The following is a 72,089-nucleotide window of genomic DNA, read 5'->3' as shown; positions in this document are numbered from 1 at the left end:
CTGGACCCTCTTCCACTCTGGAGTTGCCCACGGTGAGAGACGCAGAGCAGGTGTGGGCATACTCATTGCCCCCCGGCTGGGCGCCTGTGCGTTGGGGTTTACCCCGGTGAACGAGAGGGTAGCCTCCCTCCGCCTACGGGTGGGGGGACTGGTCATGACTGTTGTTTGTGCTTATGCACCGAACAACAGCTCAGAGTACCCACCCTTTCTGGAGTCCTTGGAGGGTGTGCTGGAGAGCGCTCCCCCCGGGGACTCCTTCGTTCTGCTGGGGGACTTCAACGCTCACGTGGTTAATGACAGTGAGACCTGGAGGGGCGTGATTGGGAGGAACGGCCCCCCCAATCGAAACCCGAGCGGTGTTTTGTTGTTGGACTTCTGTGCTCGTCACGGACTGACCATAACGAACACCATGTTCAAGCACAAGGGTGTCCATATGTGCACATGGCACCAGGACACCCTAGACCGCAGTTCGATGATCGACTTTGTAGTCGTGTCATCGGATTTGCGGCCGTATGTGTTGGACACTCGGGTTAAGAGAGGGGCGGAGCTGTCAACTGATCACCACCTGGTGGTGTGTTGGCTCCGATGGCGGGGTAAGATGCTGGTCCGACCAGGCAGGCCCAAACGTATTGTGAGGGTCTGCTGGGAACGTCTGGCAGAATCCCCTGTCAGAAAGAGTTTCAACGTCCACCTCTGGCAGATTTTCTCCGTTGTCCCGGGGGAGGCGGGGGATGTTGAGTCCGAATGGACCATGTTCCGTGCTTCCATTGTTGAAGCGGCCGATCGGAGCTGTGGCCGTAAGGTGGTTGGTGCCTGTCGGGGCGGCAATCCTCGAACCCGCTGGTGGACACCAGCGGTAAGGGATGCCGTCAAGCTGAAGAAGGAGTCCTATTGGGCCTTTTTGGCCTGTGGGACTCCGGAGGCTGCTGACAGGTACCGGCTGGCCAAGCGGAATGCGGCTTCGGTGGTCGCTGAGGCAAAAACTCGGACATGGGAGGAGTTCGGTGAGGCCATGGAGAACGACTTCCGGACGGCTTCGAGGAAATTCTGGTCCACCATCCGGCGTCTCAGGAGAGGAAAACAGTGCGCCATTAACACTGTGTATAGGGGAGATGGGGTGCTGTTGACCTCGACTTGGGACGTCGTGAATCGGTGGGGAGAATACTTCGAAGACATCCTCAATTCCACCAACACGCCTTCCTTTGAGGAAGCAGGGTCTGGGGACTCTGAAGTGGGCTCCCCTATCTCTGGTTGGAAAAGCTTCTCGGTGGCAGGGCCTCGGGGGTGGATGAGGTTCGCCCGGAGTTCCTATAGGCTCTGGATGTAGTGGGGCTGTCGTGGTTGACACGTCTCTACAACATCGCGTGGACATCAGGGACAGTGCCTCTGGATTGGTAGACCGGGGTGGTGGTTCCTCTTTTTAAGAAGGGGGACCGGAGGGTGTGTTCCAACTTTAGAGGGATCACACTCCTCAGCCTCCCAGGTAAGGTCTATTCGGGGGTGCTGCAGAGGAGGATCCGTCGGGAAGTTGAATCTCGGATTCAGGAGGAGCAGTGTGGTTTTCGTCCCGGCCGTGGAACAGTGGACCAGCTCTACACCCTCAGCAGGATCCTTGAGGGTGCGTGGGAGTTCGCCCAACCAGTCCACATGTGCTTTGTGGACTTGGAGAAGGCATTTGACCGTGTCCCTCGGGGAGTCCTGTGGGGGGTGCTTCGGGAGTATGGGGTACCGGCCCCCCTGATACGGGCTATTCGGTCCCTGTACGACCGATGTCAGAGTTTGGTCCGCATTGCCGGCAGTAAGTCGAATTCGTTTCCTGTGAGGGTCGGACTCCGCCAAGGTTGCCCTTTGTCACCGATTCTGTTCGTAATTTTTATGGACAGAATTTCTAGGCGCAGCCAGAGTGTCGAGGGGGTCCGGTTTGGTGGCCTCAACATTGCATCTCTGCTTTTTGCAGATGATGTGGTGCTGTTGGCTTCTTCAAGCCGTGATCTCCAGCTCTCGCTGGAGCGGTTTGCAGCCGAGTGTGAAGCGGTTGGGATGAGGATCAGCACCTCCAAATCCGAGACCATGGTCCTCAGTCAGAAAAGGGTGGAGTGCCCTCTGCGGGTCGGGGATAAGGTCCTGCCCCAAGTGGAGGAGTTCAAGTATCTAGGGGTCTTGTTCACGAGTGAGGGTAGGTTAGAGCGGGAGATCGACAGACGGATCGGTGCAGCGTCTGCAGTGATGCGGACGCTGTATGGTCCGTTGTGGTGAAGAAGGAGCTGAGCCGAAAGGCAAAGCTCTCGATTTACCGGTCGATCTACGTTCCTGTCCTCACCTATGGTCACGAGCTGTGGGTCGTGACCGAAAGAACAAGATCCCGGATACAAGCGGCCGAAATGAGTTTCCTCCGCAGGGTAGTCGGGCTCTCCCTTAGAGATAGGGTGAGAAGCTCGGTCATTCGGGAGGGACTCAGCGTCGAGCCGCTACTCCTCCACGTTGAGAGGAACCAGTTGAGGTGGCTGGGGCATCTGGTTCGGATGCCTCCTGGGCGCCTCCCTGGGGAGGTGTTCCGGGCATGTCCTACCGGCAGGAGGCCCCGGGGACGACCCAGGACACGCTGGAGAGACTACGTCTCACGGCTGGCTTGGGAACGCCTTGGGATCCCATCGGAGGAGCTGGCTGAAGTGGCTATGGAGAGGGAAGTCTGGGCTTCCCTGCTAAAGCTGCTGCCCCCACGACCCGACCCCGGATAAGCGGAATTGAAGACGGAACGGTAATGCAAAGGAAATTGATTACATTTCCACTGCATCTTTCAACCAAGAGTGGCATCTCGAGGAGTCAAAAAATATTACAAGTGCTTCATGAAGCTTCATTTCCCCATCACTAATATATATATATATATATATATATATATATATATATATATATATATATATATATATAGACCTTCATTACAGTTGCATTTTCTGGAGTTTAATTTGTGCAACCACAACATATTTTCCTCTGTGGTCAACGCCAACTTTGTCATTCCAAGCCTAACCTGTGATACATAATGGAAAGGGGAGTTCAGGGTCAGACACTCGAGATTTTTTTCTGCAAACTTTGTATTTGTTTGTGTTTTGGGGGTGGCTGCTTTGTCTATATAACAAAAAAAATTAGGAAAAGGGATTTACCTTTCTGCCGCTATATCAGAGTTCAACACGTTGACATTTACATCCCCAAACTGCAGCCTTTGTGATTTGAAAATTGCATTGCACTACACTGCGATGTCAATTTGAATTTGATTTATTGTTCAGCCCTAATTTGAAGTAAAAACTATAAAAGTTTTTTCTATATTTTGGCTTTTCACCTATTGGAGGTGGGTCGGGAACGTTAATTAAGAATTTAATGTTCTTAAAATAAGCCTCTCATACAAAACAGTGAGCCACCCTCGTCGTCGTCACACAATGTTCATTTCTTGACGGCGGAGTTTAAATTCATTTGTCTTGCACCGAGCACCTCCTTGACCTCGTGGATGGAGATTAATGAAGAGCTTTAGCGGTGACGAAGGCTATCAGGCTCCAAGCTCCCCTTCAGCTAATAGAGCGAGAGTTTCACATAGCCAATTATGTCATTTGTGTTTCACTTCTTTTTTTTTTTTTAAGCATGCTTGTGTCGGGGTGAGTAAAAAATATCAGAGCCTTTGAGACACAGCACAGGCAAGATCTCAACCATATAGCTATATATCAGCTATATAGTGAAAATTTGCCATTTGTATTCAAACTCCAACTAGAAAAAAAAAGACCAGATTAAAGAGCCTCATGCGGTTCTCCGTCAAACTCTGCTGCTAAACACACACGTCCATACCCTGACGTCGACTTGATCACAGGGTACAGCATGTACACTGGCACTTGTGACCCATTAACACTCTCTGCTGCAATTACTGTCAGACGGAATCCATCTTTCTTTTTTCCCAAACACTTTGCCCACATGAAATGCTCAATTCATTCCACAAACAAAGCTAATCACATGCCTTTAAGATGTGTGAACAAAATACAAAAGGAAAGTTTTTCTGCCAGACATTTAAAAATGTCTATTTGGTGCAAAATATTCAAAACATCAGTCTGTAATAGTGACGTGGACCTCACCTCAAGGGTCTCATAGCTGGCTACTGCCATCATAATGTTACATTTGTGGCTACTCAGCACTCAAGCAAAGTCGAGTCGGGCTGAGCTGTGCAGCTAATAAATAATAGAGAAGGAACAGAGTCAGTCGGGATTACTAATTCTGCCAAACTGCGAATAATCCCGTCAGTAAACAAAGCACAGGGCACTGTGTTTTGGGCGAACTCTGACTGGAGAGCTATAAATGATCATCCTCGGTGAACGCGAGGATTGTCTGACCTCGGCACGGTGAACGTGCGACCCCACACTTTGTGATCCGGCGTGAAGGGAGTGGGAGGCAGAAGAGAGAGAGAGACAGGGGGCTAATTAGCCGTGCTCTTCATCTCTGTGTGCTTGGGTGGGTTGGATGCTGTGAAGATGCTCAGTGCACTTTGAAGTCATGTTTTCGAGTGGAGGACTCGTGCTTCTGTGCACTGTCCAACTGTTGACGGCCAATGACTGTCATTTACTGATCTTTAGATGTGATAACACTGCTGGTAAACCACATCAAAACATAACTCTTCCAAGGCCCCCCCCCCAAAAAAAATCATACCTCATACATTTGAAAGTTTATTTCAATGCTTCTTAAATTCAACATAATCATACAGTATGTCACCACATATTTACAGTATTAATACAGTAAGGTCTCCAATGAACCTTTGTATAGCTGCCCATATCGGGTAGCATGTTCGTCTGCGCATCTCCTCTTCGCTTGTGTTGCTGTATGGACACTTGAGGGAAAGTCAATTAAAGTCGTTTATTAAACACGGTGGCACACGTTTTTTACCCTGTGGCTCACACTACATGACTTCCTGCTAGTTATAGCCACACAACGCGTATGCTTGTGTTCCAACATATCACGGTAGCCTGGTTAACAATTCAGAACACTAAGTTGGGAATTGAAATCACAGCAGAGAGGTGCTGTGTAAATTGTGGCATCCAGGGAAGATTTTTCGGGGATGTACAGTAAACTTATGGCTACAGCCACATATATATATATATATATATATATATATATATATATATACACATTTGTGGTGACAGCCCAGCAACCAGCGAGAGATGATTTACAAATGTAACAGAAATAATTAATTCATTTTATATAGCTAAAAATATGTACAATATATATATATATATATATATATATATATATATATATATATTATATATTTATTTTATTTTGTGTAATAAAATAATAATTTTATATAATATTTTATATTACATAATGAAAAACAGTTTAATATTAATATTTTTTAGCCACAATAAATATTCAGAGATCTTTCATCATGACAGGCCCGGTGGTCACGTGTTATGCGATGAGGAGCAACAGGCTTTCCGATTCACCAAACATAATGAGAGATTATATCATGAGTGAGAGCTTAGGTGATAAGGATGGACATTCAAACACAGCCTTTTTTAGAGTCCATTCTGTTACACTCCAGCCCTGTTGGTGGCAGCAATTACAAACTGGTTGCCAACAACTAAACAAGCAAGTTGGGTCTGCATCAATACAAATGCGCTAAAATCAATCCAAACAAATGAAATACAAATGCAAACAGCTAAGAAACAAATCTCCTTGGCAAAGATAATTGATAGTGACTCACTGTTTGCTTCCAGTGTCATGTCTTGAATCACAAAACCCGCCGTTGCTTTTGTTGCCAACTTTCAAGGTTAGAGGCTCAGCGAGATGAGTTTTTGCAAACGGACGCGGCACTTTGCATTTACAGCTGCATAGAATGCCATCTGTCTATTTATCTTGTTGCCCCGAATTAAGGATGTCACTTTTCTCTCGGTCGGTCCTACTTCTTCTCGTCTTTTTTTTTTTGCTGGCGGCGTCGCCGCGCCGTTGCTCCTCGGGGGGCTCTAATCAAATCACTTGCAGGCCATTGCAGCTGCCATTTCGACGGAATGCGTGCACAGATGCCGTGCAGGTCCCCTTCTGGCCTATCAGACCAAACAGTGATGTAAGACTCATCACTATTACTGTCTCAGCAGACATTTATAAGCCAAGGAGTGCAACTGCAATAATGAGTTTGTGTTTATTGCTAACCTGTTGTCAGAATAAATGACAGATCCAGTGTGATTTGCGAGTTTAATTCCTCTACCTGCCTCTTTGATGGTCCATTATTCTCCACACATGCCCCACTATACATACAGTAGATGACATGTTAACAACTCAATAAACGATGAAAGACGGCCTGTGCTTGTCTGGGAATCCCGGCTTTTGCTTCTCCCTTACAAAAAAGAATAGCAGCATTTATTTTTGTTTGGTTGTTTGTCTCTGCAAAAAGCCCGGATGCCAAACTGCAACAAATAGGCTTTCATGGCTCTTCATTCTCATGTGGCCCTCATTTTTCATGGTTAAGCAAATGGAGGTAATTTTCCTCATTGTCATTGCGTACCTTATCTTTGTTTTGTCATGTTTGCAGAATCCATTGTCTGAGGATAAAAAGCTTTCAATTTGCCTTTTCTTCCATCCTGAAAATAAGTGTAATTTTTGTATGACTTACTTTTGGGCAGCGCTGTCTTGTGGAATAACCTTAGAGTGAAATCTGAAGGCGGTCCACTGGGAAGAACTTCCTCGCCAAGGGAAGCAAGGAATCCTTACATCCCTCTTAATTAAAATATAATTTAGGCTTAGTCCCATCTGTGAAGTTGCCTTTGATGGTTCTTTTGTCAATTAAAAGTAGCTCCTCCGGAAGATTACCGCACACTCATTACAAGCAGGTTATTCTCAAGGACACGGCGGTCCTGCCTTTCAAGAAATAGAGCCGTCGCTTGGATTTGGAGATGAACTTGTAAAAGCAATATTATTTCACACTTGGCTGTTGTAGAAGTCTTCTGGCAAGTCTCTAAAAACACTCTGGCACCTGATGCAAGCAAACGGCGATCTCTTAAAATGCCTCGACTTCTGCATGTAATGGATGCACATCTGCAACACTTTAACTTCCTGCGCTTACGTAATTCTGCCCTGCCTGGAAGAGAAGGCCGGCATGAATATTTAACAATAACGCAGCTTTTAGACTTAGTATAAAAAGAAAAAATGGCGGCCCGTTCCTGGTGGGATTGAAAGACAGTGCCTTCTAGTCATTCCTTTGCATCCTTCGGGACATTTGGCTTGGAAGATTACGCAGCGTGTCAGGACATGGAGCTGCAGACTGGAGGAATTCAACGACAAAGCTCAGCAAAGTCGCCTCCAATGTATTCGAGGAGTTAATCTTCCGTATCCTCATGGATATCCCTTCTGTTATTAACCACTCTTTACTGATTTTTTCTGTCTGGCTTTAATTGCGCTCCCAGAGTTTCTGGTGAAAAGCTGTTCAATGTTAAACTGCAGATGCAATATAGCTAATTCCCCTTTTGGCCCAAAGTAAACGGCATACAATGATTTAAGTTGACAGCACAACGACAGAGTGCATACTTGTGGGAAGACGATAAAATATAAGGCCCGGCCTCTCGACATTAGTCACCTTGCATCGCCGCCGTCCAATCGCGGTGCCGTCTTCTCGAGTTTGACCGACTTGAAAGTACAGATTGAAATGGAAATTGACAGGCTCAAATGGGATCAATTATAAATCCACTGTTTGAGATTTGTGATGTGTGGCCTCCTGAAAAGAGAGAAGGCTTTCCTGTATGCCCGCATGACACGGGGAACAGACTTTACGGCCTGAGAAAAAAGATTTGTGCACTTGGGTGGGTAACAAAACAAGCTTGGCGCAGCTGCGATTGACAGTTTCTTTAAGAGGCCATTAACTTTACATACGCTGCTTTGAAAAAGACATAAGCGTGGAACAGTTAAAAGCCCCGCGGCGCTGTTGCCTCGCATCCACTATGCTGACAACATATCAGATTAAGGCAAACACTCCTCTAATGAAAACATCGAATATTTATTGGCAGATCATTTTGAGAATGAAAGGTTGGCCAGGATATTTATGCCTCAACTTGCTCTGTTAATAGAGCCTGCAAAAACTCTGAGAACTTGACTGATTGACCTTTTTAATATAGTGCTCGTCTTGTGGAAGGAGGGCATATTAAATCACCAAGCGGTCGAGCATTAATCATATACAGCATACAGTGGTAGGCCCATTGATGGGGGGAGTAGTATTTTATCCAGGAACTTTAAAGTATTGGACGAAAAACTTATATGGGGCCACTATGTGGATTATTGATGTGGTTTGGAGGCGGAAAGAAATGAGCTACAAGCTAGCTTCGACTACTCCATCAGGAGAATAAAAATATATGAAACAACACCTACTATTGGTCAAAGTTAGCAAAACCAATCGCAGGTACCAATATACCCTGATGGAGTCCTGACATTGGCCATCAGCGGAATGGCATAAAGTGAAACCTCCATGACAGGAAGTCACTGCACCCTGAGGGATCTTTCGAGTCGATTAGCTCTGATGCTGCCACGTGACTCTCCAGTACATCAAACCGCAGAGGGGGCGGGCTACTGCGGGGACTGAGTTATAACACAAACTACCTGCTTGCTCATTTATTGCTCATTTATTCTCCTTTGAATCGGTCTGGAAGGGTCGCTGCTAGTTTTTCCTTTTGACACCCCTCTGGGTTATTACATGAAGGAAGGCCTGCTGAGTCAGCAAGAATCTGATTTAAACCAGCAGCACCAGCGCCGCCAAACTGGGGCTCAACTTTCATTAGCCGCTGTCATTATTTCCTGACCGCTCTCTTGACAGATGGCATTGTGGGATATCGGATTTTATGGCAGGTCATCTCTCATATCCAATTTATTTTCCCTTTCGATGAGAAGTTCTCGCTGCCGTCAAATTCATTTTGCAGTTTGATTATTGATTGCACTTTGCAGCCTCTCTCTAATCTTGGCAGCCCACCCCCTCATTTATTTGCTGAGATCATCCGCAAGTCTCTTAAGACTTTGTTCTCTCCCTTATAGATTGCTATTGCTTGTCTTCGTCATTCACATCCACTTACGTGAATTTGATAGTCAATTAATAAACCGGCACCAATTCAAGTTTCGTTTGCATAATACAATCATTGTCTGCTAGTACTGCGGGACTTAATTACCCAAGTACATTTAAATAACATTGAATCAGCAATGCAATACAAACAAGTCTAATGGCATGTAGGAAAATTGTGAAGCAGCACTGTCACATAATCAGTTGCATCTGCGGATCCTTCGAGGGCTGTTGAAATGAGTTTTAGTTTCAGCCTGAGCAAAAATGATGGTTTTTGAGAGCTAGCGTATGTCCGCAAGCCAATCCACAAGGACGTTAGGGGTCAAGATCCGGCTCTGATTACAGCTGCATTCAGCTTTTATTCCCTGTCATTTTTTTTCATTTGGCAGACAGGATAGAGATAAGGCAATCTGCGGTGACCTGACTGTTCCACCTGTTTGCGCTGACAGGACCAATGCCAGAAAATGGCCGACTGTAATGAGCCATTAATCATTCAAAACCTGGCATAATGAGATGATCGTGCTCGAACGGTAGTGGCTTGGATCCGTGCGACACTGCAGAGGGTGGGGTGCTAAGTAGCTCAATGCTCATTTTGATCGGAATTAAAAGAAGAAAGTAAAACCTTCAAGGAGACTGCAGATTGAAGAATAGATAATAGATGAATGACTCTTTTGGCCCTATTTTATTTCCTAGTGCATGACTAGCGCAATGCGCAGTTAAGTGTGCATGGGTGGAGTTTGCGTTCTTTTGGTATTTTCGTAGACTTGGCGCCGGTAGAATTAGGTGTAATGGGGCGTTTGCACTGTTGTGCACCTTTGTAGGATGAAACACAGTATTTTCCTGGCTAATCGTAGCGGCGTCCCTCATTTGCATTAAAATCAGGGCGGTCGGAGGCTCACTGAAATACACCGGGCTTGACATTGCAGAAACAGAAATAGAATCGCTGGGGGTCTGTGCATCACATTGATAGGTAAACTGCAAAATATTCTCTTGCGGATGACGTAGTCAGCTGCGCATGTGATGTGGGCAATTGGAGACGAACACTCCACTGCATGTTCTGACCCACACCACTCATAATTGTGCTGCGTGGTCAGGAGGATGGTATTAAAGATATATTTAGGATGCTAATTATAATAATCCGTTCAATAAATTGACAGAATTTAATTAATCTTTGCTGAAGATTTGGGGACCTTTACCAACTAGTGCCTACCTCTGCTAATATGTACCCATTCAATGAATTGATTTCCACAATGATTCGGAGGGATTGTCCCACGGTGTTGTCATATTTCTGAATCAAATCCAACAAAATCGTGTTACACCACCTGCGGTAGTAGTTAGACATGGTTTTACCAAGTCTCAAACCTAGTCTACTTTTTGTGACCAAATTGGCATGGGAACGCCAAGGTAGCAAGTCTACCAAATTCACAAACATGCTAGACTAGATTCAAGGAAGGAAATTAAGAGCAAGGAAATTAAGATGTGCCCGTTTTTAGGGTGAGCATATTCTGCTTTCTGTTACCAAATTGCCAGGTGTGCTGTGTCCGCCAGAACTCCCAGAGAGGCGCAGACTTGTGACGCCACCAAAATTTTGATGCGCCCATTTTTACGCCAAGTGCACGGGCGGCCGTCTATGAAAAAGCTGTTTGACTTGCATTGAGAAATACACACAGATAGGGTTATACTCAGAATGAGCTTTGTGTTGCATGAGTGTAAGTCATGGTTCATTTCTGAGTCCCAATAAAACAAGCAGTGAAATGACTTGCAGTCACGCTTGGGATGGAACTCCACAACTCATAAAGGAGCTGATTTGTATGGGTAAACCTTTGCAATCTGAGAGGCGATAAAGCAGAGATAATTCCTTTCCAAAGCTTGTCTTGCTGGGGGCTAAAATGCAAGCTGTCAGCATAGAAGCACACACATGGCAAGACTGCAACGGACGCTATCAACTCGTTTCCCTCATGAGGTGTGAATGTTTTAGATAGGCATCACTCTGTCTTTGTCCCAACCTTTTGCAAATAATCGATGGCACTGAGACCAGATGGAATCATATAAGCAAGCTCCCCTCAGTGGTTACACATCACTTGGCTTGCACATCACATTCCCACTGGGAGTGATGTCAGTATTGTTCACTTATGGACTATGCGCAGGATTGGCAGGAATCAACTCGAGAGCCTGGAGCCAAGCTAACGGCTCATGAAACACCCAAGCCGCCTTGGTTCAGCGGCCCTCCCTTGGGCCCAAGTGAACAATGAGAGATATGTTTTGAGGAACTGAACAATAGTGTCCCACGCAAAACAACAGTAGAGTTGCCAGAGATCCTTCTACCTTTGTTGAGTGATGAAGCAAGACATCAAGTCAGGCCAAAACCAGCATGTGATTTACATCCACAGGTAAGATGCAAAAGAGAGGGGATGTTTGGAGAAGGTGAAACTAGGCTGTGTGCGACTATAGCAGCTTTATCATCAGCATCAGCAATATCCGTTGTTAGGGGGCTGCACTTGCTATTAGTTCTTGTCAAGCTACTTGAATTAGGAGCCTTATTAAAGCAGCTTGTCAACAAGAAGATAAAAGCTCCAGTCTGCAGCCACATTTGTAAATGTTGAAAGCTGTAAGAGGATTATTGGCAACGTCTGCATTCTCAGTGGTTTTCGGGGAATTTTCGGGGAGACGGGTTTTGAAGGCGTGCTGTTTGCATTGTGGGCTGTCGACACTGAGTGCACAACTGTTACACAGAACAGAAAATATGTTGAAATGTGTCTCCGTTTTTAAACGCGATTCTGTGGTGCAGATGATTAGTTCTGCCTTACTGTCGTTTCCATATCACAAATACACTGAGCCACTTGGAAGCTCTGGCACCATGCATTTAGTGCAGGGGTGCCTAGGACCGGTCCTCGAGAGCTCCTGTCCAGCATGTTTTCCCATGTTTCCCTCCTCCAGCACACTTGAATCAAATGATCAGCTCATCAGCACGCTCTGCAGAAGCCGGACAATGATCGTAATCATTTGATTCAGGTGTGTAGAAGGACGGAGCCATTGAAAATCGGCTGGATAGGGGCTGTCGAGGACCGGACTTGGGCACCCCTGATTTAGATTGACCATCTATCTAATCAAGTGTTGATATTTTTGAGCTGCACGATGATTATGAAAGAAGCTTTCATAACAGTGAAGTATTCGATACTGATAACGTGAAAGATTATTGTTTAATCAGCATGGCCGAGGAGCCTTTTGTGATACCAGCCAGAGTGAGGCTCTCATGGAATAACATGCACACATATGACTATCTGGCCCAACGCACTCATAATACAGATCTAAAAAGCAACATTTAGAATTGTGAAGAAATAAGAGCGCTTCTTAGAAGAATACAAAATTATGCAGCCATCATTGAGTGACATTTGATCTTTCTGGTTGTTAACTAGCGAATAAGTAGTGATGGGAAAATGAAGCTTCATGAAGCACTTGTAATATTTTTTGACTCCTCTAGATGCCACTCTTGGTTGAAAGATGCAGTGGAAATGTAATCAGTTTCCTTTGCACTAGCCTTTATATTTAAATCAAGAGCACCATCTAGGGGAGTCAAAAAATACCACAAGTGCTTCATGAAGCTTCATTTTCCCATCACTACGAATAAGAACATGAGATAGAAGTCGACTGTGAAATAGTACACAAAATAAAACAAATGACAAAGAAAAAGGCTAGTAAATTAGGCTCAGCAATTTTTTTTTTTTTTTACTTTTGTTCTTGTTGGGCACATTTCTGTATAGGTGTGTATTTCATTTCATAAAAGCCTGAATGTGTATGGTAGGAAAATCAATGACTTCATGGCACATCATCAGTGAAAATGTTCTGGCTCCGCCCTTGAGAACTTTTACAAAACATCCTGTAAATTTGGAATTTTCATCCTGTTAGATTAGAAGGTAAAACTTGACATTGCCAACATTTGAGTTGACATTTGAAAAGGTCAAGTCACTGTGTTTGTCTTAGATGTGTCCTTCAGTCTTTTATTTGATTTTTTTTTACTTTTTCTTCATCTTGGTTCATTGCATGACTCACTCCAACCTAAGCTGGCTTGATCACTGACTTACAAAATAGTACATGAAGCGGCCGGCTTTCAGAAAGTCGTCGCAATGAGAGTGAAATTTGAGAGATATATGAGCAGTCAAAGTAAATGTAAGCTAAAAATATGAGCATCAGTACTGGTTTTCATGGCAGAATGCCTGGTTTTGCCATCTGCTCCTTTCAGCATTCGGAGCACTAGTTTTCTTTAGCCTCGGGTAAGCAATCGTCTCAAGGTAGACATCGTTTCGAGAAAACTCGGGGATGTGTGCTGAGGGTAAGACTGCGCTGTATCCAGCTGATTTATTTTCTATTTAGACTTTACGCTTGAACTCATTGAAAAGCCTCAAGTGCATGTCCAGTCAAACCTGTCTGCAAGGTGTCAAGTCTCTGGAAAGGCCAGAATGTTATAAAGAGAAATGACAGCGTAAACTGATGATTGGATGTCAAGAACTGTAGAATAACAAATCAGTTTTGCTATGTGTAGAATTTGTTCATCAGTTGGAGTTGAAGCTCATACATTTATTGGGCCAATACAAGTGTGTTGGTGCTAACAGGAAAACAAACCCTTGAGTGAACTCACCGTGTTTTGCCACTTGCTGTTCTTGTTGACTGCATTTGAAAACTTACGGTTTCTTTAAGGGCGATTGTTTGGGAAGAAAGTGAGTAATTTCAAAATGGGTGGGAAGATTGTCTGGCACTTGTTTGCAGCTAAACAAGTGCCAGAATGTGTTCATTTAGATGCTGGCTTGTCCACTGAGGCACTTTTGAAAATGTCTTAAAAAAATAATTAGGTGGTGGTAAATGTTTCGTGATGGAGCGCTTGCCTGTCTTAATATCTTTCAGCTTCATTACTAATGCCAAAATAATGAAGTTGCCGCTTTGTGGCCAATGAATAATGATATAATACACTCAAAGACCGCATGTTATTGGGAAAAGACTGAACGAGTCATCAGACAACAGGAAGTATTTTGATGTCTGGGACAATATTTTTTATGCCGTAAATTGGAATTTAGTGGGCTCGCTAATGGATTCCTGGCACGATAGTGGACTCTCAATTGCGGCATAAACAACAGATGTGCAATATGAGTTAAATGAAATAAATGGTTCATTTGATGCATGTTGGGCATATAACTCGTCCTGTTGTTGCATCCGTTTGAAATTAATTTGGGACTGTGCACAATTTGGACAGAACCCCAAAGTGATTTATTAATATGGATTAAACACTTCTTAACAATAATATGTTATATGTGACCTCACTAGTCTAAACGTGACATTCTGATTAATTTTACTTGTCAAAATTTGTTTTTTCTGGGGCTGATTTTTACTCTTTTCCCACATAAGCACAACATGGAATTTTTTTTTTATGTATATATCATGTTTTTAGTTGTTATAGTGGACGCCAGGATAATATGGCTGTAATGTGTTGTAAACTAACGAAGCCTATATGCAAAATTTTTAACATGAACATTCTGCAAATTAACTTTTTGTGATTGGTAAATTAAGATCCAATCATGAACCAAAAGTGTCGACATCATCCAGATTATGTGTTTTATTGGTTTAAGTCATGTCTACTGGGACCATCTATGGGTCTAAAGGGGTTAGAGCGGAACTCAACCCCCCTCAAAAATCTTGGCAATAATATGTTATTTGTGACCTCACTAGTCTAAATATTATAGTCTGGTTGATATTGTGTTAGTGGAATATGTGTTAAGAAGCCAAATCCAGCCGTTTTTATTCATCTCCGGGGACGGCCATTTTGCTACTTGCTGTCTACTGAAGATGACAATGACATCAATGTTACTCAGGGCTCAGGGAACGGCCAATCACAGCTCACCTGTTTTCTGAAGCTTTGAGCTTTGATTGGTTGTTACCTGAGACCTGAGCTACATTGATGTAATCTTCAGTCGACAACAAATGGCAAAATGGCCGCCCCCTGAGATGGATAAGAACGGCTGGATTTGGCTTCATAACCCATATTCCACATATGGGTCTGAAGGCGCTACGAAACCTTGTCAGATTTTTTAAGTGTTTTGTTGAGTTCAAACCACAGATGAGCAATTAATCAAATTTAAATTAGCATTGTGGTGTAGTGGAATGCAGTTTTAAAATTGCAATTACGGAAAAAATAAAAAATATATTTTTTTGTTTTTCTTGCTTGTGTTTGTTAAATGAAATACTTTAAAATACACAAACATTTCATCAGAATCGCAAATTGAGGAAAAACCAAAACCAATTAGAATAATTTTCAATATCATTCAGCCCTAGTTCAAATAATGCATGTGTCGTAGACATCCATACATCAGACATTTTGGCTGAAGTCTGGCCCGGTGACCTTCACTTCTCGTTAGTTTCTCCTCTATGCAGATAAAGATGTCCTTATGGAGATCAATATATATGGAAATCCTCCCTGTAATACCTTCCTATGGCACGGGATATGATAATGCAAAACCACACCATACAATTGCTCCTTATCGCAGGTTTCTGTACCCACGGTGTAATGTAAATGAAGCCGACTGTCTCTGCACAGCGCCGATCCAATTACCGTCTGGAATACTAAAAGCTGCCACATGATGGACAGTTGGGCCATCTGTCAGCCAAGGGATCTGAAGCTGGGAGCGAGATCTTCAACGGGGGGAAATTGATTTCCATGCCCAGGCGGAACAAGTGAGGTGTAGTGGAAACATGCGGAGTTATCTTCAAACAGGAAGAGTTGTCGGTGACACACACACACAAACACACGTCCAAGCACAAGCCTCTGGGTGTACTCGCCATGTGCAGTGTTGGAGATTTGCTATTTCCGGGAAATAGCTTGGAAGTAGATTCCCTCTCTTGTGGAGAAAGGTGCGCCCGTCGGCCGCCTTTTCCAGGCCAGTTGGTGGCTGTTGGCGCTACCCCGAAGAGCTTTCAAAACATGTCGGAAATCTGGCCAATTCCCAACTAAACCTGTCGGCACATCAAAAGAGGCATCTTGGACACCGATCAGAGTCGGTAAATCAGTGAATCATTTCACAGGATAAAATTAAGCCCCAACAATGCTTGACTTGATGACATGGACATATCATAAAGTGGATCAGTTAAATTCAGGGAAAATGGCTGTCGGGATGTTCAATATAACTTTTTTTTCAAACCAATACCAGTACGACGTGTATTCAAATCTTGAATAGCTACTGATACCAAGTACTGATACCAGTAGTTACGTTTGATATACTTAAAACCCCCCCCCCCCCAAAAAAAAACTGATATATTTTTAAAGAAAGCCCTATTTATCCCAACATAGCATTTTCCCTTAAAACGGCATGAAATTCATGGCAGTGTTCTAATTTCTAAATCCTGATTGTAAAATGACAACAAGGGGTCGAGAGTACCGATACCTAGTGATCGGAAAATGAAGCTTCATGAAGCACTTGTAATATTTTTTGACTCCTCTAGATGCCACTCTTGGTTGGAAGTTGCAGTGCAAATGTAATCAATTTCCTTTGCACTAGCTTTTATATTTAAACCAAGAGCACCATCTAGGTGAGTCAAAAAATATCACAAGTGCTTCATGAAGCTTCATTTTCCCATCACTACCGATACCTTGAAATATCCTATCTGGTAACTCGCCCATCCCTAAATTAACTTCTCTACTTTGTAAGGCAGTGGTGTCTAAACTGCGGGCCAGAGGCCAGTTTTGGCCCACCATCCATTTTCTATCGGCCCTTCATATACAGTATGAAAAATTACTTATATAAGAGCCTGCAACCCTTATTGGGTGTGGGGATTGCGATGCCCACACCCCCATGGGTGCAACACACCTGACAACAAATACATTTGACTAATAGGGAAACAATTTACTACAATTAAAATGAACAAAACTAGCTAAAATTGTTACAATATTATTATTATTATATAAAGAGATTTCAGTTTCAAAATGTTTTCCTCCACTTTCTGCTGTGTCAAAATATGATTTGTGAACACATCAGATTAAGAATGAAGTAAGGTTCTCAAGTAAACACTGATTTCAAAACTGTCCTTTTATCACCAATTACTCTTGCTTTAATCCTGAATGTGAACATCTGCTCAGGGCACTATTCTAGTGGGACACCGGGCTGTGGGAACCCCCCAAATCATAAGCAATCCCAAAGTGTTAACCTTATCACCTTCAACAGGTGATAAAAATAACTCAAAACAAAACAAAAAAACTGCTAAAATAACTATGATACATAATTGCTTGTTTGATTAGTTTGAGTGTGTTTAATAAAATGGGACAATGTCAAAATACCCTTGTATCCTTCGATGTTTCTGTATGTGGCCCTCAGAGGAAAGAATTGAGACGTCCCTGTTATAAGGGATAAGAAACACGCAAGTGTTGGACTATCAAAAACTATTTTTCCAACTTACCATTTATAGCATCATACAAATGGCTTTTCTCTGTTCATTCTTCCAGTCACGTATCTGCCGCTGCTACACTGGAACAGTAAGTGTTGAAAAATGACATTTGAAAGACACATCTTTATATATTCCGCCGACAAAGACCCAGATACAGCCACTTTTCTCTGACACCACTTTCTGCACGCTCCCTAAAACATGCAGCATAGTTTTGCCGTTTCTTCTCAATAACCAAGGCGTTGTTATTTCTGATAATTGCCGGTTGAGTTTTTTCTTGCATTTATTCGAAAAACCCACCTAATCAGCAGTTCATTTGCATTTCTCTCTTCTTTTATTTCCCTCCCTTTGCAAGAGGAAGGAACTTTTTTTTTCTTGAATTCACGAAAGCTTTAGTTTCCTTAGGGTCAAATAAAAATAACTACTGTATAGCGTCACTGTTTATTAAAAATAATGCATCCGTTTGTGCTATATTTAGACAAGAATGTGATCTGCTGACCAAAGGTGACGTTATCATATAGAAGGCTTTTGGAGTGTAAATGACTTTCAGTGTGTTTGTGTGTACGTGTCTGCAAGCATACACGCTCACAGAGGAAGTAAGTAAACAAATCACCATGTAGGAGACGTCGGCCCTTCCGGGATAAATTGCTTATTAATCCTGCACTTTCATTCGTGCATCATTTACGCCAGCAAATGTGCCAAACACAAGCGCTAGTGCTGCCGTAAATAAACAAATAGCTCATATTCTTTGCAGCGCTGCGTCAGAGTCATCGCACATTTCCTCATGCAACCGACTTTAATCATTTAGGCTTGTTTGTCTCAACCTTAAAGCTTAGAAGAAATATGCCGTGAGTTTGTGTGTGAATATTTACCTTAATCCAGTAAACAACTCTCATTTTTTGGCCAATATATATATATATATATATATATATATATATAGGGCCATTTTGCTGTGCCCTACAAGTTTAGACCTCTTTTTGAGGGTCAAAACTTGGTTTTAGAGTTTGGAATGGAGGTAGGCAATAATTTTTGATGGTTGGGGTTCAGGGAAGGTGCTAGGAAATGCATCATGCCAATGAGATGGCCCCACAAAGATAGCGCCGTGAGGATGTATGTGTGCGCGCGTGTGTGTGTGTGTGGAGGGGGGATATTATACACGGTTGTGTTATCACGGTATGTCATTTTACCAGCATGGATAAATGTCTTGGTTTTGCGCCACTTTCTATCTGTAATTTTTTGATAGATCATCTTATCACATTTTGTCCTTTGGAGCCTCTTGTTCAGTCAAGTTGACGTTTTGAACAACATGTCCTAACTCAAAAACAGAATCCACGGCTTGACTGGGGTAGAAATAGACAATATTCATCAGCTTATGCTCGCTTTTGTTGCTGTAAACAGAACTTTCATATCTTTCCCTCACTGGAACAACAACGGACGAGATCCTGTGGGCTATTACCTCTGTAGAATTAATAATAAATGACAATATGATTTTCAGGTCCCCAGATATGCTCTGGTGCAACACAGACATTATTATTGTTGTGAAATAAAAGGCAATATTTGATCATGAACGTGTTGCTGTGCTGTGAAGCTTCTCAAAGGATATTATTGCATTCATTTATTCGACTATCACAACATGTTTCGTTAGTCACATGGCAATCTGCCTTTTGATTTTGGAATAAATTGAATTCTATGTCTAATAACAATGCAACACGATATAAGGACAGAAGAAACAATAATATATTGTTTAGCATGTCACAGTGTTGTGGAGAGAAAAAAAATAGTATAGGAAAGGGAAAGCCGACGGGAAGACATGTGAAGGGAAAAATAAAAAATCAGGAGATGCAAAGGTAAGAAAGGCAGAGGACTAGTTGAAAGGGAGAGATATAAGTGAGATAAGAAAGGAAAGATGAGTGATTAGTAGAAAAAAAAAAGTTGAATAAGGTGCAGGAATGTGCGTGAATCCAGGCAGGGCTGAGGGGATATGAAACATCCTCAGGCGATATTCCTCAGCCTCGCCTCTCTCACGGTGGAAAAAGAGCAAAACTTCCCCTTTTATGCCACTGCTCCGGAGACAAGCCTTGCGAGTGGGAGAGGCACCAAGAGGATGATGAAGAATACAAATATAAAGATGGATAGCAGCACGGGAGCCAATTGGACGGCTTGAGCGGAATCAACTTGCTGACATACCGAATGAATACGGGTTCCGTCATACATGACAGTGCAGCCAACCTTGCTTGTAAAACTGTGTTCGGTCTTTTCAACCTTTGACAGGGAGGTCAACTCTGTATTGCGATAAACTGACCACACTGCCACTGAAGATTAACGACTTTACCTGCAACACATTTGTCACTGCATTGGCTTTAACACTCAATTTTTGCCTCGTCATTGAATAATCCAAATGAAGATGCTTTTGCACCACAATGCTAAAAAAACTAAATTGTGGACTTGCACACCGCAAGATCAGGCAAAACCCGCTCTGGCCTTCCAAATCCGGGTCATCGCCTTTCCCAGCTCCTTCCCTCAAGTAGGCGCAATTGAACCATCTACACTAAGACACTCCGATAGCTTCTTCTCTCTTGCAATCAATTCCCTAAAGAGTTGATCCAAAATTCTTTCGTGGCACTTTGCAAATGTTTGCCCTGTTGCACATCTCCGTTTGATAGTATTGTAGCTTCAGCTCTGCACATATTTGGAGAACTGTCGGTGATCAATATTCCACAGCACTAGACTCTTTAAAGGGCACAGCTGTCATTGGTCAGTACTAAAGCACTAATAGTACACTCTTTACTTGGGTCGATTTGACCCAACTTTGAGTCAAGAAATGGGTCTTTCAGCATATAACAACTATTTTTCAGATCCTTTACTTGGGTCCAAAAATTGGGTCATTTTGTATAAAACAACCCCAAAAAGTTAGGTTAAATTGACCCACGAAGTGGATCGTTCCATTTTTGATCCATAATTGGGTTACTTTTGGACAACTGTTTTTAGAGTGTATTATTATATAAACACTCTCCGTACTTTTGTGTCACATCTTTTTATTTGTCACAGTTGTTACACTGTACGAGCGTAACTCATACTACCAGAGAAAAATTCCTTGTGTGTTTTTACATTGTTGGCCGACAAAGATGATTATTTCTCTTTGTTTGGAGTAAAAAGAACAAGAAGAATGAATGATAACAAATGGAGACGTCTGAATAACAGCAGGTGGATGTTTGTTAATTCAGATAAAAATCAATGCCGTAAAATGCTTTCAACTTGAGCAGATGGCTGAGCCGTGACCTTTCTCTAACCCTCCTGCGACCGCTGACTCTTGCAGCCCTTCAAGGCGTGGTCTTCCCTGGTGCTCTCCCTCAAAAGCAGACATTCTCAGCAACAACGGCAGCGACGCAATCGCACATTCGCCGACACATCACATTCATTCAAGTAATCATGTGACCATCCATCTCTTCCTGTGCCTGTTATGAGACTTGACCGGCATAGCAACGGTAACCAAGGGGGACGAGCAGCCACTCAGCTGAGAAATGGACCCCGTGATTACATTTGTTCAACAAGCTCGTCCATTCCTGGTTTTAACTCTTCAGCATGTTGTTGCCAGCATGATTCAGTATTATTTCGAGATTGTGGATGCTTGGGAGCTGCCTGTAATTTTTACCAAGCAAAGTAGCCTGCAACATAACAGCCAGGTTGTCTTGCATGTGTCCACTTAGTTTGCAATAGCGAGTGCAAGAGAAATACAACATGGTGTTTGTTTAAATGACACAATTGCTAATTAGGCCTATTTTTCCTCAAATGCAGCACATTACACATTTTATTCACATGCATTTTTTTTTTTATCATTCCCAGCGTGATACAAATAATGCACGAGGATCATAGAGCGCCTGCTGTTTGCCAACTGGGGGATATCGTTTGAAAAACACATGTCGCATAAGTATAATTATCATGAGGAATAAAAACAGGATCCTCTCATATATCATGAGGACGACTTGTTTTTGTGTGTGTTTTTTTTATTCGACACAGCATCATAGATTTAGTATGTAAAGAATGAACTTATCAGTCATTTGAAGGTATTAGGCATTTAAATATGACAACATTTGGTGTCAAGGCAAAGTGTGGACGGTGCCAGTCTAAATATGCATTGAGTCTCAACTATTTTTAAAAGAGCACCCACGGGGCTGATGTTTGACGTCATGGCTATTGTAGTGGGTGTGATTAGCTCCAAATAGATTTGCTATCAGAGATGAAGCACTTTTAAGCCAATGTGAATGGTGCCAGCATTAAAAAAGAAAAAACTCCAGCTGTGAAACATATTGAGCTTTCAGCTTGGTAGTAAACAGTTAAAAGGAAACATTAAGCAGTAAATATTTACAGGGTTTTTGCAGGTATCGTCAAATTGAATGTAATGCTTTTTAATGCCGTTTTTAATGCAATTTTAAACAAATTCAATGCCAGAGGTGGGTAATACTGAGTTACATTTACTTGAGTAACTTATAGAAAAAAATGTACTTCTAAGAGTAGTTTTACCACACAATACTTTTTACTTTTACTCGAGTAGATGTGTGAAGAAGTAACGCTACTCTTACTCCGCTATATTGGGATACACTAGAGTCGTTTCCCGCCGCCCCATTCATAGATTAGATTTACCGTATTTTCACGTAAGCGCTCCGCTCACGAACGAATCGAGTCTTTTGAACGGCTCTTCAATGGGAACCGGGTCTTTATAGGAGACCCGTTCAACCCCCTAAACCCCCCAGCCCCCGCGCCATCGTTCGCTTTTGGAGGGAGCATCATCTTCACATATTAGCGTCAATCAAACAATGAACTTGTAAGTGGACGCTGCTCATTGCGCATGCCTGCTTTAGCACCATAGCAGAAGTTAGAACACAACGAGCTCAAAACGTTTTTATTTTTTTATTTTATGATTTAAAGATGTCATCATTTGCACATAATTTTATGTTTTTGTCTATCTGATGGCATTGTTTAAAAAAAAAATCTGACTTCATGTTCAAGCAGTTACTCAGTACTTGAGTATTCTTTTCAGCGAATACTTTTTTATTTGTACTTGAGTGATTTTTTTGATGACTACTTTTTACTTTTACTTGAGTAATATTATTTTGAAGTAACTCTACTCTTACTTGAGTAATTTTTTTGGGCTACTCTACCCACCTCTGTTCAATGCCCGCGTTGTACTGCATATACTGTTTATATATTAGAGCTGTCAGTCAATTCAAAAATTTTTTTTTATCAATTGCATGAATTCCAGAGTTAACTCGTGATTAATCGCAAATTAATTACACACTACTGCATAACTATTCTAAATTTACAATAATATATCTTGTTCAAGTTTTTCTTACTCTCAATTAACATAAAAGTGGACAAATGTAGTTATATATTTTAGTTTATTCATACGGTAATATTATAGTAAGAAATTCATGAAGTTACAGTTAACAGTTACAGTTAAAGGATTGTGAGAGATTGAGTCATAGATTTGTGTTGAGGCAATTTTCTGTCACTAGGTGGCATTAGTGTTCCATGTTGCACAGTAGATGAATAAACTCTCTTTCCTATTGATTTGTTTGCCTTTATTAACGCCTAACCTGTATAACCAAAACATTTATGCATAATCAATAATCTGTACTTATTTTAATACAGCATGTGCTGCCTGTGTTTGTTGAAAAAAATACAAGGGAAGAAGATCTTGAAAAAATAATTGCATATTAAATTGTAATTGTAATATCGAGAGGTAAAAAAAAAAACACAATCGAGTAGTTTCAAAATTGTTCAACCCTAATTTATTTATTTATTTTATATAACCATTATTTAACCAGGGAAATCCCATTGAGATCCGCAGACCTCTTTGTCCTGGCCAAGTGGCGCACTACAACGCAACGTAACACAACATTACATACAGTTAATACAGTAAACTAAAAACAGCAACAGGTTAATGACTCCATTTAAATTATTTTTAGAGGAAAAAAAAGAATTCTTCAGGGTATTTTTGGGAGCGTATGTTCTATTTGAAAGGGATAGCAGCCTCTTTTGTAAGTGGCTTTTCACCAAGATGAGTATCAATTTTAATTCTTTGGGCTGGGACTTGGAGTCTGCAAACTGCCTAAGACAATGAAAGTGAACTACATAAGTGGGATATTTCTTTGAGGTAGAAAAGTGGGTAGGGTTTATGCAAGAAAAGCCCCAGCGACTAAAAATACTCCACCGTAATCTTCCATTCTCTGCACAATCTTTATCAGAAGCCAAGTTATAGTCTATCGAGCGAGACGTTATTCACGATAAGTGCCGTGACTATTGCCGCTGCACGGAACAAGCTCACGGATGTGCTCGGCCTCAGCAGAGGACATATCATTTTCTTTATGTCACTTGTAAAAGAGCCATTTATAACTGTGAAATGCAGTCAATAAATTCCACTGCCCTCCGTGGCCTTTTCTCCCTCGGTGGAACGCATCACAAAATGTCACCGTGAAACGCCTTCGGAATATTCCCCAAACTCTGCAATAAACAAGGGCGAGCCAAGACATAATTTACACTGTAAACACCTCGGGCCTTCTTCAGAAGGACTCATGGCCACTCTCTTTGGCCCCTGCTTCAAAATAGTGTTTTATAGCATTCAATTTAACGCAGATTTTTCACGGCGGGCCAATTTTCTGCCTTTGTCCAGGAACAATCCAGGCTTCCCCCCGTGACTCCGACTCTATTGGAGTGGTTTTATGGTGAGTTGACAGCACCCTTGACTTGCTTCATGAGCTGTGAAGTCTCCACGGTCAACTTATAAGGTCTAAGGTATAGGCAGGGTTGGAGGGGGGGATGCTGAATCAGCTGTCACTGCCCCATTTCTCCACTATGGGCCACTACATAGTCGGCAGTTTTAGATTTCAATCAGCCTCTGTGCCTCCTAAGCATGACTTAAATCACACATCAGCAGCAATTTGAAATTCTTCCAATATTTGCAGCCCATTTATTTAGTGTATCCTGTATATCAAAGTGAGATGTTTTACAGTACGTGTCACCAGATCAAACACTAAGCTCATGTAAAACAATGTCTCGTTGTATATAACATGACATGACATAGCTGTGCATTGAGTTTTTGGGGGGACTGACACAAATTCGAACTAGTCTTTGAAGACCACAAGAAGCTTTCAGACGTCACCTAAAAATAACCAGCCAAATAATGACAACACATCATGTTTCATACGGGACGCTTAAAACAACCTCAAAGCTTTTAGTCAGCTTTCGAAAGTGCATGTAGACAAATATAATGTGCAATCTTGCCGTCATTCTCTGGAGATGACAGCGAGAGGACCATCGGAAGTCACCGGAGACCAAACAGTCTGGGGAAATTAAAAATAGTCTTTCCTGTGGAACACATATTAACACATTTGAATGGGATTTCAACAGCCAAACTGCAGGTCCCTTCTTGCAATATGACAGCAAATCACACATTGCCAAAAGAAAGAGCAAAGATTCATGTTAAAAATCTCACGCAAAGAAGCAAATGTCAAACACATTTGACACTCTTATTTTTACTTCGTGTCCACATAATATTTACTGTAATTTTTCAAAACATTTTTTTAAATACTTTAAATATTTTTGCTATTTATTTCATTTGTTTGACTGCTTTTTAAAACATGTCTAAAGCCCGTATCCCACTGAGGGGCGAATGTTTGTGTCGCTAGCAATGTTGATTTGACATTCAGGTGCGTTAAATACGGTGGCCCTGAAGTGCAAAATGTAAAAACAAAAAAGTGAACATGAGTGCAAACCAAAAAACAAGTCGAATAAAAAGCACATAAACAAGAAACAAAACACTATGGCAAATAAAAAATAATAAAATCACACAAACAAAAAGGTAATGCAAACACAAAAACGTAATCGCAAACACAAATCAAAAAACACAAACACAAAAATCTAAACAAAAAAGTAATCGCAAACACAAATCAAAAAACACAAACACAAAAAACAAACAAGGAAAAGATCATCGCAAAAACAAATAAAAAAACACAAACACAAAATATAAATATAAAATAAAACAACAAAAAGTAATTGCAAAAACAAATTAAAAAACACAAATGCTATTTTTTTTTAATTTGCTGTTTTTTATCCGGTTTGCGGTTTTCGGTTTGCACAATACGGTGGCCCTGAAGTGCAAAACGCAAAAACAAAATAGAGAACACGAACGCAAACCATATAACACAAACCGGATAAAAAACATAAAATCAAGAAACAAAACACAATAGCAAATTTTAAAAAATCACAAAAACAAAAAGGTAATGCAAACACAAATCAAAAAGCAAGCACAAATAAACAAAAAAGTTATCGCAAACACCAATATAAAAACAAACACAATTTTTTTTCTTTTTGAGTTTTTTATTCGGTTTATGTTTTTGGGTTTGCAGTCGTGTTCACTTTTTTGTTTAGCGTTTTGCACTTCGGGGCCACCGTAGTTCAAAGTCTTGGTCGTTTTCTAAATATGTTCAAAAGTCCCTTGCAACAAGACTATTAAGACTGTTTAGAGAACGTTTAGGCAACGCTGCAACCTTGAACGAACCATGACGTGAAATCAACATTCGTTAGCGTTGCAAATGTTCGCCCATCAATGGGATATAGGCACAGCTTGGAAGATTGCTACAATTTCAAACACAGCCGCACAGCTATGCAGCGTTTCATTTTTTTTTAATACATATTTTTTTAAACGAGCAACGGTGATTGATTAGTAACAATATTAGTTGGGAATACTCATCAATCAAGACAGGGAATGGAGACTAACTATTGTTACCTTTATGGCTTCAAACGTTACAGCCTGCTTATAATATATTCTGATTGGTTCAGCCCACTGTCTATATTGAAGATGGACCAATGGGCTCCTCCCTCTAAATTGTGGCTCTCCAAGAAGTTACCACGTCAGATCTGGTTTCAGTTTCATTTTCTTTGTAAAGGAAGAATATTTGACGCAGCTCTTCCATTATATTGTGTCGGTGTACCCCATAAATCCATATTATCACAAGTAATTACAAATGTAACACAATAAATAACAGACGCTACCGTTAGTAAAGCTGGCAATAATCAACTACACGGTGTTCCTGCAGACTGAATGTCGTCTATTTATAACCTGTACACAAGCATGTAGCCGGAAACAATAAATGTGTCATGCTGTCAGGTCGCCTGTCAGCTCGTTAGCAAAGCCTCCTCACCTCCAGTAGGATAATAAGAGTGACTCACAGACAGTTGTTGTTGAAAATTGCACAGTAAATTGCTTCGTCATCACACTGTATGAAATAACAGGCAAATCTTACTCATTAATTTGGAGAAGTTACCATTGAATGACTCTTAACTGTGATCCGCGCTTTTACATGTAGCCATCATATCATAATGCAAAGGGAGGCAAAAGATTTACAAGAGTTAAAAATGATGAATGACAAAAACAAAAGCTGTGACATCATATCGCATTATAAGCATATTATGACTTGGATAGACTGCACAAGACACGAGCCAGCCTGCAGCAGAACTACTTTTGGATCAGAACTGCGCGGACTGACAAATGAGTGATGTCTCTGTCTTGCCGAAAGGCTGCGGCTAACCCTGACCGACCTCCAGCATCACCAGTTTGTAGAACATTGTGTTAGAAGCCTCCTGGGATCTGAGTGGGGAGCTCTGGAGCTAATAGGTACAGATATCTATTTTCTTGCCTTGCTGTGCCTTCTCCTGCACGCTGCAAAAAATGTCCACTTCTTCTTACACGGTCCGTCTTGAATAGACTTGGCTCAAAAAATGTATGGGGGTCTGTCAAAATATATCCTTACTTTAATTTTACTTTTAAATTGCAAAACTCATAGTTTCACAATACACAAAGAATGAGCAGCACAATAGGCATTGTGCGATTCTATACAACTATGTCATTACTGTACATGTTTTTTCCTCATTTAAAAAAACTTTACAAATAGGGTTTGTTTGTTTTTGGGGGAGGCTGGACCAGATTAATGGCAGTTTTTCTGTAATCAATCAAACTGATGAACTTTGTTGTTATGTTTGCAAATATTCATTCATTTTGAGTTTTATGCTTGCAACAAAACAAGAAAAAGCTGCAACAGGCAACAGAAGACACTAATTTGGATTTCCTCTTTGGCTCCAAGGGCATAACGTATGATTCCCCAAAACCTTGCATGGTCGAGTTTTAACTTGCATAGTTGCAAATTGCGCAAATTACTTTTGACTTTTCCAACAAGCATCAAGCAAGCAAGACTGAAAGTAAGATTATAGTTTGTGGGTGTCCATATTCGCGCCAGTGACGAGGCTGATACAGGAAGTAAATAAATTTGCGTTCACTGAGTTAAGTTTTCTGTAATACTTTTAGTGCTGTCACTTTCAAATATTTTTAGAATCGATTCATCCATCGATTAGTCAATCAATTAATTGACTATTTTAATTTTGTATTCAAGTGTATTATAAAATCATTTTGTCACTGATTACTGTTTATTAACCAGTGATTGGTGTTTATTTCGTACTTGGTATTCGTATAGTGATTTAAAAAAAACGGGGGATTGATGTTGTACCATGTTACCGGTTCCGTCATTGTTTTCCAAAGTGAAAACAGATGTTTGCAAATGTCTTATTTGATTAAACACAGAAGATAATCAGTCTCAGTTTAATGAAGGACTACAAAAATCAATGAACAATTACTGTTGATATGCTGAAATCAAAGGATTTGGACAATTTGAAATAAAAAAAATGGCTCCAAACAATTACTCGGTTATTAAAATAGTTGTGGATTAATTTGATTAATCGCTTAATTTTTACAGCTCTACATGCTTTAAATCATTTGTAAACCCAATAGAAAGCAATTACATATATCTTAACTAAATCAAAAGTGGTCCCAGCTAAATATAAATAACACAACTGTATTCTAAAATTACACTAAAAAGGAGTTAAAATAAATTCCCAAAAATATAACCGTGAAGTTTTAACACTCTAATTTGTACTTGCTCACAATCTGTCAAAGCGCAATTCAATATTTCACTCAACATATTGATGAGCACTTTTTGCAGCGTTTTCCCCCTCCAACAGATGAGAACCAGCGACTGTTGGACCGCATAACCGACAGCCCGCTTCCACCAATCAGAGAAAGGATGCAGCGAGCTCCTCTGACGCGATTGGCTGACTCCAGTGGAGGGGGTGGGGCTAGGTCTCATACACTAATGACCGGTGAGGAGGCGGCGGCGCGTCGACTCCGTCCGCCTGACACTCAGTCGACCGGGAGAGGGATGCTGCCTCCGTCAGCCTCTCTGAGGACGCCGAGGGAAGGACACGCGTGAGCCCTCTTTGTGTTTCCGCACACTTGGACTTTTCCACATTTTTTTTTTCGTGTTCGGCGGCGAGAAACAGAGAAGGTCTGAGAGAAAAAAAAGCATCAAACATTATTTGACTGGCGTCTCGTCACCGGAACGGCGCACTTGACGGGAATATAGTCGACAATCGCTGCTTCGAGGACTGCAATGTTAAAAACGGTAAGTTGACTTGTATGTACGCTCCTATAGTGCACATGCCTTCTTTTTGCGTTGGATTCAATGTTGGATTGTTAATTTGCACATTGCAAGTTAATTAAAAACAGGCTGTATTCAATGATTCATGTGTGTTTTCAGCCATTTTACTGTAAAAAAGAAAAAAGAAAAAAAAGCGGCTTCTCAAACACGCTGAAGATGATGACGACAGTTTGGCCAGGGATGTGCGCTTTTTTGCGCAACTATGCAGAATGCGCGCTATGCGAGCACATGCGTGATCGTCGCGTTAACATGCAAGAGGCTTGCTGGATGGTGCAAAGTGTGTAAGCGAGCAGCGAGGGGCGCGCACTCGGATGTCCCCGGTTCGATCACGCGCTCCAGACACGTTTCGAAGAAATCCACGGAATGGTGGCCAATGGCTATCGCCTCCACTCTTCTTCTCTCCCCCTTCACTCATCTTCACATGCAGCCTTTGTTTTGACCTCCTTCCCCTCCTGTCCTTTCTCGGGACATGCACACACTCTTTTCTGTAAGCGATTCGGCTGCCTTTGTAGCGCGCGGCTGTACGGGCACAGTGCATCCAATGCGTAATTAAAGCAGCCACTGTGAGGCATCTGTGAGCTCCCTCGGCATCATCGCCGAATGTGCGTGTTCGTGCACACCCACACACCAGGCATCTGGCTAGAGAGAGAGGAGGAGGAGAGGGGGGTCAGTCATCTCCAAACCAATAGGGTGTTTATCTAGCCCTTCTCAAGCCTTCTTGGTCCAAAATGTAAGCCATCCAGCGGATGATGTGCCGGTGCACATTTCAAAGTACAATGCTTGTGTGAACGCACGGGTGTCCCTGCATGCTGGGATGGTGGCAGGAATACATTTAGGCCTTCACTGGCCAACCCCCCCCCCCCCCCCCCAAAAAAAAAAGCTCATAGGAAAGGAACAGACCATCACCAGCCACATTTAGAGGAAATCTCCACCCAGTTTCTTTTGTATGCTTGCTCAGAGTAAAATGACCCTTCAGGGCAAGCAGTAAAGTCCGACAAGGAGTTTACGATTATTAAATGTATTGTTTCTCCTTGGCAGCGGGACAAAACAAAACAGCGAAGCACAGCACTAATGGCCAGCTTCATTATTTTGGGCACATTTGCTCCAAAACAAATCAATATTACATGTCCACAACAAGTCATATGCTTAACGTGAGCGGCTCGGGGAATTGCCTATTGATCTCTGAGCAATAAGGTGAGCAAGTTTGTGTATGTGGTGGAAAAGATATTGTGCCCGCAGTGGCCTTGTGGAGGCTTGGAGCGTGGGTTTTCGACATTATGCGTTTCTTTGTAGGTAGAGGGCAGCGGGTCTCAGGAAGGTGACGGACATGTGGGCGAGGCGGTTGAGCTCAAAACCAAATTCATCTCAGGGTATCTCCTACGTTTTTGCGAGGTGACGGTAACGAGATGCCGCAGGATCTTGCGTTGGGCAAAATGCATGTAAACATATTCGCAACACGGCTGCGGGGGATCAGCTGGCACAGCCGAACGTCGGCTCTCTGATAGCATCCTGTTCCCAAACAGGCAGAGGTACGTGTTAAAATGGAATAAGCACAAACAGAGGGCAACAGGAAGATGGAAGGAGTGGGTTTGTACTTGTTGGAGTTGTATTCGACGGGCTGCATCTAAAAGAACAAAGAACATATGAAAGGATTTGTCACGGTGGCTTTTGTGAGGCCACATCTAAAAGGTCACGATGACATTTGATTCCGCTTTTGTATTACATGACATTTGCAATTTATTTTTGCATCTTGGAGCGGTACAATGTCTTGTATGGCTGCACAATATATCAAAAACAATATCACCATGGCGGTAATGGAACATGCAATGCGCGTAATCACAAAGATGTACGATCATTGTTACATTCATATGGAATTGTGGCGTTGGCCAATCAGAAGCAAACTTTAAGATCATAGTCCACTGAGGGGTGAACTTAGCAAATGTTGATTTCTAATCAGGGTCCGTTCAAGTTTGCAACAATTGCTAAACATTCTCTAAATGTTCACCAGACGCAAACAAATATTACAACTGTTGGGGAACGTCTGGCGAACGTCTAGAGAACGCTTAGACCTTGACAAAATGTCGACGCTGACAACAAATACATTTTTGCAAACGTTCACCTCTCATTCGGATACGGACTTAAATGAGCAAGAAAGAGTATTTACGGACATGTCAAATGCTAAATAACTTTTTTGCATACATTTGGGGTGTAACAAAAAAACTAGTCGGAAAATTGAACCGTTCCACTTTAAAATATATCAAAATATGTATTAAATCAAAGAGATATCTGTAATCTCAATGCAACACATCCTCCCGAGCTGCGATGTACTATATCGAATCCAATCGTAATCCAACTGAAACGGAATCAAACCGTATGGTATCATATCATAACATATCAAACCTTTTATTGGCGCAATGTACACCTCTAATATATGTATATATATATATATATATATATATATATATATATATATATATATATATAAATTAGAGGTGTCAGTCGATTAAAATGTTAATCGTAGTTAATCGTATGACTTCAATAATGAACTCACGATTAATTGCAAATTAATCGCACATTCCATGTCTCAATTAACATTTCCCCCCAAATTTTTCATACTCTTGTTAACATCTATCCATCCATTTTCTTAACCGCTTGTCCTCACAAGGGTCGTGGGGGGGCACTGGAGCCTATCCCAGCTGGCTTCGGGCACACCCTGAACTGGTTGCCAGCCAATAGCAGGGCACACAGAGACGGGCAACCATCCACAATCACAATCACACCTATCAACAATTTGGAGTGTTCAATTAACCTGCAATGCATGTCTTTGGAAATGTGGGAGGAAACCGGAGTACCCGGAGAAAACATGCAAACTCCACCCAGGAAGGCCGAAACCCGGACTCGATCTCACGTCCTCTGTACTGGGAGGCGGACATGCTAACCAGTCCGCCACCGTGCCGTTCTGCTTAACATTAAAGTGGGAAAAAGAAATGTTAACCTAGTCGAAATTTGGTTGCATTTTTTTAGACTATTCAGTAATTTCATAATTTATTAAAAAAATGAAACTTAAAAATAGGTACTGTACTGTATAGTAAAGAGTGTAACATTGATTTGTATTGTCACTACATAGCATAATTGCGTGCATTTTTCTTTTCATATTAAGAGCTAATTTTGAACATGAAGTAACTTGTGAAATTCTGCACGTTTCAAAACTGTAAAACATCACTTGACCCCAGTTACCACAAATATTTGCGTTGCGATTAAATTTATTGCTACTAATTTGTGTTACAGTGACTCCTTTTCACGACGTTGAACGCTTTATTTTGTCAAGTTGTTGGATGCGCATTGATTGTAAAGTGACCGCTTTACTATAAGCCAGAGTTGCTGGCGCTCTGCTTTAAGCGAACCAAAAGCACGACTATGTGTTACACTTACGAGCTATTTTGTGGAGTTGCTGGGTAAAACATGCTTCACATCTGAAGATCAAGTGGCTTGGGGTCACTCCAACTGACACGACGGCATCCATTCGGCTCTTGGTTCTCACAGGGTTCGAGAGTGCCCATGGACTTGGAGAGCTGGAGCAACCTAGCTCGTTGCTAAAGGCTAACCGAGTGCGTTCTTTCCAAGCAGGGAAACAGCGGTTGTGCTACACAATCCAAATATCTCTTCCACGCTAACATTCTGCACCTTAAACATTGTTTGTTTTCGTTCCAGTGTAGTACAGTGCATTTCTATGGGGTAATTATGACGTTTCTGCTATATATATATATATCTATATATATATATATATATATATATATATAAAAACATACGACAAACATGGGAAGACAACCGGGATGACATCTAAGGGCTTCAGCTGCGCGGTCCATCTGTTGTGCATTCCGACTGCTACAAATAGCCCCTCGGCCCTGATGAATCAACGATGGCGATTTTTTCATATACCATCTTGTGCATGTGAACACGTATACAGTGCAGGTGAGGCTAAATTTGAGAGCACATCAAGTCATAACAAAGAGGTCCGAGCTTGCCATAAATGCGTTTCCATGGCGTATAATTCTGTCTGTGGTGAGAACTTCCCCCTATGAGATGGTGGCCTCTTGACCTTCCATATATTATTCATATGAATATAGATAGCTGCGCATCTCTGAGGCAGCACACATGCCACATTTGCACCTGCAGATTCAATTTGGCTCTGACTTTGAGGGATACGCCAGCGGCGCCATTTCCCTCCCTCCTTCTCCTCCTCCTTCTCCCTCTCGTCATTCCGGCCAGCAGCGATACATGGGACATTATGCAGATTTTTGTCAAGAGTGAGTGCGATTATGCTGCCGTACAAATGATTGTTGGACTGCTCGCTATGCCAGTGCCCTTATCCGTTGCACCCTCAAAGGTGGATACCTTGCTTTAAGTCTAATAGATGCAGCACAATGTGAATTAGAAAAAAATCCAACGATGCTCTTACCCAGTGGGCTGTTATGCTTCCGCATTGTGTGAGTTTTACACTCTGAGGACACGTCAGCTGTGCACCGTCATTAATGCATTGTGTACGATCGCTTGATAAGGTTGCATGTGTGCTCACCCACTTTGAGCCCAAGGGCAAGCCGTGTCCGGGGAAGGGATGAAAAACCAGAGACGGGGTCCTGTGGTTAATTTGGAACATCGATTTTGCATTAACAACCAACTCGCCAATGGCCGTGGCCGTGCACGCTCAGATGCAAGGAGGAAAAGCGTCCAACTGGTGCAACACGAACGCACGCAGAAGCACACGGGTTGTTTCATTATGCATACATGCTGCAAAGAAGGTTGTCTTTAATGGACTTCCTTCTTACCTTTGTGAACGTATAATAGTAAATCAATGAGGTGAAGGGCAAAGGGAGTGACAGTAAAGCCTTGCAGCGGTGCCCACCCACTCAGGGGCTTAACCAGAGTATCGGAAGTGATTTGGTCATGTCAAGCCAGTGCTACATGTGTGGCGTCTACTTATTTAATATTGTACTGGCCGTCCTTTAACTACATTTAAAGCTGTAGCTGATCTTTGTAAAACAATTTTTTGCAATGGTCAACATTTGTAGGTTATAGGTTTGTGACAAAGATAATAAAGTCTCTTGGTTTCTTGATTCTGGTAAACAACAAAGAGAAATGGATGATTAGAGGTTCTGGGTTCTAAGTTCAGGTTCAATCTTTGGATCATTTTGGATCTATAAGACACAGCTTTGTATTCCAGATAAAATCAAACCAAAGAAGATTGTGACCAGAAGTTTGTTCATTATTCTCCATCTTTATCCTGCCATCATCCGGAATTGTCAGGATGAATCCACCTCAAACAAATTCTCTTCACATATACACAAGCTAGCATCCATTATGGCTTCTCACAGTTGGGCACTAACATTTTCCTTCTTTGGCTTCAACTGAGAGCAACGACCTCATCAGTACTTACAGGAGAGCTTGTAAGGCATCAAACCATGCTGTTTCCTCACAGTTAACACATGTTGGAGGAACTGTCCGGACGTCCATGTTAAGATTTGTATTACATCCCAAACTGAGTGGGATATTTCTTGGTACAAACATAATCTCTCAAAACAAATCATCCTAATCTTCTTCTCTGAACAGTAATAGCTGAAAGATACCAGAGAAGCAGGCAAACACCAGTCCACACTTATAACTGGAACGCTAGCCACATTAATACATACTTTCTTACACTTATGTAATGCATCAGTTTGAAATAAGAAATTAAAATTGACTGTGAATAATAAAGTGCACTTTTAGTCTACCAGTGACAGAAAGCACTTTACAGAAAATTCATATTCATGCATTCACCCACACATTTATACTGCGATGGTGGAGGCTGTCACGCAAGGTCCTATATGCTGCTCATGGAGGAGCGTTATAAGGAGAATTGTTTTCGTCATACTACAAATTGCTAGATGGAGACAGTCCTCCAATAAATACAACCGCATAGGTTGTTTTGAAAGGTGCCAAATTACGACCAAGTGTTAGATGTTTTAGTTTAGCGACGTTTATCGGCCATGTTAAATAGTGCAAACGTACAAAAACGAGAATCAAACCCGGTCCGTCTGATTGGAAGACTAGTGTTTATCTGACTGAGCTATTTGGCCAGTGATAGTTTTAGTGTTGACTACATGTTTTCGGTCTGCAAATCACGGTGCCTTTTCCTGATCTCAACCATAGTGCCCCATGTAAAGACGTAACGTGTACTGTACAACCTCACTGAAAGCGCCATCCTAACCCCAACCATGAGTCCGTGACAGAAAATTGACATAGGTCAAAGCTAAACCCCCCCCACTAAGATCCTTACCGGTCTGTTAGCTCGGTACGATAAACGTTCATCTTCCGACCAGATGACTCGGGTTTGATTCCCATTGCTATTTTTTCGCTATTTAACATGGCTGATACAACATGGCCGATAGAGGTCGCTACAATATGTAATATGTCGTATTTTGGTGCATGGTAAAATGACCAATATGGACATTATTGATGGAGGACTTGTTGACCAGATGGCCTGTTCTACCTCTTGATTCCATGCCTCCATGTACACAGCTTTACAGTCAGTGCACTTGATGGCAGGTTAGTCTAAGAAACAGATCCAGATGGTCCAAATTGAGCTTGACCTGTGCAGTTTGTGAGTCTTTCCAATGCAGACGCAAGCAGAAAATACTACTACTAATACAACGTGTGCAGACATCAAAAGCTTTTATTGGTATGTAAGTAGATAGTGTTAAAGCTGGTTTGGGAAGGGAGATCAACAAAATGGCTAATTCTGTTCTAGTTCAAGAGAGATGTAATAATAATAATACAAAAAGAGTAGATAGAGGGGTGTGCAAACTGAGGAAAAATCTAATGTAAGACCACACATTTGGAATGTGAAGCAAAGGACTGAACTCAGGTCCATTATCAATGGACGCCGAGGTAATTTGACTGCCCTACTTCCCACATACATCTGACCTTTATGTCTTCCAAATACTTTAACCGCCTCTCAGCTGAGGTAGCACCGCCTTGTTACCACTTAGACCATCCAGGCTTTGTAATCACCTCCCTGTGGGCCAAAATGTTCACCATGAAAACCGACGTGGAGGGTTTCCAAAGGTGAAGTTTGATACAGTCTCTCTAGTTTGTGCCACAGCCCACACAAGCATATTTTCTGCAAGTAATGTATATATATATTTTTTTTTACAAAAACTGTAGGTCACCCTGTAACCACACGAGGCACAGATGAATACTCAACCTGCAGCAAAGCAATCATCTTTATGTCCTTGCTCCACTAAATCCCATCCAAGCCCCATGAAGCCAGAGGGAAGATTTATACCCCTTTTCAATAAACAGCATAAAACAAACAGTTCTGCCCGGTCGTTGGGTGACACGGCCGACTCGAGTCAGCCAGCAGGCCTGAATTAGTGCTGCAGAGCCACCCGGACCAACGCTTTGTGCCCCTGGTGTGAACACTCATTAATTTAAAGTGGTCATATCTCACTGGTCTCCAATCAAACTGTATTTGTGCCATTACTGTCCAGAACAGCCTCAGCGCATAATGGAGGTGGCCCGGTGGGAAAGTAAGTGTGAGGCGCTGCCAAGAAATGAATGAAAAAGCTTTTCACCTTGAACTGTGATGAGAACTCATCCAAATTCAGGTTTATCATGATTAGCCTGACAGAACTGCAAATGGGCGCGCACATGATGTATAAATGGTGTAATTTGGGCAAATATGTCAAGAAATCCAATCCCCATATAAAACATGTGCCTGGGTACCATTTAAAAAAAAATAGACACACACAACACAAACACAAAATGCCCACCGCAGGGACTCCGATACGTGCCGCATGGATGATTCCCTTCCTGTTCATCTTTTGACACCTGGGAGCTTGTGTTAGCTCCATGACTGAACACCTTAGACTGACCTATAAAGCACCTCTATTGGCTCCCGTGAAAATGTTCAAGCCTGATGTGTGTCAAGCAGTTTCAAGACTTTTAGCCGATAACTACCAACTGTTGATTATGTAACTCACAGTCAAAGATTTCAAAGACATTCCTGTAACAATTTACACACATCGATCTTGTATTTGCACCGCCAACATTTACACATCTCTCTTGGTCCAACAGCATCCAAGCTAGCTCTTCCCCCTTGAGCTCCAATAAAACAGCAAGCACTTCCCTTGCATTAAACTCTGTCTTCCCCTAATTGTGCAGCCGCATTGACTGCATTCTGTTGAGTTCATAGCGGTCAACACAACATCACCGATGTCGTGTCCAACTGCTCTTTTTGGCGTCTATCCAGATCTCGACTCTCTCTCTTCGTTTTCTGCCAATTAAAAGTACTAGTGAGCGGAGCTTTGTTGGAAATTAGTGCTTTACAGCAGCAGGGGCTCTGTGGGAAACCGTTGAGAGAGGGTGGGTTGCCGCCGGGTCGCTTGACTGGACCTTTTACAAATAGGTTAGTGCAGGAGGTTTGTGGACCCCATTGTCACGTCATCCCTGGTGCGTGGCCTCCATTACATGATGCAGGCATACAATACCAATTTACTGCTTCTGAATAACAACATTTATTTGTAAGATGTACAGTAAGTTACAGTAATACGAAAACAACATTAATGAAATAAAACATTCTTTTTAACAACCCTTAAAAGGAACCCTGACTGTAACAAGTTTGCTCTATATTATTTATTTGGTTGTTACTAACATAACTATGAGATACATTTTTCAAAAATAATTCCCAGTTGAATGCATTTTGTAGAAATTGGATTTGTACATATGTCACCTATATTATTTACGTCACAACGTATTCAGTGCGTAATGACGTAGAATGGCGGCTGGTTTTCTGCCGAGCAATTAACGGGTATAAAGAAAGCGGGGTAAGCCTCCGTAGCGTTCCTAAAGGGACGACCAAAATTCTTGAATGCATCTGGTGAATGACGAGAGCGCGGCGTGGGGGAGGGTGACTCGCATGTTGTTTCTTTAGGAACGCTACAAAGCTTACCTTGCTTTCTTCACACGCGTTCCTCTGCTCGCCTAAGAATGAGATCCGAATAAAGTTTCTACAAAATTTATTTCAACTGGAATTTTTTTTTTTTTTTTATGAATCTCATAGTTTAGTAATAACCAAATCAATCATATAGAGCAAACTTGTCATTAGTCGTGGTTCCTTTAAACATTGAACCAATAATGCACACCAGATGGGGACCAATATAGTCAGTTCCTATGCCAAAAGCACTTTTCATTATAGTGCATTTCAAAGTGCAACGATTCAATTTGGTTCTATTAAAAAACTATTTTCTGATTCAAATTAGTTTTCGTTGTGCCACAACTAAACAGATCAATCATTTTAGATGTTCTAAAACATTATAGGCCTATGCGTACTTTCGGGCAAATGTTAAATACGTCAATATGGTAACTTTTGCTCGATTCAAGTTTGAGTTTGGAAGTAATGCCTGCACTATTCGTCATGTCCAAATCTAAACATGTTGTCGATTATCATTAAGTATTCCCATTTATGGCCAATAAATTGTGTTTTCAAGATACACCGGCTAGTAAATTGTTAGTTAAGCCATCCTAATCCCGCCCTACATTTAATCAATGCGGGCGAGATAACGATGAACGTTAAACAAAAAAGGGTAACGATTGCCGATTCTCAAACCGTCACAAAATACAAGTGAGGCATTGCTCCCACTGGCCGGTTTGTCCTGGGTGAGGATCAGTAAGTAGTTCATGTCCACAATGAAGCTCAGCCTGTTTTATCAGAATGCTTTGGATGTTGCAGCTTATTAAAGTGCCGTGTTGCTTTAGAAAACCACTTCAACTCCCCTTGCTCCATCCACTGGCTCATTCCCATCTCTTCCATTTCTCAGTCAGTCTCCAGTCAAAGCTGGAGCAAAGGTTGAGAAATGAACCCCTGGAGTGGCTTTGCCGGCGAAGCAAACTGCAGCTATTCTGCAGCGTTTGTGGCTATTTATTTATATATTTTCATTGTTCTGTATTTTATTCCCTGCGTCTCCCTTGTGGCCACTGAGGTGGAAACAGCGACTGTGATGAAATGAAACCATTTCTCTTTTCTTGTTCTCGCTTTCCAGCCATCGTCACACTTCATCCTCATTTTATCTGCTCTCACAGGCCCGAAACATCACAAGCACCATCAAAACCTATCTCTTCATTAAGAGGCATTTACAAATGTCACGGTACAAATTCAAGCCTGAGCCATAGCAATGGTAGGAGGTCATAATGTTATGCTCACAGAAACATGAGACAAAAAGACATAATTCAGAGGGGATTAGTATTTTTAAACACGATTATTTTAATAACAAGAAGACAAAAATCATTTCATTCTGTTAGAATTGAGAACATGGTGGGATTAACTGACTAACTGACCATTTAGTTATGATTAGTGGTAGTAGGATAATGTTAGTCTGTCAATTTAAACTAGAATCAACTAAAATTTACATGTGCTCTTTCTTTGGCAGGATAACACTTATTAGAATATACAAGCATACCCACAATCATAGAATCATTATTTATGTTCCGCCACCTCAGGGCGTGTGCATGTGCTCAGTTAGTGTTTACAGTACTTTCCATGTCTTTATTGTCACGAATGAAAAGTATCACCTATTCATTTTAGCTGTACAATCCCATCAGCGGTCCAACCTGATAATGGCAGAGACATTAATTATGCTCATTACAGAATGTGCATTGTTTGCGTCGTCAAACAACCTCGTACAAACGGCACTTGGGTTAAGCTTGCGGTTTCATTGGCTGCCTGTCGACTTGTTGCTAAGGTAACTGACATATTCCAGAGATCTGAAGGAGCTTGCCATGTGGCTAATACTTAAGCTACAGGATGTCTGCCAGTTAGGAATCCTAATAAAGCCTCCGTTTTAACCAATAATAGGCTGAATAGGCATAAGAACAAATGCCATTTTGAAAGAGCTTGTGCCCAGAAGGTCAAGCATTTTTAAAACCACGGCTCTGTATAAAGTAAGTGTGACTAAATGTCAACATATATCACTCTGCCTATAATAAATGCCAACATGTCCAAATGCTTTGCTGTTACATGTTATTACGCAATGGCTGCCGAGATTCATGGCTTGTTTGTCTCTTATAGGTTGGAATGGACTGGGCTGTGGATGACAATCAGCGAGGACATCTGTCTTTCTAAAGGGAAGGAGATATTTGATGGATGCCTGTGAATGTGTTAAGTATAAGTCAACACATTCCTCCCAAGTCCTCTGGTCTACCTGACTGCAGTCTTGGCCCTGCACCCTGACTTTGAGTGATTAGTAATTGCCTCCAAGGGCAATTGCACAGCAAGACAACAACAACAACAACAAAGTGAGTCTTTTGGGAATTAGTTGCCCTGCTGCAGTGGAATGTGGAGGTGACAGGGCTGGTGAGTCATTCACCTCAGCAGATGCAACAAATTATTAATCTCTCGTGAACAGCCGAGAATACATAATTTACGAGGACCAATTCCCGACTGGAGACCAATATGAAGGACGTGTCATTCGTGGATCGTCTCTTTGTCGGCTTGGCCATGGCCTCTTTTGTTGTGGCCACTGACCAAAGGCCAGACTGCCCCAAACTCTGCGTATGCGAGAACAGACCCTGGTTCTCTCCCAGTTCTGTATACATGGAGGCACAGACTGTTGACTGTAATGATTTGGGACTATTTAACCTGCCAGAGAAACTACCCGTGGGCACACAAGTACTGTTGCTGCAAACAAATAATGTTGCAAAAATAGACAAACCCTTGGATTACCTGGCCAACATCACAGAGATTGATTTATCGCAAAACAACATCTCATCCATGAACGACGTCCATCTTGGGATTCTGCCTCAGCTTCTGTCCCTACATATGGAGGAGAACCGAATACAAGAGCTGCCAGACCAATGTCTGGTGGAGGTGGCAAATTTGCAAGAGCTCTATCTTAACCACAACCTCATTTCCTCCATTTCTAAAATGGCTTTCCAGGGTCTGAACAAGCTTTTGCGGCTGCACCTCAACTCCAACAAGCTGAAAGACATTCACAAAGAGTGGTTCGAACCTATGCCAAACCTGGAGATTCTAATGATTGGTGAGAATCCCGTGCTTTCTATCGATGAGATGAATTTCAAACCTCTCAGCAGCCTGCGCAGTCTTGTTCTCACTAGAATGAATCTGTCTCAGCTCCCTGACAAAGCTTTGGCCGGCCTTGATAACTTAGAAAGCATCTCCTTCTACGATAATACTTTCCCCGAGGTGCCGCATTCTGCCCTGAGAAATGCAAAAAACCTGAAGTTTTTGGATCTGAATAAAAACCCAATTGCGAGAATACAGCGAGGGGATTTTGTGGACATGCTTCATTTAAAAGAGCTAGGGATTAATAGCATGCCAGAGCTCGTTTCCATCGACAGCTTTGCCCTCAATAACCTGCCCGAGCTGACTAAAATAGAAGCCACCAACAACCCTAAACTCTCCTACATCCACCCCAACGCTTTCTACAAACTGCCACGACTGGAAACACTAATGCTAAATGGCAATGCACTCAGTGCCCTTCACAGAATTACGGTCGAGTCACTCCCAAATCTCAGAGAGGTTAGCATGCACAGCAACCCCATTCGCTGTGACTGTGTGGTACGCTGGATGAACATGAACAAGACCAACATTCGCTTCATGGAGCCCGACTCACTGTACTGTGTCGAGCCTCCGGAGTACGAGGGCCAGCATGTCCGACAGGTGCACTTCAGGGAGATGATGGAGATTTGTCTGCCACTCATATCTCCCGAAAGCATGCCCGGGCATATCAAAGTACGCAGCAGGAGCTCTGTGTCGCTCCATTGCAGGGCCTTTGCTGAACCAGAGCCGGAGATCTACTGGATCACTCCGTCCGGGAACAAAGTGATGCCCAACACGGTGTCCGATAAGTTCTACATGCACCCAGAGGGAACCTTTGACATCTACGACATCACTGAAAAAGAAGCTGGTCCTTACACTTGTGTTGCCCACAACCTTGTCGGCGCTGATCTTAAATCGGTTTTAGTTGAGGTGAATGGATATTTCCCCCAACCCGCAAACGGTTCTCTCGACGTCAAGGTCAAGTCAGTGGAGACGAACACCATCCTGGTTTGGTGGAAGGCAAGTCCAGGCACTCTGGCTCCCAGCATTAAGTGGTACACCCTATCAAGCGCTCACCATCCTGCCGCTTCATTTTCCTCCAGGGTGCCCGCTGATGTCCAAATCTACAACCTTACCCATCTCAGCCCTGCCACTCAGTATATAGTCTGCGTGGACGTCCGCAGCATCCACTACAAGCACGACACCAAATGTGTCAATGTCACCACCAAGGGATTAGCGCTCGCAGCCAAGGACGCAGAAAAATGGGACACAGCACTAATCACATCCTTTGGTGTGCTCCTGGCTGGGATTTCAGTGGGCTGTCTGCTTATTTATGTGTCTCTGAGGATCCACCAACTTAATGGGGATTTAAGAAAATGCGACTCCAAAGCTTTGCTGTTACCAATGGAAGCTGCCGATGGGCGCCCTCCTTTCTTTACCAAGCTTTGGTTTTCGGGTAGGGCGCTGCCGAGCGGTGTGGAAGTGAAAGCCACAGTCATACACGTGTCTGACAATGCCTTTTAAGGAACACCGATTGGACTCGACTACAGGCAGGGGTGGACAACTATGTCATATTGTTTAAAAGGCAAACCCATTGCTGAGCCCCAGCTCAAATACTCTGGCAAGACTACCTTTGGACTGGGATGGAACAGCGTCAACTCCAAATAGCTACCCTCCCAGTTTAAATAAACCTCGGCTGATGGGCTGGCTTTGTAACTGCGACATCAAGCAAAGCATACATCGACCGGATAGGGCATTTACTGCCAGAAGACACATTTAAGTACGGTTGGTACAGAAACACTGGTGGAAAGAAGGTTCAGATGAGATGATGAGGAGGATGAAGAGAAGGAGGGTCAGCTCTCTTATAACTGACTGTTCAATTTGTCCTGAGTTGTGGAAATGTCTGTGTGGTCCCAAGCAATACCGTCTGTGCTTTGTCCAACATCCATAGGCGAGTTAGCGATACAGTAATAACACCTGTCTATACCGGGGAAGGAGATTTAGTAGACTAGACAAATAACAGTGAACTATGGTGTAAAGCCTTTTGATGAAACATACCCCACCCCTCTTTTCTATTTAAAATGAATTCTTGATTTTTCATGGAAATATTGTTATATATTCTATTATGTTAATGTCACCACAAATCCTCTGTATCGCAGCAGTTTAAATAATTGGCTTTAAATTAAGGCAGGCGGCTGGGTATGTTTGATTACAATGTCACATTAAGCTTAATGGAATTCCGCTCCAAAATGGGTATCTTGAGAAGAAATACGGTGTAGTTCTTTTTTCAACTATGACTGGGGGAAAATGTGAATATGTTGGACTACAACAAGTACAAAGCTGAGGTGGCCATCGTGCTATGACCGAAAAAAGTTGTTTTGTGTACCCTGGTAAGTGCCTAAAAAAAGAACTACATGTGGTTGGAAGATAATGAAGAAGAAAAATCAAAATAAATATATCAGTTGCAGCAACAACAAAAAAGACAAAAAAAGACAAACATGACTACGTACTCTTTGCAGAATCACAAGCTATTCTACCGTATGACGTGAAGAATACCCTGTCAGTATTTTTAGCAAACATATTTTAAAAATATTTCGTTGTTGCTTTGGGTGTAAAGTTAAAAGCCATTTTTATATTATAACTGTTCTATATGTGATCTACGGGCACAACTGACTTATTAAGCAAAGTGCTATGAAAAAATAAATAAATGTCATTGTTTCTTTTACAAACAACTGTCAATGCTTGTTTTTTTTTTAATTCTCATTCACCTGCTTTAACACAATCAGTAAAATTTGGTGCTACATGATTAGATCAGTGGTTCTTAACTTGGGTTCAATCGAACACCAGGGGTTCGGTGAGTCAGACTCAGGTGTTCAATGGTGGTCAAGACACACCAAACTCAAATGATTCGTGATAATACGAACAGTTGTTTACGCTACATTGCTTGGCCTGTTTGTGCTGCAGGGAATTTGGTGCGCTCATTAGTGAACTTTTGAATGTTGTGATGGTACGTCATATGATTTCTTTATTATCGTAGGCCCTGTGTTGAGCAAAAAAAGTTGTCGGACGGATATGCGCAATATGAATTCACATGTATAACAGAACGTATGATGTTCCACAGGGTTAAATTCTGGGGCCCCTGCTGTTTTCAGTGTATTGGGTTCCATTTGAACAAAAAAGTGGTGGTTGTTTTAAAGTGCTCTATAAATATAGTTGAGTTGACTGACAGGTGACATGGTTGGAAATGCCAAGTTGAGCAATTATAGTCTAGCACAACTAGCTATCGTGTAAAAGTAAAGGAACACTTTCTCTAACTGCATGGAGATGGGGAATACAAAAACACAACACATGCTGAATTCAAGTTAAAGAGAGCGAGAGTCAAATTCCATGGTAAGGCTTCCCTCCTCATTTTTTTCGCCACTAATCTTATACCTATGTCTTGAATTTGAAGGGAAAAAAAGTATAATATTTTTCAATAAAGAAGTGATTATTACTATTTTTTTTTTTGGACAGTTCAACACATTCACTGCCAGTCCAGTTCAAATGAATCTTTGATGTCTATAGCCGTCAATGGCAGTGAATGAGTTCACGGCAACCATGGCCAGTCATGTCTGCCCATCCTGTTTTGTGCACAGTGGCTACCAGAGTCATAGCCTGTGTCCAAATTCACAAGGCTAGGTCCTCCAAAGGCCGAATTTGTGGGCTGCATGACGTCACTCCTGGCGCTAGTCGACAACACGCACAGAGTTACACATGCATGGATTGTCGGTCAATGCGCTACCGACAAGCAGCTTTGACAATCCATTCATATGCAAGTCTGTGCGTGCTGTTGGGTCGCGCCAGGAGTGACGTCAAGCATAGTGTAAGACTTAGCTTTTCTTTGTTTTGTTTTTTATACAGGTTCGTTTCAGTTGCGCATCATCTAATGAAGTGTGCTGTGAATGTCTATATTTTACTCTTAAAAAGTCTGACGACTTAAATGGCTGAGAGAAAAGCAGAAAGCGGCGTGCTTAGTCATGGACAAAATGTTCCTGCAGTCTGAAAAGCACAGCAGGCAGGAGTTGTGCGGGGGTGCAATGGAGGCCATTCAAAAGCTCCAGGACTGGCATTTTATTGGGCCTACTGAATTATCCGGCACACGGAACATTTCGTACGAGAAAGTCAAGCATGATGAATGGCTGTCAGGCACGGAATGACATGGTGGATTTATCAAACGGGCCCCAGCGCTCGTACGTCAGGCCCAGCCTTCAGCGCCATGGACAGAGGCTTTTAGAGGCGAGCCATCTGTCAAAGACAAAGGGAGTTAAAATATGACACGGCTCACTCCTCAGGTAATGCCTGCGTTCGCTCCCGTTGCAAATATGGAGTCGGGATGCTCAAAGAAACACTGCAAAAGTCAGAAGTACAAAACACAGTAAGCAAGATGGGCAACATGAAATGATTGTTTCCAACAATCTATAACAGACCTTCAATGATCTTTACATATGCAAACTGGATGTCAACTGAATCTCATTTATCCTCCAGTCGCTCTCAATTTCACGCATATTCCTCGACACTCTCTCAACATTGGCAGCCATGTATTGCTGATTGTTTTTCACACTCATAGCAACCTATATTAAGAAAGAAAAAAACCCCTCTGGATTTGATTTAAATCCTACGTGAAAAGAAGCAGTGAGCAGTCACCATTTAATCCGCTGCCAGGGTGGGAAAATTATGCTTCTTGCTGCATCTTTAGTTATTTTAAACACCCAAATAACCCTGTTCTTTTTAAAGACAATTCTCCACTGAGGCTGATATGAAGTGAGAGTTTAAGGAGGGGTCGCACCGCACCGATTATTGCAGATTAATTTTCATTTTGCAAGGATCGTCAGAGGGCCATACAGTTCAACTAGGGCTGGGCCATTATGGACAAAATAACATTCACAATTATTTTGATTGATATTGAAAGCATGATTAATAAACGCAATTATTAATTATATTCAACTTTAAATTTAACTTGAAAGAACAACCAGACATATAGTTTTTCTTCAATTCTAAAGTTTTTTATGATCCTGAAAAGTATAAATCTAAATCACAATAAAATTTTGATTCATGCCCAGCGCTAATTTCAACCAGCACCAAGCACACTAGCTGGCGATTTGGCCTATAGCAGAATCATATACTGCAAACTTAAATTTATTTCAAATTTTTTATTATAATTTTAAATATTCCATCATGTTGCCACCTCTGCTAAAATCGGCTACATAGTTAGAAAGATCATTTAATTCTACCCCTGAAATCCATCCATCCATTTTCTTAACCGCTAGTCCTCACAAGGGTCGCGGGGGGCGCTGGAGCCTATCCCAGCTGGCTTCGGGCAGTCGGCGGGGTACATCCTGAACTGGTTGCCAGCCAATCGCAGGGCACACAGAGACGAACAACCATCCAAACCTATGGATTTAGAGTGTTCAATTAACCTGCCATGCATGTCTTTGGAATTTGGGAGGAAACCGGAGTACCCGGAGAAAACCCACGCAAGCACGGGGAGAACATGCAAACTCCACCCAGGAAGGCCGAAGCCCGGACTCGATCTCACGTCCTCTGCACTGGGAGGCGGATGTGCTAAGCAGTCATCCACCGTGCCGCCCTCTACCCCTGAAATGAAATTATTAATCAATAATAAATATTCAGTACTTGGTTGTTATTTGTGTTTAAAAAAAAAAACACAAAAGTGATTATTCTAGCAAGGAGATGATATGGAAGTGTTTGTGAATGTAAAAGCGAATTTAATAGTGTCTGCAGGAGGGCTCGATCTACACATCAAATAAGTAATACTCCAAATAGCTTGTCTATGAAATTGTTTCGTTCAAAGGGCCCAATTTCTGAGACAAATGTCTTTCCAGGTACTCCGAGCTTCAAATCTGATACAACTGCGAAAGCTGCAAAAACGCAAACAGCGTTCGAGCCGCTGCGGGCACTTTTATACGTTTGAATTATACGCTTATTAAAGTTACAAACTTCCTTGTAGGTCAGCTGGTGTAGCTACAGGCATCCACGTTCAAATGAGAAGTAAAATGTCAACATGCATTTACAGTCCTGCTGCTTCGCACTATTGCTGGCTTGTAAGAGGCCTTTATGGGCGCGGGAACAAGCAGATGACCTATGAATTGCAATAACAAAGCCCCGATTGCTTTTAATGGCATTGTAAAAATGAATAGGCCTCATGGAGCCATATACTTTTAAACATGTACAGTATATTTACACATCAACACAATCCCACATTGATTAAAGTAAGCCTTTGGCAGCAGTAAATGGCAATCATGCCTTGTGTTTACAACAGGTGACACGCACAAACACACACACTATGGACCAGATGAACTAAGAACCCGCTGAATTGCGTGTTCACTGACTAACAGATTGTGCACAACATTGGCAACAGGTAAAAAAATGGCTTTTGTCACTAACACTAGGATAAAGATATTTCAGGATTTTGGCCTCTTTTACTGCCACTTCTCCAACATTTTTGTTTGGTGGTGTGCCGTGAGATTTTTCAAATGTAAAAAATGTGCCTTGGCTCAATGAAGGCTGGGAAACACTGACCTACAGGAAGCCAGGGGACGCCGGCTCTATGTTTGAAGTGGAGTAGCCACTTGCAGTTGGACGTGACCATTATTAACAAACAGGAAAATAAGTTCACAAGCACAGATTTTCACTCCTTCCTTCCCCGGATACAGACACCGTAGCTCTCTGTCACTGATGGCTTTAATGGTTGTCTTTACAGAACAGTCAAACTGGTTTATATACTATAAACTAGTGATGGGAAAATTGTTTTTTATACAATACAAATTACGAAAATATAATTAAATGACAGCTTTATGGCAGTTAAACTGATATTCTCTCAAAATAAATATCATGGTTGAAACATTGCGATCGTGGAACAACAACAAAGTACAACAGAATAAGAATAATCAATTACATAAAAGGGGCTGAGTACAAATAAAGGAGAATGCTATAGCAGAGGTGCTGTGATAGAGAGATAGATAGATAGATAGATTAGATTAGATTCTATCTATCTATCTATCTATCTATCTATCTATCTATCTATCTATCTATCTATCTATCTATCTATCTATCTATCTATCTATCTATCTATCTATCTATCTATCTATCTATCTATCTATCTATCTATCTATCTATCTATCTATCTATCTATCTATCTATCTATCTATCTATCTATCTATCTATCTATCTATCTATCTATCTATCTATCTATCTATCTATCTATCTATCTATCTATCTATCTATCTATCTATCTATCTATCTATCTATCTATCTATCTATCTATCTATCTATCTATCTATCTATCTATCTATCTATCTATCTATCTATCTATCCATCCATCCATCCATCCATCCATCCATCCATCCATCCATCCATCCATCCATCCATCCATCCATCCATCCATATATATATATATATATATATATATATATATATATATATATATATATATATATTAGACCTGTCAAACGATTGATTTTTTTTAAATTAGATTAATCGCGTTTTAGAATTATGATTAATCACGGTTAATGGCTTAATTAATTAAAAAGGCTTTTTCATCAACATCTTTGCCCGCCAAATTTGAAGAGCACCTGTTATGTGTCTTTCGACATTTAATGTTTTATATATTAGCCCTGTCAAACGATTGAATTGTTTTAATTAGATAAATCACATTTTAGAAATTTGATTAATCACGGTTAATGGCTTAATTAATTAAAAAGGCTTTTTCATCATATATATATATAGGAAACCTGAGAACCCTTCTTGATAATTTAAAAGCTCCAAAATGGCATTGCTAAACAGATAATTTTTGAAGGCACTTGAAAAATGTTGACACAAGCGGAAAAGTTCTTCTCGGCGTCTGGTTTTGCCAGATTTTGCATGCACAAACCTTTCATAAATCAGGCCGTACTATATGTGCATGCTGCACTTTGATTGCAAACATACAATGCCGTGTACATCCGAAAGAGTAGAGATAGGCTGTCACAGCAGATTTGTCAGAGCTCATCAAAAATCCACTGGGGGCTGTGCACGCATCTCTGTTTGCCAGGGCCTCTTAGGTGTCTACCTTTGCATAAATATTACTCGCAATGTGTCAACAATCATGCAGATGAAAATGACGCCTTTTAGCAGCCTCCGCTTGGCTGTCACGTAAACATGCGCACAGATACAGTTGAACCTGCAGCTCCATTTTTAACCTGCTCTCGACGTAAGTCCAGTTGTTCAATGTCAATGCAAATAAGAGGTTTCTGGAAGTAAGTAAGCTAACATATTGATGGCTATTGCTCTTGTCACAGTGGTGGTGGTGGGCTGGGGATCAACAAGATTGAATGTGGCAATGATATTACTCCACAGAGGGCTTTTCCACTAATTGGAAGCGCCGCTTTCAAACACACGGTGGCTGTGCCTGGCTTCTAATAGATTACCGCCTGCCTTTGTTTCACGTCCTCCTCCATGATGTGGGCGCGCCGAGCCCGACTTTGGGTCAGATCAATGCGGCGACTAATGAGCAGAGCACATGCGTGTGTTCAAATCATGATTAATGAGGATTAGGACTAAAGATGAGGAAGGGAGGAAATTGTTGCTTCCAACTTGCCGTAAAATATATGGATGTGCTTCCTCGCTGTAGGTTGCGCTGTGGCGAGACCCATCAGGCTCATTAGTGCTGCGGAGGCTGATATTCATCATCAGTGCATATTAAAGTCTTGTTGCGAATCAGCGGTAGAGTCAGTGACAGCGACTCCCTCTCAGTGCTCTCTGCAACTAGATTCATATGCATAAGCACATTCTCGTCTGATAATAATAATTGCCCAAGGATGAATCAAGGTCATTATGGTTGACGAAAACTAACAAATAACTCCTGACGGCGGTGTTCGGTTTAGGTGAACGGTATGGGATTTTTTCTAATAGGTTTTTGGTGAGCTAACGAATACACACACACTCGCACGCACACACGCACATACACATACTCACCCACATACAAAAAAAAAGAAAAAAAGAAAAGAAGAGCAATGATGATGACATTACCGAACGAACAATACTGAGCTCTTTTTGAAAAAAGAAAGAGAACAAAGAAAAAAAAACCTAACAAATAACTAAAGTTAACATTTTCTTTATCAAAACAAAACCAAAACGAGGGAGCTTTAAAATAAAAAAATAAGACTATAACTATAATGATGGCAAAAAATGTCCTTCATTTTCATCTTTGTTAATTAATATTACATACAATACATTCCTTTTTGGGATTGATTGTAAATGTCATCACACACAGACAATTAATTACGTTTGAAAATTTCTATTAATCACGATTAATCACTTAATTAAAAAGGCTTTTTATCAAAACATTTTTGTCAGAGCACCTGTTACATGTTAATTCTTTCGACATTTAATGTTATGAGGATGCCTTCAACATTTTTTGATCCATTGAACACACTCATCCTCCTCTTTTTCTAATCAGTTAAGTACTTGTATAATAAAAAAAATTACCCGAGTAGTTTGACATGAAGAAATATTCTGAATGTCATGCGCAAACATTTATTAAATGACAAACATGAAAAACGAAAAACAATGAAAAAACAACGACAAACAAACCCACTCCAAAAGCTAATTAAAAGTAGCTGAATTCATATAACAAAAGTCAAAGCGATCATCATAAAAAAATAATAATCTAAAAGTAAGGTAATATGAGACTAAGGTGGCAAAAACAAACACTTGTTTCCATATACTGCTGGCAATTTGCAGTAATTTAGCAACTCTCTAATCGGTTGCTCACACAGGCAGGAAGCTAACATAAAAAAAAGTAATTAACAAGTGCCTGCATATGTGATAATGTTTTCATTTGGAAGACTCATTGATTTTTGGAACGTAGCTTTAGTCCACATTGCATTTTAGCACGGCGCTAATCAACGGAGAAAGCCGTGTCGTAAACATTGCTTTGAGGTCTTTTTCATCACAACAGGTTGCCTTTTTCTTAACCACAATGAAAGCAGTCTTGCATTGTTGAAGTAAGAATGGATCATATTTGAAGAGGACATTTGGGGCTGGAAGACCTGCAGTGCCAGCAATCACAATCGGTGCTGCAAAGTACTGACGAAGCCAGTACACATTGTACAGATGCACATTCACACCAAGGATAAGCATCAGTATTGTCATTTGGTCCCGGTGCCTGAAGCTAATTACACCCAGGACAATTGTGCTCCTCACAATAATAATGTTTCTGTTATCTAGGGAACAAACGTTACAGTTTCAGTCATGAATAATGTAGATAAACCAACATGTATACACTGCAAAATATTGCTATCAAAACACTTAGGATCAGAAGACTTTGTATGTTAATTATTTCAAAACTAATCAAAGTGTTTCATTAAAATTTAGTTAAAAAACAACCCAATTACTGAGAACGTGTACAAAGCAAAAGACACTATGTTGTGTTTTCTCTCCACGTAGCAATCAGGAACAAATATCCATGTACGCATCTCGTTGCTTTCTGTCAGCATTGTTTACACCGATATTTTAAACTTAGTCGAACGCGGCAAATGAACACAAATGGCGGCGCTCTGTCATCAATCATCCTGCCGGCCCACCGGTGGCTTTGAAAGGTAACTGTATGAGTTCACACAGTGCGCAGTTTGCAGGAGGCGGCGACTAAACAAGCCCTTTCAGTTCATTACACGCTTCCCTGCAAACTATAACCACCATCCTGCCTTTGATCTTCATTACAGTTTTGATAGATTCCTTCTGTTTCCTTCCATTTCTCACGATGGCTGATGTGTTTTTTTTCCCCCATCCCGTCCTCCAGTGCCCCCTTATTTTTCTTCCTATGTAGCGGAATTGAATGGCCATTTCTGACAGATGATAATTGAATTCACCATAAATAATGACACTCGAGTATTTGCATGGGAAATGAAAGCAGCAGGGTGGCTAACAATCGGCTATTCTCCTTAATGTAAGCATCCGCGATGATGCTTGTGTTTTAAAGCTGTTCAAGTGAACATAAAGAAATAAATTGCATCATGTTAATCATGGCGCTTGAATACTGCCATATTCATTACTGCCCCAGTAACAAATGATTCCCTCTCGAGGCCATGTATGAGAATGAAAAGATGCAATTTAGTTTGGCGAAGGCTCGATCAGTGAGCAAGGGGGGAAAACGGCTGAAAAAGACTTACAAGCTGTTCACGATTACAAAAAAAAAACTTTTATTTATGAATTCTACCCGAGAGTCGCATCAAATTAGACATCCGTCTTAAGTCTTTTGAAGAGCGTAGAAAAGAACATGGATGATAACGAGGAACTGGTTTCTATGTCAAGGACTGCGGGTCATTAGGGGATCTTGATTCTGGAAAAACAACGAAGTTTCTTGATGGGCTTTTGCGTCAGAAGCGCCGAGTTGTCTCTGCCGGCTTCAAACGGTGGATGTCAAGATGGAGAAAGAGCCACAAAGTGGGACTAACAAGGTGAGGCAACGGGAGATGTTCTCCAAGCCCGGTTGGGATCTAAGGGTCTCTGAGGTAATGAGGGAGAATAAATCAAAGAAACAGAATTACTCTCTCAACTAAGAGGTCTTGCGTTCCCTGTAGTCAAAACTGAATGTCTCGATATTAGTATCACATTCTGATAACATCTTTTAAAGTTGCGGCTTTAGCTTCCTTCACCCGAACCACAGGAAACTTTTTTGCCTCTCATCTCCATCATACGGTTCAATTGTTGTGCTTCTGCTCATCACTCTAACAGCTGTTATTTCTTTCTTTTGTCATCCGGCCGCTGCAGTTGTGTTTTCATAGTCAATCCAAAGTGGGTGATGTTCATGCTGCGTGATATTGAAAGCAGAAAGACTCCGGAGGGACCGTCGACAGTCTCATCGACTGACTGAACAAACGAAGGGATGCGAGTGGTTTTTGTTGATGCTTTGAGATGCGCCGCTCCCCTAGCACAACAAAGCGACATGCCTTTGGAATTTATGCTGCCAGTGAAGTGTCAGAAATATTGATCACCATGGGCGGAAATTAGCTAGCCTGTCAAAATGGAGCACTGCAAAAAACAAACAAAAAAAACCGCAATGATACACTAGATAGTAATTGCTCTAAAATTCAACTTAACGCGGTGGTGCGGAAGCACAAAATTGCTCTAAGGTTATGGAAGTTACTCCACTAAATTGAGGCGCAACAGCTTTTTTGGCCATTAGGGAATTGGAGCATCAAGCATCAGTGTGCATCTGATGCTAAATGGAGAAGTGGAAATGAGCCAGACTTCTTTTTTTCTTCCTTTTTTTTTTTTACTCTGGGAATGGCAGCCAAAAGGAAATAGTCGAAATGCAGACACACCCTGTCTTGTTTTGATTTACACCCCTACCCGAGCCTAATTTAAAAATCACTCTTTTTGGTCAAGGCGTGTAAGTATAGGATGAAAGCATCGATCGGCGTTGTAGATCGATTCCGTTCTGTCGTGATTCGAAATTTCACCGACAAACTCGTCAACAGCCGCGGCAGAGGAGAAAACAATCACAAAAATAACGACAAACATCAACGCTGGAAGAAGACAATGGCAATTGATCAGCCATTCGATGAGAGAGGTGGCATCGCTCCGATCAGATTCATTACTTTTCCAGCCACTCTGACATTTCCATTTGCACACTTCAATTGGCAAAATAAAATAGCCGCTTGGCTCTCATCCCTCAGCTCCGTGCACGGTAACCACTTCTGCACTGCATCATATATTCTCCCCCTTGCTTGCGCCATCCTTCAGAGTGCAGCCTCATGGTGACCGAGTACCAACGCATATGTAATGTTTATGGCACCATTTCCACCAGTCACTACAATCTGATTCATACATTTTTGCATGCCAAATGTACCAAAATAACCGTTACCAAACCATACCACTTTTTGTCATCCAGCGAGTAGAGGTTCTCTACAGTAGCGGTACTGTAAGTACTGTGTGAAGAGGAGAAACAAATGGGAGGAACACCTCTTATGCTTTGTCTTACATACACACTTGCACTAACAAAAGAACAATAATACCAGCAATATAAAAAAAAGGAAAACAAATCAAATTTAGTTGTACAACATTTTGAGGCAGTTACTGCCATAAAACAATTGTGTTTTTTGTAACTTTGAGTGAGACAACTGCTCCAGGTGTCTCAGGTTTGAAGGATGCTTTCTCCAGAGGGCACAGATGCTGACTAAGATTCAGATCTGAGATAACTCTGGCCTTCCATGTTTGGTCAAGTTCGGTCCTCGAGAGCCCCTATCCAGCCTGTTTTCCATGTCTCCCTCCTTCAGCCCAGCTGAATCTAATGATCAGCTCATCAGCACGCTTTGCAGAAGCCTGATAACGATCCTGATCATGAATCAGGTGTGTTAGTGGAGAGAAACATGGAAAACAGGCTGGATAGTGGCTCTCGAGGACCGAACTTGGTACTGGTCTACACGTGCACGTAGGGAAGTCAAGCTCCAAGCGACATGAGTTGATCTTTTAGGTAATTCTGTTGAACCGCAATTCAAAATAAATGTCTGATTTTAATGAGTTCATTTTCATTCATTTATTATATATTATTACTATTTTAATTTGATTAACAGATGTATACCAACAATTTGTAAACATGTCTAGCTGACCCCATTGTGCTTGTACACCCCGCCATGGAAACACAAGTACAACATGCGCATGTTGTACTGAGCCACGCCGCATAGCATCCCTTTCTTCAGGCTGTGGTCACTCGTTTACGTCCCCCCAGGGAGGGGCTGCTTTTCAATTTTTCATTTCCTTCCCATCACATCCTCTCCCTCGCAGTCTTGCTCTCCCTGCATACCTAAAGCAGCCCTTCCAAGTGCAGCCATCTCCTAGCATCATCATCAGCGTCGCCTCACCGGCCTATTGACTGGCCATGCGTTTGCCAGGAGTCTCTCAGCCATCCGTTTCATTTAGATGTAACTTTTTGACTCCTCCGCGTCGCGGGTCAAGCGGCCCCTTTTTCCTCCCCCAAGCGGAGCCTCGGAATGGAGGTAAATTAAACAAATTGAGTGGCAGGAGGGATGGGAGCGTAACTGAGCCTCCGTGGCTCTGTGAACCCAGAAGACCTCGGGTTCCCTTAATGATGTCTTTGCCAAGTCAGACAGAGACACATTGGCTGATTATGCAGCAGTCCTCAGCAGATCTCTTTCACTTTTTCCTTCCTACACCCGCCATCACCCCTCAGTTCTTCCCACTATCTATCACCCAGCTTCCCTTCAGTTCCCCTCTGCCTCCGCTCTATCTCTCCCCATTCCATTATACATTAATACTCCCTCTCCCCCCGCGCGCACCCACACCCACACACACACCCACACCCACACCCACACCCACCCACACACACACACACACACACACACACACACACACACACACACACACACACACACACACACACACACACACACACACACACACACACACACACACACACACACACACACATACTTGCCTCTGTGTATTATGAGGACATTTTTTCCAAACCGGTTTAATTGTGTATTACAGGGACACCCCTTTCTGCTAATGCCAGAGAGATGGGACTTGCACCCAAATTTTTTTTTTGGGGTTGTCCAGGAGAATTTCACTTCAAAACTTGAAAAAACTCAACACACGAAAAAAAGAAAAACCTGAAAAAATCCGTAATTGTGAGGACATAGATAATGACCTAAATAAGCCACGCCCATTGCAAAAATGGTAATTATGAGGACCAACTCACATTACAAGGACAAAGTTTACACAACACACAGCAACCATGTCACTGAAGTGATTTGAAAGTTCTGGCATTCTGACTTTACACAAACTAAAATGGCATTGATGTGTAATGACTTACCTGATATAAGGACACATTGTTGTACATAACAATACTGTGAAATGCAAAGTCATACCTGATCTGTCCTAAAATTGTAAGTTTTAACATGGTGCTCATGTTACAACTTACAATTTTAGGACAGACTGAAACTGGTATGTTAATAAAACTGCTTCTTATGTGAACAGGTTATCTAGGTCAAACACAGCTTTGTAATGGATAAGCTCGACATGAAACCAGATGCAAAAGAGTCAGTGAACATTGAACATTTTATTCTTTAAAACATGACTACCTCTCATCTTAAAGGATGAGCAGTTTTCTCATAGCTCATTCCTGAAATACCTTCGGATTTCTGAATTTCTGAAACAGGTTCAATGTAGGAAGTGTCCGAAGTACTGTGAGAATCTGGAACATATTCCTCTGCTAACGAATCCTCACTTGAACTGGATACATCAGCAACCTAATTTTTTAAACGAAAACAATTATTACATACATACATACATACACATATTGTCGCTGTTCTGTGAAAAACACTTCCACCATAGGAGCTACCGGAGAGCAGCCCGCGACCTAAAAATGGAAACGTGTTTTTCACAGGACAGCAATGATATCCATATATACAGTAGATGCACACATACTTATGCATATATACAGTGGCTCTAAAATTAACCTGCCATATGCGGGTTAAAATTCATTTTGGCGGGTGGTCATAAATATTTACTAGCTTTACTTCGCTGTTACTTAGTGATGTTACACTCGAAGTAGAAGCTTGAGAAAAGTGTCGAGCGCTCGCGGCAGAAGTAGCTCCCGCCATTGATGGGCTAATGTGCTAAAGTTAATTTACCAAAGGTCTTCATCATCAAGCAGTTTTGCATTTTTTTTAAACGGGATATGTGCCAGATGCTGGAGCAAACTAGAAAAGCATTTAGAACCTAAAGTTTGTGCACATACTAAAGATTATTATAAATCTAGTCACATTTATTCGAAAGATGAGATGAAGCATTTAACAAGAGGGATAGTTAATATGCTTAATCTATGGCATTGCCCCTAAAACAGATATTGTGTGATACAGTCCTTCAGTTACAGTAGACTTTTCTATTTTACCGAGTCAGACAGTCGTTAAGATTGAGACAATTGCTCAACATTTAGCTGCTTGCAACTAAAGATAAAGGTATAAACATGGGTCATAATTTATCCTCTTGACTAAATTATATTCATTCAATGAAAATGCCTGCACTATTAATTCTGGTTGCGTGAAACAAAGATCCATTGCAGATACAAATAACACAGAAGATAAAATACCCATCATGCCAGTCCATTCTAGTGCAGCGAAAGGTCCAAAACATAAAGCACATTTATCCAAGCTTGATACAAGTAAATTAACTACCTGATGTTTACACTTCTGTTTAAAAAAATAAAATAAAATTGATAGCGAGTTCATCTCTAAAATCCACCATAAATAAATTAATGGGAACAAAAGATCACTACAGTGCATAATCCAAATCACCAAACTGCCAACAAATCTTCAATTTGAGATATTTTTAATGTTGACTTGTAGGAATTTTAGTCCCATACAAGCTTATTGTTGGATACAATATTTTGAACGTCTTGGCAATACACATTGCATAAAAAATTGTTGTGATTATATTTGTTAGTTATATAGTTCAGCCCTAGCATCTACTCTACACTCTTCACTCCTAACGTCTTGCTTCTGAAAACTGATTTCAACATCAATATTCAAAAAGAAATCTCGTCACCTGGTCAACTTGGTCTGTGACAGCTACGTCTTCAGCTATGTCTTCAGGTTGTGCTTCAGTTGAAACCTGGTACACATGAAGAGAAAAATACATATAAAATTCAATTCTTAGTAACACGACTGTACCTGTGCATTTACACAGTTACAGTACATACAGAACAATTAATAGGTTAAAGTATTGTAAATGCAAACTCATTTTATTTGCCATTACAAAAATAAATAAATAAATCCTTCTGCACTACAGGTTTGTGTAAATTGGTGACGTCTATTTTTCACAATGAAACAAAAACAAGAAAATACACAGTCCTCAGAGAATCCATACCTGACCAGAGTATGAATTGTATAATAACTCCAAGCCCTCAAAACTTATTTTACAGTCAAGGTGTATGAATACACTGTCCTCAGTGTCAGTTATTCACAACTATAACATTGTGAGGACTAAGTATCTGTGAGGGCTGCACAGTATTGACAAAACATGCGACATGGGTGTTTTATACAGTAATGGAGATTATTTCGACATTGAACATGGACCTAAAAAAAAAGGATCTATCTATAGCTATATATTTTTATAATCCAATGAAAAAAAATACACGATAATCCGGAAAAATAAACATGCTCATTGTGATCTAATCTTATCTAATTAAGTTATTTTTTGTTAGTAATGCCCCTCGATACGTTTCTCGTATGGCGATGCGCAATTAAGGTAGTCTCTGATTGGTCAAAGTCAGACTAAAGTATACAATCCAATATTCATTTGTTGCTTGTCTTTGCAATACACATATTGCATGAGCCATTCGTGCGACAAGATATTTTTTTATATATTGTGCCAACGTCTTGCTTCTGAAAAATGTATTTCAACGTCAACATTCAAAAAGAAATCTCGTCACCTGGTCAACTTGGTCTGTGACAGCTACGTCTTCAGTTATGTCTTCAGGTTGTGCTTCAGTTGAAACCTGGTACACATGAAGAGAAAAATACATATAAAATTCAATTCTTAGTAACACACAAGTCTGTACCTGTGCATTTACACAGTTACAGTACATACAGAACAATGAATAGGTTAAAGTATTGTGAATGCAAACACATTTTATTTGCCATTTCAAAAATAAATAATCCGTCAGCACTAATGGTTAGTGTAAATTGGTGATGTCTATTTTTCACAATGAAACAATTAATAGAAAATACACAGTCCTCAGAGTGTCCATACCTGACCAGAGTATGAATTATGAGGACTGTATGTGTAACTCCAAGCCCTGAAAACTTATTTTACATTCGCAGTGTGTAAATACACTGTCCTCAGAGTGTCAGTTATTCACAACTACGACATTGTGAGGACTATGTTCCTGCGAGGACTGCACAGTATTGACAAAACATGCGACATGGGTGTTTTATACAGTGATGGAGATTATTTCGACATGGACCTAAAAAAAAAGATCTATCTATATCTATATATTTTTATAATCCAATGAAAAAAAAATACACGTTAATGCGGAAAAATAAGCATGCTCATTGTGATCTAATCTTATCCAATTAAGTTATTTTTTGTTAGTAATGCCCCCCGATACGGTTCTCGTATGGTGATGTGCAATTAAGGTAGTCTCTGATTGGTCAAAATCAGACTAAAGTATACAATCCAATATTCATTTGTTGCATGTCTTTGCAATTCACCTATTGCATGAGCCATTCGTGCGACAAGATCTTTTTTTTATTTTTATAAATTGTGCAACGTCTTGTTTCTGAAAAATGTATTTCAACATCAACATTCAAAAAGAAATCTTGTCACCTGGTCAACTTGGTCTGTGACAGCTATGTCTTTAGCTATGTCTTCAGGTTGTGCTTCAGTTGAAACCTGGTACACATGAAGAGAAAAATACATATAAAATTAAATTCTTAGTAACACGACTGTACCTGTGCATTTACACAGTTACAGTACATAAAGAACAATGAATAGGTTAAAGTATTGTGAATGCAAACACATTTTATTTGCCATTTCAAAAATAAATAATCCGTCAGCACTAGTGGTTTGTGTAAATTGGTGACGTCTATTTTTCACAATGAAACAATCAATAGAAAATACACAGTCCTCAGAGTGTCCATACCAGAGTATGAATTATGAGGACTGTATGTGTAACTCCAAACCCCTGAAAACTTATTTTACATTCGGAGTGTGTAAATACACTGTCCTCAGAGTGTCAGTTATTCACAACTACGACATTGTGAGGACTATGCACCTGTGATGGCTGCACAGTATTGACAAAACATGCGACATGGGTGTTTTATACAGTGATGGAGATTAAACATTTAACACGGACCTAAAAAAAAGATCTATACATATACTGTATATATACACATACATACATATACATATATACATACATACATACTCTATATATACAGTATATATATATATATATCTATATCTATATATATATATATATATATATATATATATATATATATATATACACATACATACATACACACACACATGCATACAGATATAGATGTATAGATATATATACTGTATATAGAGAGAGAGAGACATAGAGAGACAGATATATAGATATAGATAGATAGATATAGAGATAAAGATAGAGAGATCTTTATAATCCAAAGAAAGAAATGCACGTTAATGCGGAAAAATAAGCATGCTCATTGTGATCTAGTCTTATCCAAATGTTATATTTTGTTAGTAATGCTCCTCAATATAATTCTCTTGTATGGCGATGCGCAATTAAGGTAGTCTCTGATTGGTCAAAATCAGACTAAAGTATACAATCCAATATTCATTTGTTGCATGTGTTTGCAATACACATATTGCATGAGCCATTCGTGCGACAAGATATTTTTTTTTATAAATTGTGCAACATCTTGCTTCTGAAAAATGGATTTCAACATCAACATTCAAAAAGAAATCTCGTCACCTGGTCAACTTGGTCTGTGACAGCTACGTCTTCAGCTATGTCTTCAGGTTGTGCTTCAGTTGAAACCTGGTACACATGAAGAGAAAAATACATATAAAATTCAATTCTTAGTAACACGACCACCTGTGCATTTACACAGTTACAGTACATAAAGAACAATGAATAGGTTAAAGTATTGTGAATGCAAACACATTTTATTTGCTATTTGAAAAATAAATAATCCGTCAGCACTAGTGGTTTGTGTAAATTGGTGACGTCTATTTTTCACAATGAAACAATCAATAGAAAATACACAGTCCTCAGAGTGTCCATACCAGAGTATGAATTATGAGGACTGTATGTGTAACTCCAAACCCCTGAAAACTTATTTTACATTCGCAGTGTGTAAATACACTGTCCTCAGAGTGTCAGTTATTCACAACTACGACATTGTGAGGACTATGCACCTGTGATGGCTGCACAGTATTGACAAAACATGCGACATGGGTGTTTTATACAGTGATGGAGATTAAACATTTAACACGGACCTAAAAAAAAGATCTATACATATACTGTATATATACACATACATACATATACATATATACATACATACATACTCTATATATACAGTATATATATATATATATATATATATATATACACACATACATACATACACACACACATGCATACAGATATAGATGTATAGATATATATACTGTATATAGAGAGAGAGAGACATAGAGAGACAGATATATAGATATAGATAGATAGATATAGAGATAAAGATAGAGATAGAGAGATCTTTATAATCCAAAGAAAGAAATGCACGTTAATGCGGAAAAATAAGCATGCTCATTGTGATCTAGTCTTATCCAAATGTTATATTTTGTTAGTAATGCTCCTCAATACAATTCTCTTGTATGGCGATGCGCAATTAAGGTAGTCTCTGATTGGTCAAAATCAGACTAAAGTATACAATCCAATATTCATTTGTTGCATGTGTTTGCAATACACATATTGCATGAGCCATTCGTGCGACAAGATATTTTTTTTTATAAATTGTGCAACATCTTGCTTCTGAAAAATGGATTTCAACATCAACATTCAAAAATAAATCTCGTCACCTGGTCAACTTGGTCTGTGACAGCTACGTCTTCAGGTTGTGCTTCAGTTGAAACCTGGTACACATGAAGAGAAAAATACATATAAAATTAAATTCTTAGTAACACGACCACCTGTGCATTTACACAGTTACAGTACATAAAGAACAATGAATAGGTTAAAGTATTGTGAATGCAAACACATTTTATTTGCTATTTGAAAAATAAATAATCCGTCAGCACTAGTGGTTTGTGTAAATTGGTGACGTCTATTTTTCACAATGAAACAATTAATAGAAAACACACAGTCCTCAGAGTGTCCATACCAGAGTATGAATTATGAGGACTGTATGTGTAACTCCAAACCCCTGAAAACTTATTTTACATTCGCAGTGTGTAAATACACTGTCCTCAGAGTGTCAGTTATTCACAACTACGACATTGTGAGGACTATGTATCTGCAAGGGTTACACAGTATTGACAAAACATGCGACATGGGTGTTTTATACAGTGATGGAGATTAAACATTTAACACGGACCTAAAAAAAAGATCTATACATATACTGTATACATACACACTCTATATATACAGTATATATCTATATATATATATATGTATGTATATATACATACATATCTATATATCTATATATATAGATATGTATGTATATATATATATATATATATATATATATGTATGTATGTATATATATACATATATATATATATATATATATATATATACACATATATATATATATACACACACACACATGCATACAGATATAGATGTATAGATATATATATACTGTATATAGAGAGAGAGAGACATAGAGAGACAGATATATAGATATAGATAGATAGATATAGAGATAAAGATAGAGAAATAGAGAAATCTTTATAATCCAAAGAAAGAAATACACGTTAATGCGGAAAAATAAGCATGCTTATTGTGATCTAGTCTTATACAAATAAGTTATTTTTTGTTAGTAATGCCCCTCAATACGGTTCTCTTGTATGGCGATGCGCAATTAAGGTAGTCTCTGATTGGTCAAAGTCAGACTAAAGTATACAATCCAATATTCATTTGTTGCATGTCTTTGCAATACACATATACTGTATACATACATACAGTATATGCATGAGCCATTCGTGCGACAAAATATTTTTTTATATATTGTGCTACGTCTTGCTTCTGAAAAATGTATTTCAACATCAACATTCAAAAACAAATCTAGTCACCTGGTCAACTTGGTCTGTGACAGCTACATCTTTAGCTATGTCTTCAGGTTGTGCTTCATTTGAAACCTGGTACACATGAAGAGAAAAATACATATAAAATTAAATTCTTAGTAACACGACTGTACCTGTGCATTTACACAGTTACAGTACATAAAGAACAATGAATAGGTTAAAGTATTGTGAATGCAAATACATTTTATTTGCTATTTGAAAAATAAATAATCCGTCAGCACTAGTGGTTTGTGTAAATTGGTGACGTCTATTTTTCACAATGAAACAATTAATAGAAAATACACAGTCCTCAGAGTGTCCATACCAGAGTATGAATTATGAGGACTGTATGTGTAACTCCAAACCCCTGAAAACTTATTTTACATTCGCAGTGTGTAAATACACTGTCCTCAGAGTGTCAGTTATTCACAACTACGACATTGTGAAGACTATGCACCTGTGAGGTCTGCACAGTATTGACAAAACATGCGACATGGGTGTTTTATACAGTGATGGAGATTATTTTGACATTGAACATGGACCTAATGTATATATCTATATAATCTAATTAAAGAAATACACGTACGTGCAGAAAAATAATCATGCTCATTGTGATCTAGTCTTATCCAAATAAGTTATTTTTTGTTAGTAATGCTCCTCGATACAATTCTCTTGTATGGCGATGCGCAATTAATGTTGTCTCTGATTGGTCAAATTCAGACTCAAGTAGGGCCTGGCAATAAATCAAATTAATTGAATAAATTAAATTTAAATTGAATCGTTGAAAATTTGCTAAATCGTGAAATGTATTTTGTCTTCTGGATTATTAAAAGCTGTTGTTATGTTCTGTTACATCCAGATGTTATTGTGAGTTGTAATTTTGCACAAGTGGTGGCAGAATGCTGGATGGTTGGTTTAAAATACTTTTTATTTTATTTTTTGGCCATATCGCTTAGCCTCAGACTAAAGTATACAATTAATCCAATATTCATTTGTTGCACGTCTTTGCAATACACATATTGCATGAGTCATTCGTGCGGCAAGATATTTTCCACATATTGTGCAGCCCTAGTATCTCCACCCTCCACTAATGTCTTGCTTCGGAAAACTGATTTCAACAACATTCAAAAAGAAATCTAGTCACCTGGTCAACTTTGGCGCAGTCTGATAGCTGTGTCTTCATCAGGTTGTGCTTCAGTGGAAACCTGGGGCAGATGAATAGAAAAATACCAATACAATTAAATTCTTACTAAGACTAGACTGCTATAATATAATTTCATGTAATCATGAATGTGCGACCAGTAATTCTAGTATGTCACATGTATGACACAATATCCAAATGTCATAAGAAATCACGATATGATAATTAACATGATATTGTGAGGTTAGCGATACTCACGATAACTGTAAAAGTAAAATAAAAAAACAAGTCACAATATTGTAAAAAATGAAATAAAAAAATAAAAAAATTATATTGAGAAAAGAATGTACTTTTGCTTTTGAGTTTTAATTAATCTTTTATGTTTTGTCAAACCTTGCACGATATCCCCCCAAAAAAACAAAATTAAGTGTGACAACACACCATATAAACATACCATAGTGTTTTTCCATTGTAGCGAAATTCAAACATGAAAACCTTCCGGGCATCATGATACACTCTCAGCCTGTTTTCACGTTCCTGTTTGCTTAGAACTTCTCCTCGATATTCAGTAGGAAAGTCTCTCTTCTGAAAGGAGCAGGAACTGAACACTCCTCGACCTTACAAAGAAAAAAGGATACAACAGAAATATTTCATTATAACAATAATGAAAACTAGACCCATACTAAAGAATATTTTACCAATACTCACCTTTGAATTAATTAATATATTTTATGGTGAAGCCATTCTTGTCTTTACCTAAGGATGAAAAGTATGCTACCTCTTCTTTGGGTTTAACTTTTGCCCTCTGTGGCCTCATGACTGACATGTCTCACTGAAGATAATGATCTAAAGCTATAGAAAAAAATGAGTTTCAATCAGTTTGATAGGTAACTTGGTGCAGATGTCTTGAAGTTGACTTTCAGTGTACCATAATAGCCTGTGCAGTGTGCAGTAAATGTGCCAACGAAAATAAAATACAGTGGATAGCACAGCTCTGCTAAATATTTGCATAAATTAAATTAAATGAACACTAACAGACTTTACTGAAATATTTCTATTGAAAGAACAAATTTAAGTAAACACAAATGCAGCAATTTACCAATACTTCATTTATACTGTACTGGTAATACTAAGCCATTGTATATTTTCACATCAAAAACCAGCCTGTTATTGCTTTCCTCTTAAAAATTGCAATTAGCATTCATCTTACTCAACAGACGGTTAGCTCTGCTATGCTAACCGTCGCTAACAGAAGCGTAGCAATTCTAAATAATTAGCTGCATCCATCATAATCAACAGATGGTTAGGTATGCTAACGTAAGCTTAGCTGCACTTACACTGGACTTGCATTATAAATCATTTTCGCGAAAGAGGGAGCAATGTACACAAGCGACCAACAACAACAGGAAAAATTCGAGCTTCAAACCTACCTCATTAGCACAGCTACACGCCGTCACATCTCGTGAAGTAAATAGAGCCGGGGGCGGTTCTCTATCGGGGCTGCTAGATGACGTCACTTCCGTACTCAGGGCAATATAATAAATCCCGTTCAAATCAACAAATTGGTTCAGTCGTTGGATTATGAACTTTGTTGATAAGAGTGGCTATTGTTCTATGATTTACAGTGTCAATAAAAAAAAATAGATCACATTTAAAATGAACCCCAAAGGCTCATATATTAAATGAATTACCACAGACGAAAACAAAGGATATTATTGCTAGAATTATAGATCATTTTGTAATCATAAAATGTGATTTCAGTTTCAGTTTTTTAAAAAGTTTTTTTTTTCATTAACGAAAATGTTTTTTTGCTTTAGTAAATAAAATAACCTTGCTGCTGTCATACAGTTGCTGTCCGAGGATGTTTTAGTACTATACTTTAGTAATGGATGCATGTGTTTTTTGGCAAAATTGTGAGCGAGCCCAATTCCTTGGCTGAGAAGCAACCCTGCAAATGAATGGTCACATGATGCTTTCCTTTTGGCATGAAGCAGGACTGATGGTAGCGCTCACCTTTTCTTCTCCAGACAAGCATTTTTCCGGATGCCCCAAACATTTGGAAAGGGGGTTAATCAGAGAAAATAACTTCAACTCTTTTTTTCTTATTTTGGTCTGTATTTATGGAATCCCCTTTTCACTGGTCACACCAGGCCATCCTCCAAAAGTCTTACTCCCTCACCATGGGTGTAGATGCACTCATACCTGCTTACTGCCATTCCTGAGCAAGCTCTACACTGGTGGTGATGTCCTTATCCCGCAGCTGAATCAACTTTGGGAGATAGTCCTGGCATTTGCTGGATTTTCTTGGGTGCCCTGAAGCCTTCTTCACTTAAAGTTTGTAAGGTCACTAAAGGAAATTACTTTAATTTTCATGGCAAATAGGGACTTTGCAATTCATCTAATCACTATAACATTCTGGAGTACATGCAAATTGCCATCATAAAAAAACAATAATAATAAGTCAGCACTGGAGATTTTTAGAAAATCAATGTCATTCTCAAAACATTTGGCCACTGGTGTATAGAAAGATGTTACATTGTAAAGGCAGGGTGGGATGTTAAATGATGAATCAATATACGGCACTGACAGTTTCTCTGTCTCTGCCTCCAGCTGTTCAAAGTGATGTGATAAACAGCTGTTAACCATTGTATATTTTCAAATAAACAACCACTGCAAGAATTAAATGCTGAAATATATAATTAAATGTCGTAGTGTATTTCATTATTTAATTTATCTACTTAGGAATTGGTGGCTGCAAAAAAAAAAAAGGCTCTGCGTCTACAGACAAACATTCACAATACACAGCATTTTGAGAAAAAACGGAATTATGGGGACATGTGCGTAATTGTGGGGACAGGTGACGGTCAGCCAATCAAATGCTGTGAAATATACACTGGTGTGAATAATTCATGAAGTGGTGCATTACGAGGACCTTCCTACAGGGGGCGTCATCAAATACACAAAAATACACAAATTCATGTAATTATGGTTTACAAGGACATTGGCTAAAACTTTGGATTTAAGCCTTCTACAGCCCTAGAAGCACTTCTGCATTGAATGAATTATGAGGACATGGGCTGTGTCCTCATAATTCAAAATGTCCTCGCAGTGTTGCGTGTATTCAGGTGACATGTCCTCATAATACACAAAGGCAAACACACACACACACACACACACACACACACACACACACACACACACACACACACACACATTCATCTTCAGTCTCCACGACTTTGTCAGGAGTCCATAGGAGGCAACGCATGGGTCAAACTCAATGCAACAGTGGTTTTTAATCAATCCCGAACTTATTTTGGAGATGAGCGGAAGCAATGTTTTTTTTTTAATAAGCTTCGCCGTAATGGAATGAAAGAGCCAGAAGGCCAGATCCGTCATCATTGGAGACACTACAGATTGAGTTGTTGGTCACTTTTGAATGCCGCCTACATTTCCTGGAAAATATTTCCGCTGTAAACTGTATTAGATTTAGAAATCTGCCTCATCCAATGACATACTGCAATAGCCAATCATTAAGTGTTCCAAATAGTTTTTCATTTTAGGTTTGTTATAGCAGTAAACAAGATACATACAAGACTTGTCGGTAATTCCAATTCTACACAATTACATTTATGACTAATGCAGAGTATTTTTATTGTGACCTTTGGGAGACCACTGGAGACCAGCTCAACAATCCAACATCCTGGAAGCCAAAACCACCAAACCAAGAATTGATGCCGCACAACGGGTATAAAAGATGTCCCTTCGTATTTAACAGTAACGTCTGATATTTTAAGGGCCTCAACTTGAGCTTAGATAACAGAAAATGCTGGAGCTGAAAGCCTGCAGGATGCGAGCGCTGCATCAGATCTGCCATCTGACGGTGGATGCGGCCAGAGCCTGTTGGAGCCTCCACAGCAGATGGACGTGCTTCATTGTACGCAGACACACCAATAGGCAGAAGTTATATACAGAAACACTCTTAACAAAGGACACAGTCCTTCATTAAGCAATAATGCACATCTTTGAAACAGAAGAAATCAAAGGGCCTACGGTAGATAAAAGGTGTCGAAAATATGGACAAAAATCTAATTCCTTTTCCGAGGGACTGACAGATGGAGACTGATGCGGCTTTGACTGGAGCTGCTGCTGCTGCTGATGACGACGAAGCATTTGGCCTGGTCATGCGCACAGATGGCGGACACCTAGCGATTTCACTGGCATGCTGCAGCGTGTTAGATTTGCAGGATTCTCGCTGCGTCCTCACAAAAATTGCACGTTCGGTGAAGGGGGGTGGCTTTTGCAACACAGATTAACAGAGCAGATGTTGTCTACCAAAAGTCGGAAAACTATGTGACTCAAGAAAAAATGTTTAAACTTGAGCCTTTACGGTGGTAGAGACTTTTGAAATTAGCATACATAATTTGGGGCTGCTAAATAAACGGAATGTTTAAAAGGAGACGGGCAATTTACAAAATGCCCCGGGCACCTGTCCATAGTGATGGGAAAATGAAGCTTCATGAAGCACTTGTAATATTTTTTGACTCCTCTAGATGCCATTCTTGGTTGAAAGATGCAGTGGAAATGTAATCAATTTCCTTTGCACTAGCCTTTATATTTAAACCAAGAGCACCATCTAGGGGAGTCAAAAAATATCACAAGTGCTTCATGAAGCTTCATTTTCCCATCACTACCTGTCCGTCATTGTCAGTCTGTAATTTTATTTGTTATATAACATATAACAAAACATAACGTAAAATGTGCACCTTGTAACCAAAAGATGTTCAACTTTTTTGTAAGCTTTTCTACTCAATTATTGTGTAATGGAGTCTTTCTATAGGCTCCATGAACAAAGACCAAACTTTTGCGCCAAACTTACTTTTGATCCACACTGAATAAGACACGAGTTTGTAAAACATCGGTCCAAAAAGAGCCGTGGCCTGGATTTATTGACGTAATACAAGATGGAGACGTGTTTCTCACCTGGTTCTCTCCAGACACGGCGCATAATGCGAATAGAGAATTTGGCTGGGCCACATTCACAGCAGCAATGACCTTTGTTGTATTGATTCTGGCTGGGCTTGCACCCGGACATGCTTGCTAAGGTACTGGCCCATTGTGCGCCTCGCGAGCCCGCCGCGTATAGCCAGCAGAGATATGCGGCTTGGCCTTTTCCAGACACACGTGCAACATTTGAACAGAAAAAAAAAAAGCCCTAATGTCCAAATTAGAATGCGCAGCATGAGGCAGCAGACAGCAGATAATAATAGAAGAATGTCACATTATGGCTCCCCAGAAGGCTTCTGTCGTTTGAATATCCATCCATCTTAAACACGGAGACAATTCAGCGCAATGAGATAGTACAAGGTGTAATGACAATTTAAGGGAAAATAGGGCAAAGAGCCCCAAGAGGCAACTCGCAAAGATTCCAGCGGAAATGAAGAGTCAATAAAGGCCATTACAATGCCGATGCTCTGCACTGTGATTATGCCAATGCTTAACAGCGTCACTGATGGGGCTCAAGACGACATTATGCATTACCAGTTGACTGAAATCTATTCAAAAATGATGATGATTCAAAAAATAGAACATGACAGAAAGTAGGGCAAAATAATTTAGCAAAATAATCTAACTGCAATCATTTCCCCTCAATATTGGGATTGCAGTTTAACGCGCAATTTTTACAGGTCCTCTGGACATGCATTTTTTTTAACAGACACAAGCAATACATGAATCTGTATTACAATACAAAAAAATATCAGATTTACAATATATAAATATAAGATGAAGGCAAATGAAGTGTGAATTAGCACGAAAGACAGTTTATCTGCTTCAATTAAGAGTTGTTCATTTACTAAACTCTTGACTTGCAGTCTTTTAAGTGTTCACCCGGGTAACTTCACAAAAGTGTTGGTAAAAAATAAGTCAGTAAAACAGACATCTGATTATAACAACGATGCAAACTAATCTGTGCCTTCATCACATCAACTTTTTACGTTTCCTTGAACCAATATATGTGGCCTGCACTTCAGCACTGAACATATCGAGACAGTACATAAGTAGATGAAATATACGTATATCTAATACACATATATAAATACATACTATATATACAGGAAATATAGATCATTTTAAAACATATCAAAATACATAAATCAATCGTCTTTCATTGGCGAGATACAGTAAGGAGAAGCCACATTTAAAGGAACCTACAGATAAATTCATCCATATTGTAAAATTACATCAAACTCATTGCATTATATCTTTTATTGAATGAAACTGAATAAAATTGTTCCACATTCAAATAAATCGTATTGTGCCTCATGTATCGAGATACACATTGAACAGTCTAATATAATATAATAATATATACACATATGTACAAATGCACTATATAGACAGATATATAATATGAACGGATGAGCGAGTACTGATAGCAGGTATTGGGCCGACAGCAGTCCTTATTTCAAGATATCGGTACTCACGACAGCCTCCTGTGGCTGTTTTACGATCAGGAACGAGAAATGAGAAGAATTAGAAACATGTTGTTTTTCAAATTGCGGCCGTTACAATTAAAAAATTGCATTCTACTACATTGTCATGGAGATTTGATTTCAATAAAATTGTTCAGCCTTAAAAGAAAATGGGCCAAATTCAAACGTAATGCTCCTAAAAGGAATACACAGAACTTGGGGAGTCTTCAATGAGCTTGTCAGATGTGTAACTAAACAACCTGGCGCTAAGCAACTAATTAGTTTGATTCACCAGCCACGCTTAAAGTGCTGTAGTTTGTTGTTTTGCTATTCTCATTCCTGGTCTGCTCTGCTCTGAAGCGGCCGCCCTCAAGTCACAACAAAACACTGCCTTTCTTTCCTTTAAAACGCTCTCCTGGTGGAGAAAGATAGCAGGAACCACAGTGGCTTGAAATTAAACTTTCCTATCGAACAAAGGCAAAAAGTTACGCAAGATAAAAGCGAGTTAACATGAACGCGGGAGCAGGAAGCTGCCACACACCGTACGCTTGTTGCTGAAAGGTGGTCACCACACATTGTAAGGAAATAGAAAGAAAAGAGAGAGGGGGTAAAAAAAAGAAAAATAGAGCTCAATGAATGGAAATTAATGGAATGGAATTAATCTGCTTTGTGTTGAAGCCGCCTGGAAAAAGAAAGAAAAAAAATCAATGGCGTTTGGGCTGTGAAAGATTGTTCATAGTTCAATACTCTGCTGTTCAATAATGTAATAACTAACTGGAGCGTGTATGTTTGTTTTGCAATTTGGCTTTTGGACAACATGTCAAAGATCAAAGATGCTATATATCATTTTTTCACAAAAGAAAAGTAGCACTATTTTGTCAACAGTTGACAGAATGCATATCAACCAGTTTAGTTTCATTCATTAAATATTCTACAAAGTTATATTAAATGTATGATGTAAGAAACCTGTATGGAGGACCAAAACTGCCAAAATTCAAAATAAATAAATGACTAAAAGTGAAAATAAAAACGGATATAACAAATATAATTCAAAAATTAAATACAAATGTATTTATTTATGTATATATATGTTTTTGTTTCCATTTATATATATATATATATATATATATATATATATTTTTTTTTTTATTAGATATTTTTATATCCGTTTTGGTTTTTACTTTTAGTCATGTATTTATTTTGAATTTTGGCAGTTTTGGTCCTCCATAAACCTGGGGGCACGTTGATGGCTTAAGTGCACAGCGCTGACGAAATAGCTGCTGCCGTTGCATTTGTGCTCAGTATTCCGCACAGGAGGAAGGGGATGGAAATAGACACACCATCTGACTGGGAAATGGGAATTTTCAATCCTAGAGTGAGTTTGTTGTGCGCGCCAGCGTTTTAGTGAAGAATAAAAAGCCGAATAATTCAAAGGATACAGACTCCGCAGAGATGTTTGCATTAATAATATGCACAACTTTAAATTAAAGATGGCTGTCGCTTTTTCGCCCCG

At 40.4% G+C, this 72,089-nt stretch overlaps 2 protein-coding genes across 3 annotated transcripts; one reads left to right on the top strand and one right to left on the bottom strand.

Moving 5' to 3' along the window:
* Positions 1–28,703: 28,703 nt before the first annotated feature.
* On the top strand, positions 28,704–43,820 carry lrrn3b (leucine rich repeat neuronal 3b). Its single transcript, XM_086060073.1, has 2 exons — positions 28,704–28,992; positions 40,130–43,820. The coding sequence occupies exon 2, from the start codon at positions 40,514–40,516 to the stop codon at positions 42,641–42,643; it is 2,130 nt and encodes a 709-aa protein (XP_085916199.1). The 5' UTR covers positions 28,704–28,992; positions 40,130–40,513; the 3' UTR covers positions 42,644–43,820.
* A 12,398-nt stretch (positions 43,821–56,218) lies between these two features.
* On the bottom strand, positions 56,219–66,631 carry LOC147160172 (uncharacterized). 2 transcript variants are annotated; one of them, XM_086058150.1, is made up of 9 exons: positions 64,815–66,631; positions 64,561–64,723; positions 64,110–64,170; positions 62,975–63,040; positions 61,757–61,810; positions 59,507–59,572; positions 58,611–58,676; positions 57,725–57,790; positions 56,219–56,427 (listed from the first exon to the last, which is right to left on the bottom strand). In XM_086058150.1, exons 2-9 carry the CDS (start codon positions 64,593–64,595, stop codon positions 56,263–56,265), a joined length of 579 nt encoding a protein of 192 aa, XP_085914276.1. In that variant the 5' UTR covers positions 64,596–64,723; positions 64,815–66,631; the 3' UTR covers positions 56,219–56,262. The 2 variants fall into 2 exon arrangements, with proteins under 2 accessions (XP_085914276.1, XP_085914277.1); XM_086058151.1 differs by lacking the exons at positions 58,611–58,676; positions 59,507–59,572 and adding an exon at positions 60,648–60,713 and having other exon boundaries at positions 64,815–66,630.
* Between the last annotated feature and the right edge of the window lie 5,458 nt (positions 66,632–72,089).

This window comes from Leptonotus elevatus, chromosome 17 (assembly GCF_054856555.1).
Source record: "Leptonotus elevatus isolate MCC_2025b chromosome 17, RoL_Lele_1.0, whole genome shotgun sequence".
Classification (NCBI taxonomy): domain Eukaryota; kingdom Metazoa; phylum Chordata; class Actinopteri; order Syngnathiformes; family Syngnathidae; genus Leptonotus; species Leptonotus elevatus.
The sequence above is the reverse complement of the archived record's forward strand: the minus strand, read 5'-3'. Positions and strand labels throughout refer to the sequence as shown.

Excerpts from the sequence above, each read along its gene's own strand:
- lrrn3b (XM_086060073.1), top strand. The coding sequence starts at position 40,514 with ATGAAGGACGTGTCATTCGTGGATCGTCTCTTTGTCGGCTTGGCCATG.
- LOC147160172 (XM_086058150.1), bottom strand. The coding sequence starts at position 64,595 with ATGTTTGAATTTCGCTACAATGGAAAAACACTATG. Across the intron at positions 64,171-64,560 it reads TACAATGGAAAAACACTATG|GTTTCCACTGAAGCACAACC; the intron begins GTATGTTTATAT and ends CATCTGCCCCAG. Across the intron at positions 56,428-57,724 it reads TCACAGACCAAGTTGACCAG|GTTGCTGATGTATCCAGTTC; the intron begins GTGACGAGATTT and ends TTAAAAAATTAG.